We start from the raw sequence: 72,089 nt of genomic DNA on the forward strand, positions 1-72,089 counted from the left end.
AAAAAACTAATAAAATGGAAATGGCACCCTGGTTTGTGAAAATTTTTTTTTAAAAATATGTTAACAGTCATTAATGCGTTTACATTCGCACAGTTCAGTTATAAACAAATCGGACGAATGAGTGAACAAGTGAGCGATTTCGGAATCGGCTTTAGTCGGATGCAGTGTTTGTAATTTAAGTGGGAGGAATGTTCTCGTTCCAGAAAGCATTTGATTGGTCGTTACTTCATAGTTTTGCCTCTGTTTAGCCGGAAGTGAGAGACTGTTGTTTTTAAATTCAAATGTTCTGAAATATAATTTGGTGAATGTTTAGAAAGAATGACATAGATGACCTTAGAGCTAGTAGATAATTACTAAAACCAGCAAAACTTTCATTTAGATTAGATTGTTTTTCAGGACTCACACCTGAATAGAAACTGAGTTAAATTAACGTGTTTTATGAACACAACTGCACTGAACAGTGTTAAACGGTGCCAGATCAGGTTTTTAGATCTTTTGACAAATATAAAAGTAATCAACTAGGCCTATATGCAGTGAGAACACATGCACTACAAGTATAAAATGTTTATTATCTCCAAAAGTCCAAGGTAAGAACATTTATACGACCACATAGGTTTGCAGTATTTTTTTTGCATCCAACAATGTGGAAGCACAAAGGTGTTGAAACGATGTTCAAATTATTTTTTACAATCTAATTGTAGTGGTGAACTATAAACACCGAGATTCGGTGCAGATATGATTCTGTCAATTTTCCTAAGACAGCCTAAAAATTAATTTGTGCAACAAAAGTGTGAAATTTGATTTACAACAGTCATTTGGATGTCTTCATGAGGGGAATCATGATTGTAGAGTTAAAAATTGGCAAAGTCCTTAATATTGTTTTATGATTTATCAAAACAGCTGTATTAAAGGAGAACTAAATAAGATTCACTGGAACTCCTTAATATTAACTAGACTGATATCACTCTTAAAGGAGAACTCCGGGCAATTTTTAAGTTAATCTTGATCGTTATACCTTTGTGAGTACTGTCTATAGAAAAAAAAAAAAACGAACCGGATTGGTGCTTGCAACACGGAGCTGCTACAGCTAATGCCCAGAGCTCCCACTCAGCTAAAACAGCAGTTATGGGGGCCATATACATAAAAAGTGTCTTTGTGCCTCTTAACAGACACAAAATGCAATTAAAATGTCTGTCCAACATGAACAGGGTCCTTACATGACAACAAGATGTGTTTAGCAACTTAGCCATTGTTTAAATTCACCTAAATAGTGTTTTAGACGGCTAGCTGTAGTCTCGCACTGAAGTCCCGTGGGAACTCAGTTGTAGCCGGAAAAAGGTAAATAGCAGTGTGCAGGTGGGAGGAGCGTAGTGTGTGAAGAGTGATGAAGAAATGGTTCACGTTTGTGCCATTCCAAATTGTGGCAACAGAATGCGAAAATACAAGAACTTAAATTTTCATCGTCTTCCTTTCCATGACCTCGAGATTCTGCAGTTGTGGCTAGTTCTACTTCAACTTGATGTGCAAACTCCCATACAAGTACTACACACTAAAGATTACATTTTAATTGCATTTTGTGTCTGTTAAAGGGTCATGAAACCCCCCTCTTTCAGCTCAAGTCTAGCTCACAATCTTTTTGAAAAATGCAACTTAAATGGGCGTGGTGGCTGTGAGAAGAAGGGAGGGGAGTGGGTGTGGTGTGGCACGGCAGGGGAGAGGGGGGGAACTGTCATCGCCAGTGGCCCATGCATATCGACTGTCACTAAAAATCAGTGGTAAAACGTGAGGAAATGCTTGATTTTTTTTATAGCTAGCAAAGTTAAAGTCTAATAAAATACACTGACACCTTATTTTTGTCCTTTCAAAAGTAACTGAATGCACTGCTACATATATTAGCTAATCATAATTCTATTTAAAACATATAAATGTACATGCATATGTATAATTATGTCATTATAAAATATATATTTGTTTCTATACACACTATAAATGCATATATTTGAAAATAATAAATTTTCGCTTAAAAAAAAACGTTCTGTACATATCCTAGATCTACGCGCCCCCTGAACCCCATAATAAAGATTGGACAGTGACATAGAAATTTGCACAAATTAAGCATACGTTCCATACAATTGAGGTATTATCGAAATATCTATATAACGACTGATTATTTAACAAAAGGCAAGTAAAACGGTCAGGGTTACATTTTAGACACACACACACCTCTGAAGCAATAGAAAAGTCCTCGGGACCGCCACTCGCAAGACGAAACCTGCATTGCTGTACAAGGCCGAAGTCCATCATTCTTCAGTTGAATGGTTGCTACACACACACAGTTTAGATGTGTCCGTGGTTGATGGCCAACCAACCGCCCTCAGCCAGAGTCCAGCCCGGGCAGCATCGCGGGGAAAGATGCACTGGAACTTTTGCACCACGAAAACAAACGCGCGTCCCATCATTGCCTCTGTCATCTAGTACGCGATATCACAGTTTGATATGTCTTGTCTGTCATCGGAAAGTTCCACGTGGTGTCATGAATAATTAAGAGAAAGTGTCTTCTCATTGGATAAGAAAACTCAGTCATGAATAATTATGAGACACCGATGAGTCATCAAAGTACTATTGTGCTCGGCTGTGACATGGACACGATGAAGATTTTAAACCCGGAAGATGAAAATAGCGCAAAAAAAACTAAAATTTAACCATTTTCCCCCTACTATTAAATCTAACAGATGCTAACATTGTCTTCAGTGGTGTTCAACACACATACCTATGTTAAAATCTCAGAAAATTTGGTTTAGGGTTTCATGACCCTTTAAGAAGCACAAAGACACTCTTTATGTATATGGCCCCCATAACTGCCGTTTTAGCTGAGTGGGAGCTCTGGGCATTCACCAATCCGGTTCTTTTTTTTTTTTCTATAGACAGTACTCACAAAGGTATAACGATCAAGATTAACTTAAAAATAGCCCGGAGTTCTCCTTTAAGAGTGATATCAGTCTAGTTAATATTAAGGAGTTCCAGTGAATCTTATTTAGTGAATGATCAACTTTCAAATAAGTCAAAAAGGTCTCTTTGCCGTAATTCACATAAACTTGCATGGGACTTTTTCTCCCTAAAATCAAAAAATCCCAGAATGTACAAAATAAGGAATTATGGAGCTTATGGCACACTATTATGTTGCTTATGCCATTGGTTTTCTTTTAATGGTTTGAGGTCTGTCTGTTTCTGAACTTCAATTCTTTCTCAGCTCCCTTTATTATATCTCTGCCAGATCATTTTCTTTTGAAATTCATCAAGGTTTGGAAAATGCTCCATTTGGCCAGGCCAAGGTTTGTCTCCCTGAAGAAGAAGTCTCAAACACACTTTCTGTTTTATGGAACCCAAACAAAGTCATCAGTCCGTGAATACATCAGATAATAAGGAAATCAGTTATGTGGAAAAAGAACACTATTTGTGTTCTGAAGTTTTGGAAGTTGGGACGTGCAGGAACAGTCAAGATGTGATGACTTATTTTTACCTGGTGGATTATAAAAATGCATTCAGCACCAATAAATGTTCTTCACATATACTTGTAGATAAAGTGTTGCAGATGTGAGTTGTTGTTTCAAGTGCACATTTGTTTTGTCACAGAAACACAAGGAGGATGGACAGTCAAGAGGTAGGTGAAGAATTAACAGTCAACCTCTGTCCTCTCCCCGATCCATCCCAAGATCCTGAAAATCTTCTAAAGGAATCTAAGGAAGATCATCGCAAGGGATTCTCAGATTTTACCTGCCTCCCTCTGTCCAGGTGAGAACGTGCTGTTATCTTCTGAACAAACGTTATCAGACCATCATGTTGGAGAATCAGACGCTGATGTGAGTTTGAGTCTGTTAGGTGTTTGTTTAGTGTCTCTGTTTGTGTTTCAGGGAGTTTTCGGGAGCATTTAGCTGGAACTCAGAAAAATGTGTTTCAACTGAAAGCCAACCTTAGGAAGACCAGAACCACAAATCACTTTCTCCCCATGTCTTTCATCTGTTTTTATCACTTAGGCCTGTTTAAACCTACGTGTTTTGGTCAATCGGATCAAGCCAATCTTGGGTCTTCAGCTGACAAAGTTTAAATCCCATTTGGCTAGCACGTTACCAGTAATGTTTTTCGCATTAGATCAGTAGGCGGAGAGTAGATGGTCTTTTTTTGGCTGTTTGAACGCATTCGACCACATAAGCGTTTACACTACGAAAGCAATCCGTCGAATGTGTTTTCAACTACCTCTGGAAGTGGTCGAAAGTGGGCAAGCTAAAAACGTTCTAGACCCCGTTTACACCGGTATTTAGCGTCGTCCCCTTGGGATCCGATCTTAATACCAGGTGTAAACAGGGCCTTAATGGAAACATTTTCTTTAACATTTCAGCAAATCAGTCCAGATGCTTCCCAAAGATCTTCCAGAACTCTCTGGAGCCTGATATTGCACATCAAGATGTTTCAAAGCGTGAGTATTAGACATATATGAATAGACCAGGTGGATGATAATAGCATTATGAAAAATCATGACATCTAAAGAGAGAGTTCAACATGAAATTTTTGTTCAGATCTATTTGTTTATTGAACTGTACATTATAAATGCAGTTTATACAGACAATTGACTTGAACACAACTCTTCTTTGATTAATTTGTGTCATTTCAGACATGAAGATACATCTCTCTGCTGGAACCTGGTGAGTGTGAGGAGCAAGGCTGGATTAGTACCCCCAGGGGCCCCTGGGCACTGAAGCTCATGCCCCCCCCTCCCCTACCTGACAACCACACCCTCCAAAGGAACGCACGCACGCACGCACGCACGCACGCACGCACGCACGCAGGCACGCACGCACGCACGCACGCACGCACGCACGCACGCACGCACGCACGCACGCACGCACGCACGCACACACACACACACACACACACACACACACACACACACACAGACAGACAGACAGACACAGACACAGACACAGAGGTGGCCCTACCAGGTGTGGGATTTAACATGCCAATCACTATTGATCAAAAGCTGAATGACTAGTTCACAAGACAATGATAAAAAAGTAAATTTTTCTGAAAAGTAGGGCTGCCCGATTTGGGGAAAATGTCATATTGTGATTATTGAGGTCAATATTGTGATATGTGATTGCAATATAGTAAACAAATGGTTTCATGAGTTAACTTGCTTATTTCTCAAGTAAAATGCACACACAGATTAGTGATAATGCTGAAATGTGTAGCCTATTTCTCAACTCAAACTAGAAACAACAACTGAATGCACAGTGTTTTCAAATTAAAATAATATTTTTTAAAAATTAAATATTGTTATTTGTCTCAATAATACAAGCGTTAAAAATAAATGTCATATTTACCTGTGCCTGACTAACAGGTAGACCTAGGACATATACCGAAATTGAATAAAGTTATCAAACTGCACTGCATAAATTATAAATTAAATATAGACTAATCCTTATTATAGCAAAAAAAAAAAAAAAAAAAAAAACTTTAGTCAACAGCAGTGAGTAATTTTCTCTGTTCTTTTTGTTCTTTGATTAACTGTACTGACAGAAAGCTTAATTTGCTGCTGTCTCTTTAAGACGAGCTGCAGCTGACAGGGACGCTGATCTCACACGCGCCTCATTCTCTCACAACTCTTCACATTCATCTTAAGACAGCTCTTATGTTATGAAGATACTCGACAGAACAGACATTTTGACATAATTGTGTGTGTTATTGTAAGTTCAAGCTCGAAAGATAACTGTATTCTGGCGTGTTGTCTGTGCGCACGATACTGGAGCACGCGCGCGTCTTTCTGTATCTGTGTGTGTGTCACAGTCACATTTTTGTCTTGTCGCACATTAATTGTTTAATAGCATTTGCATGAATAAGAGATCATATAATGTAATATACACTTTTTTTTTTATTCTGATTGGATAATTATCAAGATCGAGGCCAAGCCTGTGTATACTATTTTTATGTAGCAGCGTACGTGGCACAAAAAAAAAAAAAAAAAAAAAAAACTCCGACCACGGAGGGCCCCTCTCTGCGCAAGGGCCCCTGGGCACGTGCCCAGCTTGCCCGTATAGTAGATCCGGCCCTGGTGAGGAGATTTTACATGGTTGTTATGATCATGTCGAGTACTTAGAAGAAAAAACACAAACCTATACACACTCTACCGCTGAGTGTCATGTCCACAGCGGCCTATGGATAAACAAATCTCTTTTTCTTTCAGTGTAACAGGAGCTGTTTGACTGGATTCACTGCTCTAGCCTGAGAGACCATTCTGTCCAAGATTTGCTAAAGCCTTTGACCTCTGACCTCTGCTCAAAGGAGGAAAGGGAGTAGGATGTTTTGACGCTCAGTGGAGCTTGAGGAACATCTCCTGTTTAGATTTACAGCATTTGAGTTCTTAAAATCAAACTCTGCCAAGGACTGGAAAGCCTTGAGAGTTCTGGAGTCTAACTGTGGTGAAACTTCACACCAGAACCAAAACATCTGCGATATTTCACTTTTATGTTTCAATGCGACTGCATAAGATGGTCATTAAATATGTCTGATATTAAAATGGATGCTTGATGCTTTTAAAAGCTGTAAATCGGGTGTTTGTAATGTGTCATCAGTGCCACACCTGAAATGTTTGTATTACTTTAGTTAATGCAGTTGCCACGTCAAACAGATGATCAGGTGACACCGATTCTTCTGTGTGATTAGATGGTTATAAAAAAGTAGTCTTTCATAATCTGCTCCTGTTGTTCTAAGTACTGCAGTATTAAAGTCAACATGAGATCAAAATAGAAAAATGTAACATTCAGAAATATGTAATCATACTGATAAATATATTACACTATATTATACCAGATGTCTATTGAACAAATAAAGTTTGAAAAATCCTCATATTAAACAGAACTGTATCACTATTTTATCTTTGAGGATTGATAAATGTCACTAGGTCCCAAGCTGTAGGAGTCTGTGTTTTTAATAAATATAACATGATCATAAATGGTGTCTGAAAAAAATATCCATATCCATAAGATCTCACATGTCATTGTGTTGAAGACATGAAACTCAAATATATCATCTCTCTGAGCTAATGGGATCTTCTGGTGTGTTTCTTTTGAGTGATTCTTGAATGAATAAATCATAACTCAGCTCAAATGAGTCTCTAAATAGTTACCTGAGAGAAATGAGCTGTAAGAGCAACAGCAGCAAACCAACAAAACTGAAGATCAATTCATGACACAGGTCAAAAAACAGTGAATATTATTCATCCTGAATAAATAAATTAGCTTTAAGGCTCATCAAACATCATGAGTTTCAGAGAAGATGAGAAGAGCTTCAGTCAGGAGTTCATGAGACTCTCTGAGGAGTTTGTAGCCATAGTCGTAACTGAGAGTGTCATTCACATCCCATTTCCAAAGGGGCGTCACCAACGGACGTCGCTCAAATGCCTCTAGGCGCAATTGAATAGACCTAAAACCAATCAGAGTGATCATCATCGTGTAAAGCCCGCCTCAAGGTTTGTTATTGGTGCCAAGATTTGGAAAGATTGGAAATGGGCTTGAATGGGCTCTTGGCCAGACTGACATGCAGACATGCTCTACAACCAAACATCCTCAAACTCCTTAGCCTGGGAAAACCCAGACAAACTTACAGCAAATTTAGATTTGCTGTAAGTTTGTCTGGGTTTTCCCAGGCTAAGGAGTTTGAGGATGTTTGGTTGTTATAGAAACTAACTACAGTAGTTGACAGACCAAGATCACATGAGGCTTTCAGTTAGCTGTGGTTGTTCTCTGTGTTTGCAAGGTATTGTGGGTTTAAGACAAAATCTAAGACAAACTTCTACAGAAAACACCCATGACAGAAGAAAGACCAGTGGCTTGAATGTCACTCCTTGATGTGGAGATTCCTGGCTTGAATCTCACTCTTAAAAACATTTTTACTTTGTATTTGACTGAATAAATCAGACAAAACTACAACAAAAAAGAGTGATCTGTGGATGTGCCAGTGGCGCAGCGGTCTGAACATTAGTTCTTGACACAGACAATCCTGGTTCGAATCTCCTTCAAGATAGGATAAGTTTAATTTCACTGTTTTTTAATGAATGAAAAATACAAAATTGCAACCAAAAAAAAAAAAAGCAAGCAAGCGTGAAAGGACAAGTGGAGCAGCAGTCTAAACATCAGCACTTGGTGTGGGCAATCTGAGTTTGAATCTCTCTCTTGAGGTGAAAAAATAGTTTAGTTTTTCAATTAATAAAGTAGACAAAATTACCACAACAAGCAAAAAAAATGGCAAAGTGCCAGTGGCGAAGTGATCTGAACGTCAGTTCTTGACGTGGACAATTCTGGTTCAAATCATGCTCAAGATAGAATAAGTTTTCAATAAATAAAAAAGACAAAATGACCAAAGTAAGTGTGAAAGTCCCAGTGGAGCAGCGGTCTGAACATCAGTTCTTGGCATGGGCGACCCTGGTTTGAATCTCTCTCTTGAGGTGAAAAAATAGCTTAGTTTCACTGGTTTTTCAATTAATAAAGAAGACAAAATTGCCAAAAAAAAAGCTTAGTAAACGTGAAATTGCCAGTGGTGAAGTGGTCTGAACGTCTGTTCTTGGCATGGGCAATTCTGGTTCTAATCTTGCGCAACATAGAAGTTTTCAATGAATAAAAAAGACAAAATTACCAAACAAAGAGTTGTAAGTGTAAAAGCATTAGTGGCTCAGTGGTCTAAACATCAGATCTTGGCATGGGCAACCCTGGTTTGAATCTCTCTCTTGAGTTGGATAGTAGTTTAGTTTCACTGGTTTTTCAATAATAAAAATAAAGACAAAATTACCAAAAATACAGAAGCAAGTGTGAAAGTGCCAGTGGCGCAGTGGTCTATACGTCAGACTTTGGCGTGGGCAATTCTGGTTTGAATCTCTCTCTTGAGTTGGATAGTAGTTTAGTTTCACTGGTTTTTCAATAATAAAAATAAAGACAAAATTACCAAAAATACAGAAGCAAGTGTGAAAGTGCCAGTGGCGCAGTGGTCTATACGTCAGACTTTGGCGTGGGCAATTCTGGTTTGAATCTCTCTCTTGAGCTGGATAATAGTTTAGTTTCACTGGTTTTTCAATAATAAAAATAAAGACAAAATTACCAAAAATACAGAAGCAAGTGTGAAAGTGCCAGTGGCGCAGTGGTCTGAATGTCAGACTTTGGCGTGGGCAACCCTGGTTTGAATCTCTCTCTTGAGTTGGATAGTAGTTTAGTTTCACTGGTTTTTCAATAATAAAAATAAAGACAAAATTACCAAAAATACAGAAGCAAGTGTGAAAGTGCCAGTGGCGCAGTGGTCTATACGTCAGACTTTGGCGTGGGCAATTCTGGTTTGAATCTCTTTCTTGAGCTGGATAATAGTTTAGTTTCACTGGGTTTTCAATAATAAAAATAAAGACAAAATTACCAAAAATATAGAAGTGAGTGTGGAAGTGCCAGTGGCTCAGTGGTCTGAGTGTGTCCTCCCTGGTGGGAAGGACCTGGGTTCAAACCCCAGCCTGGTCACCGAAGCATGGTTGCGTGACGGTCATCCGGTCTTGAGCTGTGACAAGCTGCAGAACTGAGCAGATCAGATCATGACCAGGATGAGAGAAGGCTAGACATGAAGGGGGAGTAAAGATCCAGACCGCTCCCCCTGGGACTTCCAAGACAATATCCAGCAGCGGTTATGAGCAAGGAGTCAAAATTTTCAATATATACTTATAAAAATTTCCTGACAAAACACTAAGTAAACATTTTGGGTGTGCCTTTTTAGCCACTCCCTTTAATCTTAGACTGATTAGATACCTGCACTCCACCAGGATTCAATCCATCACACAGAAACCTCAGATGTTGCCTGACTTTCTCTGGGGAAACATACCATCTGAAGGGCATCTCCATTTACACACATGCTGAAAAATTCAGGCATCATATTACAGGCATTAACAAACTGGATTTCTAATGAGGAAAACTTAACTGGTCTGTTTTAGCTTGGCAATCATTAAATTACAAATCAGTCAGAGCTTGTCCAAATTAATAGACATTAAAATATAATCTAAGCCACGTGGGCCAGACATCATCTGAATAACTTGTGAATTTGACAGATGAGGCCATTCCTCATTTGAAAACCTGAATGAACAACTCATTTTAAGTAACAGCAGGTGTTGATGTTTAGAAAGCCGAGATCAGCTGGAAATCATGAACAGCACACAAATATCACGTGTATCCTTTTATTGTACACAAACTGGAGTGGATCATTGTCAAACACATGCGAGTTCAGAACAGAAATTGCATATTGAAACCTTTATCCCAGAGAATGGGTATGAGCTGGTACCGTTATCAGACAGGTCCAAGAGGTCTTGCCAAAGGCACATAGCAGCAAACAGCATTCGCTCCGTTGAGTCCGGAAAAAGGTCAGGTGAATAACAGTTGCACCCCTCAAAAGACTCCATGCCAAAGTCACTCACTGCTCTGGTTGCTTCTCATGACCTCCATCAGCTCAAACCAAGAGATCCCTACAAACAGAAAGCAGTGAGACGATCAGAAACACTTCAAATTTCACTAATAAGCTACAAGCCTCAGAAAGAAACAAACAAGTGTTTATAGAATGTTATACTGTATGAGATAAAAATGCATACTCATTTATGAGCAATCCAACTAATGCAACAGCATCTGTAAGATATCAATTGAGCTCCGCAATATAATTAAATCCAAAATCCAAACTCCAAAATAATAAGTTAACATACACATTCCATTGGATGTCTATGAGGCAAGTTATTACATGTAAACATCTATGATCTAGACCAGTATCTCTCCTGGAGGCACACCAACATTGCAGAATTTGGATGTCTTCCTTATCTGACCCATATATTTCTGGTCTTGGAGTCTCTACTAACGAGCTGATGAGTTGATTCAGGTGTGATTGATTAGGAAGAGTTGGAAAATGTGTAGTGTTGGTGTGCCTCCAGGAACAGGGTTGGGAAACACTGATCTAGAAATTAATTCAAATCAGGTGAAATGATCAGGTATGAGGACACTGCTGCAATTAAAATTTAAGGTGACAGAGGGCACTGTAACATATAATACATAAATGGATTAAGAATATACTTTAAAAATTGAATATAATTTGAAAGCTTAACAACTGAATGTTCAAGAAACGGTCAATTCGTTTTTAGAAAAGAACTTAAAACACTGTTGCAACCACGTACGTATAAATAAAACTGCATTTTTATGTTATTAAACAGATGGTAGTGGTCATCCAGTGTTTATGTGAAAACAGACTTAATAATAATGAAGTTCAAGAGTAAGAGCACTCTACAGGTTACTTAAAAAAAAAAAAAATTATATGAATATAAAAATATTTACTCACAACATTCAAAGACCTCTCCTTGAGCTCACTGCGTTCCTCTGGTAGATTGCAAATTGGCAACAGGCTGTCAGAATATTAATCACATTTTCATCCAATGGGATTACTGCTTGTAAAATAGTCCTGACCACTGCTGACGGAACAATGTGTGATTAAGCCAATAAGCTCCTTACAAACATCATCAGTCATAATATATTCAGAGAACGCAAGTAAAAATGTAATGTACTGTTTAAAAAAAATAAAAAAAATAATAATAATAACAAGCAACTCTGTGGAGAAAACAAGAGGTTTAATGTCATGCTTCTTTAATCACATCAGATCTGTATGACCATGTGCGGTTAATCAAGTCAAAACTATTCTCCATCTCCATATGTATAAACACAGAAATCAGAGTTCATGACACACAGCCTAATGCTGGCTGCACTTTCTTGTTGTCAAATAAAGCTTGTTCAGACTTTTTTGACTGTTGCACTTTTCTAAAACCTCCTGTGTACGTTTGTTTATTGTGTAAATGCAACTCTTCATGCTAAACGCCACTGCAGACGTGTTCTCATGTGGTTGCACTGCTGCTTAAAGAATATGCTTTTTCAATAAACAGAATAATTTATAATTAAATTATAATAATGGTTATTAAATGTTGTTCATTCCAGGATGGATCAGTCAACATCTTGCATATGCAATACAATATTACAAATAGCTTCATCACACACCACGGCTACTTGTTAGAAAAAGTAAATTGTTACTGGAAAAGCTGAACTACTTTCATGCAACTATAAATGGCTAGCTAACCATTTATAGTTGCATTGCCTCAGGGATCCTTGACCTGAATGGTGGGGGGGAAAACACTCTTCTTAGGCCGTCTACATTAATCTAGATACTTGAAAACTGAGTTTTTGTTTCAAAACGCTCTCCATCCACACTAGCATTTTCCAAAATTTTATCATCCACACTAAAACATCGGAAAGCACTAAATTCACCTTACAGCGCATGCATAAACCCTCATAAAAGCTCATTGAGATGACACAAACAGAACAAGTTATCACGCAATTCTTCTGGCAGGATCATTTTATTTAGCGAAATATCTCAGCATTCACTGATACGCATCAGGATGCTCTCACTCACCATTATATGTTTGGTCTAAATAAACGCAACTGCTCTCACGTTTTGCTGCAGGACAGCAAATGCAAGTGAATTTTCTGTAATCTTTGCAGGACTGTGATATGAAGAGTGTGCAAAGTACCATATTTTAGCAACTGTGTGAAAGTGAATAGCACATAACAGTCACAACACCGGTATAAACATATACCTATGGGTTCAATATGAGTCACATGACTAAACTAACGTCATCATTTTCAAATACCTCAGGCTACGTCTACATTAAAGCTACACTGTGTAACTTTTTTAGTTGATTCTTAGCAAAAAACACTTAGTTCTTTCAAAAATATATGTGCTCATTAATGTATATTTACTTCTTTCAAGTAATAAAGTATTCTCTTAAGTTTATAATCTGCCATTGAAAGTACATACGGGTGAGGGGTTCGTATGCCGGTCGCCATGTTGCCCCTCCATCTTGAAACTACATTAGCCAAAGAGGGACATGCCTGTAAATTCAAGCTTCGCCTTTTACGTTTTTCACTCAGTGACACCTGACGAATGCGAGGGGGAGATTACTCGCGAGCTCGCGAGTGCCGGCAGATTTGAAAGATAGTGTGGAGTGTGTGTGTGTGTGTGTGTGCGTGCGTGCTCACATTTGAAAGAGAGAATTAAAACGTCAACGCGACAGACAAATCAGCAAGACCATAGTCAATATTGGAGTAACTTTTCCCAGATGGAAAGAGCTCATGAGGAGAAAAGATTTTAAAACGGACGCCGAGGTTGCCTGCTTTCTTCTCGACAGGTAATTCAGCCTGATGTAATTCATTTGTGTAAATTCGAAGTTTTATAGTTGCTTGTCTAACCATAGCATGGTTGTGCATAACGCCAGAACGACCTCTAGTATAACTTCATCCTCGCGTCAATGGTGAAAAAGTATTGTTTACCTTGTAACATAAATCTGTGCTGCGACAGATCACAGGTAATGAATAGTTTTAAAGGCGCAATTTTTTAAGCTATATAAAAAAAGGACACTGTAAATTTTAGTTATTTTTAATTGCTTTTACTTTGTACACATTGTAACATTAGCCTAATCTGATTATGCTGGGATAGCCGATTCCAAGGGTGACGTTTACCTCCTGACATCTGTCCTGTAGTTTTATTCATTTTAGACATATTGTTTATTATTGTCATGGACGAAGTGATAACTGGAAGCCATGTTAATCTTGGAATAATACGGCCACCGTAGGAGTTAAAACGCCCTCGGAATTGAGAGGAACAGAAACTAATTTTCACTGGGTAGTCATATACAATTTCACCGCTAGATGGGGGTAAAAATCACACAGTGTAGCTTTAATCCAGATACATTTGAAAACGGCGTTTTCGTTTATAAACGCTCTTCGTCCACACTAGTGTTTTCAGGCGTTTTCAGATGTTTCAGTGTGGATGAGAAACTTTTGAAAAACCCTTGAAAACGCTAAATTCACCTTACTGCGCATGCGTAAAACCCCACAAAAGATCACTGATATGATTCAGATGGAAAAATAAATGATGAAGTTATCGCACAATTCTTCTGACAGGATCATTTTATTTAGTAAAATATCTCACCATTCACTAACGCGGTCCAGGTCGCACGCAGTCACCATATGTTTGGTCTAAAACGCAACTGCTCTCATGTATTGCCGCAGGACAGCAAATGTGAGTAAATTCTGTCATCTTTGCAGGACTGTGATGAGTGTGCAATGTAGAATATTTTTAGCAACAGTGTGAAAGTGAATAGCACATAACAGGCACAATACTGGTATAAACATGAATATCTATTGGTACAATATGCGTCACATGACTAAATTTACGTCATCGTTTTTAAAGGTCCCCTATTATGCCCCTTTTCACAAGATGTAAAATAAGTCTCTGATGTCCCCAGAGTGTGTATGTGAAGTTTTAGCTCAAAATACCCCACAGATCATTTTTTACAATATGTTTAAATTGTCATTTTTTGGGGCTCAGAAAAACGCGCTGTTTTAGTGTGTGCCCTTTAAATGCAAATGAGCTGCTGCTGGACGGCACAGGGGGCGGAGCCTCACGAGCTCGCGCTACAGAGACAGGACAATCTCATCTCACGGAATGATGATAATATCAGAAACTCTCAGTAACGGTGTTCATTTCGACCCGGAGTCGGACAATAATGCCTACAGAGTCAGAGTGCTGTATGTGGAACAGGTATAGTTTAGTAGTTTAATTACGGTTATAATGTATTTGTCATTTGCTTGTATGTATCCATTATTAATAGCCTACAAGTCTGCTGTTTCGGACCAGGTCCGAATGATGATCAAACATATACTGATGAGTTTAATAAAGTTTATTGTACATCACACAAAAGATGAAGCGTCAGTTTTACTTCAGAAAATCACCGTAAGAACTGAGTAAACACTGTAAGTTATAAGAAGTGCGCAAGTACATAAACGAATTTCGGTAGAGTTGAGGGAGCATTTTCTTTAAAAACAAAATAATTCCACCTCGTCTTCAGCGGCTGCCTCAGATTTCGGGAGTAAATAGAGAGAGCTATGTGGATTAATACATCCAGCCACACAACACCTACAACGCTTGGGAGACATTCTCGTCAGTGCAGCAGCTGTGAACTCGATCAGGGCGGGGCTATGTTGAAACCGCAGTGTCTGTCAACACTCATGGGCGGAGCCTGTGCTTAGTGACGTCACTAAAACAGCATTCTGAAAACAGGTCATTGGGAGACACTGCTGATGATTTATGGGGATTAATAAAAAAGGAGTGAGTGGATTTTTATCACTATTGGGTGGTTGTGTACACACACTGCCAACACACATTTATGTCTAAACAGCATGCAAAAGTGAATTTTGCATAATAGGGGACCTTTAAATACCACCGGTTTCACAGTCCACACTACAACGTGCAAATGGCGTTTTCAAATGTATCCACTTTGGAGTGCGTTTTCAAAAAAGCTTCGTTTTCATTAATAAAAACGCCGTCTCAGTGTGGACGGAAGGCCAAAACGGAGAGAAAAATATACATTTTCAAACGAAAATGTATTAGTGTGGACATGGCTTCAGTTTTCACAGTCCACACTATAGCGTTTTCAAATGTATCCACTTTGGAGAGCGTTTTCAAAAAATCTTACTTTTCGTTGCTAAAAACGCCGTCTGGAAGGCCAAAACGGATGCATTTTCAAACGAAAACGTATAAGTGCGGACAAGGCCTTAGCAGGCATGGGCAACAACTTGTGTTTCACTCTGATGGGTTACCTTGAACAGAGAACAGCACAGGAAAGTACTCATTTCAGACATTTTAAAGTGGGACAAGATGTTCTCTCTGTTGCTGCTTTTTTTATTTTTTTAGTTGAAATAAACACTACTTAGCTTACATCATCCATGTCATCAATGCAAGACCACAGCTACAGCGGCAAGCTCTCATTGTGAAAATAATGAAAGTAGTTCACTCCGTTATTGCATGTTGGTTCATAACATCCATTGCAAAAAAAAAAAAAAAGATTGTGAATAAAGTGCATGTTCAACATATTTTCTGCTGAGCTCAGTTTGCGACATGTGGGCAGTGTTAATACTGTATCGTTTTAATACGGGCACCAAATTAAGTACATATGTGCAACTTACGAGACACAAAAACACAATGTGTAAAACAGGTCTTAATCTACTAAACTACAACACTATTTGGACTATATACTTCCACACTATACACTTGCACTACTTGTGTTGCTTGTACCTGGTGAACAATTGCCTCATATACAGATGTGGAGGTTTCAGACGGTCCTTAATTTGCAGCCATATAATACTGGGGAAAAATAGTTTGCTCTTGTATGGACAATGATGCAAGGCTAAAGCAAGCCTAAATACACAGAATAAGCAAACATAAGTTAGATGTTCCTGGTTTAAAGGGACAAACTTAGAAGTCAGTGACAACTATAGTTATGGGTAGAGAAAATGAGGACAGAGGAATCGAAGCAAGAGACATTATTGAAATATGTGAACTATATGGTTAATTTAAACTGCAAAGGTAAGGGGAGGAGAGGTTTCTCAACAAGAAGCACTTCAACTTCAATTGAAATGTCCTTCAAGATGGCTAACTTTGATCAATATTCGGGTCATGGGCTGGAGGACGGAGAAGCGAGGAAATCAGATATTGAAAAGCATACATGTGAGCATTGATGCTCCCTGGTTTTCACGGTGCATTGTGGAACTTTTTTGGGAGCAAAAGTCTTAGTGCACTGGTAGGATTTTGCAATTGAGACGGCCCTTAAAGGAGACATATCATGCTTTTAAATCGTTCCTTTTTACATATAAATCATACATTTGTAGTCTATATAAAGCGGAACTGCAATGCTTGGGTCTGAATTCCTCATTATCATAGCTCCACAGGCCCCTTTTCTACCCCTTTTCTGATGTGCGTCTGAGAGCAACTCGTTTTGGTGTGGTCTCTTTAAATACAATTGAGACACTTCATACCCCGCCCCCTCTCCAGGTTGCAGAGGTGACACTCGGTTCAACTCCACCCCGTTCGGCCATTTTTGTAGTTTGATAGCAGAGATATGATTATCTAGCGGTACAGAAACTTTTTATTCACACGTTATTAACAAAATGTCAACAACGGAAGACTTGTCCAGCCAGCCTTACATGTTCGAGCCAGAGTCGGAGCCGGAGCGAGATGAAAATGAAGACGACGAACCTGCAGAACAACGTCTTCATATGGATGTATCGCAATGGTGTGTTACTGTATTTACACATGAAACTTTGGTCTTCCGACCTTTTACCACCGTGTCGATTTATTTTGATTAATATGTGCGAGGGAGAGAGAGCAAGACAGCGTCTAGTTTGGAGATGGTGTCTTGTTTACACTTTCGCCTGGCTCCGAAGAGAGAGAGAGTGCGCGGGCGCGACCGGGTCTCTCTCTCTCTGCTCGTTCTTTCAGTTCATCTACATTAGACGGTGTAATGAAGCGTGTGGGTTACTACATCCAACAACCGAACATTTTAACTTACCCTCTCGTAACTTCTGCATCTTTTAGCTTGGACTACAAAATTGCAGCGAGAAATAAAAATGGCGGATTGCTCGAAGTGTTGGGCTGGAAGTCAATGTCCTTATTTGGCAGTTCCGCTGCAAATACTGTGACGTAATAGTTCACAAAACGTCATAGATAACAGAAAAATCGGAACAGGTTGAAAAATAAGGCCAAAACAGAATATAAAGATATCAACGAAGCACCTGAAGAGAATAATTTCAACTTTTCTGTACATCTAAACACTCCAAATATACAACTAATTGCATTTAAGGGCTAAAAAAGTGGATTTAGCATGATATGTCCCCGTTAAAATGGCTGACTCTCTGATCAGTCCCCTGGCTTCAGAACTAGGGAGCTGATTGAGATGCACCCATACTGTGTTTTTGTCTATATATAGAAAGGAAGTATGTGATTTTGGACGCAGTCCATAACTGATTTATAAAGACAGTCACTTGCCCGCGACCTGCTGGCGTAATGATGTAACCTGCCGAAAGAAATCACTGGACCGTTCATACACGTTAACTCTGTTGTCATTTATGTTAATATCATCATTATTAGGGGTAGTAGTAGCAACAAATCAACCAAAAGCACATTTATTATTCGAGTCTAAAACCTTTTAAATGAATGTCAAATAACATTTTAAATTTAGTATAACTTTAGTTATATGTAAGCTAAATGAGTAAAAAAGTCCATACTGTTATTAATTGGAAATAATCTATGCCTATGCAAAATACTTAAATTATTAGCCTAAATCATTAAAGGAGAACTCCGGTCAATTTTAACATTGAGCTCATTTTTTTGTAAATTTGGAGTGCTGTCAATACAGAGAACAATGACAAAAATCGTATTTACATCCTGTTTTCGGTTGAAGTCCAAAGTAGTCGATTGTCGAGTTCACGCGCGTGATCATAGGTAACTAAACCTATGCACGTGAACTCGACAATCGACTACTTTGGACTTCAACCGAAAACAGGATGTAAATACAGGTATTTGCGCTGGCTTAAATAACATCATTTTTATCCATTTCTTTCACATCTACTGCAGTCAGATTCACTCGTGTTCACTCTGAAGGAATCACTCACATGACCTGTGCACTTGTAATGACACATCAAGGATGTTAAGAGGCTAAAAGCAGGTTTAAATATTGCCCCATTGAAGTCAACAGGGTGCAAATTTTAAAAAGAGGATAACACGTGTAGGCAACACCGATTTCTGTCGTTGTTCTCTGTATTGACAGCACTCCAAATTTACAAAAAAATGAGCTCAATGTTAAAATTGACCGGAGTTCTCCTTTAAGACGTGTTTTCGGAGGCCTGTTGCATAAAGCTAGTTGAACAAACTAGTTTCAGAGCAAGTTTAGAATTGACAAAACCATACAAATCTAGCCTGGTTTAGATAAGGTTCAGAGGGCTCACAATGCTCCTCGGTATACACGTTCTCTGTCAACTCAGGGTTTGATGATCCAGAGTCAAACTCTGAAGCGTGTGCACCTATAAATGTGTCATGTGCAGCGAAGAGATAAAATATCATGAGAAAAAATATATGAAAAATATCATTAATTTAAATGCATTTACAAGGCAGGAATAAACACTGCTGCTGAAGTGAGAGTTTGGGAAGGCAGTTGAAAGAAAATATGTGACAATACTGTATGCATGCGAATCAACTGAATTTAAAAAATAATGCATAGGTTTACAAAGAGCTCACAAGAACACACGTAAGCTTAGTTTAAAATCTGTATATATGTATATGTTAAAGCTTTAATGTATATATGTATGTATGTGTATATACATTTTAAATAGAAAGTTTAATATTAGGTTATTAATTAGTATAATAATATGAATTTATTAAAATACATAATTGTAATTAATATAATAAATATAGCCAAGCCTAATAAATAACCAGCTGCAAAAGACAGCCAATTTTGTATCTAAATTTTCCCCACTATATAAACTGCTTTAATTTGGAGCAAGAGATACAGGGGGAGTGGTTTTATTGCATCGGATATGTCACTTTGCTTGAACAGTTGATTGGTCCCGTTTTGGTTTACGATCAGAACTCTAGTCTAACCCAGAATAAAACCTGCAGAGACGGTTAGCCGTGTGTTTCAACCATAGACTGTACCAAAAAAAAAAAAGGTTTCAACCCGGGTGCTTCCCATACATGCATAATAAAGGTCTCTCATGCAACAAACTTCACAATACACATATTGTTACAACGTGTAGCGTAAGTTTAAAAACAATCCACCCTGGCTGAGCCCGAAAAAAATAATCTCAAATTTACCTGGATAGCTGAAATCGACTTCATGCAACAGGTCTCAAGCTGTCACAAAGGACGTGTTGTCGTGACAAGACGCTGACGCTGACGACGTGCGCGCTCTGGCAGAAGCGCGAGACTTGAACTTGAATGAATTCACCTCAGCTGAAGAGATGTGCCGAAAACGTCGTTGTAGCTTCGCAATCCAATGTACACCCCTTTGATTAAAGTAAGCCCATTACAGTTCTTATATTTGACAACAACGACACATATTTTTAAGGTAAGTTGAAAAGTGTTTCTCAAGTTTCACAAGTTTTATAGGCAAGTGCCAATCATAGTCGTCGTCAAGTTCACACAGTATTATAAACGACATGTCTTGAATATGACGAAGGTTTATGCTGTAAGCAATGTAACTTGCTGTAATGTTGATACATGTTGTACATTTGTCATATATATTTGACAGTAGTTACTTATAGTTACGGTACGTGTCAACAGGCGCGAAAGAAATCCGCTCAAAAATCTTTTGGGGCGTGTCAGCAAAATATAGGCCTACGAGAGTGTATAGTTTAATTGCTTTTACTCGGACTTGGACAGTGAAATCATCGTATAGCCCTATGTATTCAATTACAATTGTCACTGTAATACAATTTTATATATATATATATATTAGGGCTGCACAATATTGGAAAAAAAAACACATTGCGATATTTTTTTTCCCAACGATATATATTGCGAGCCATCAATCCAGGCTAAAGTCAATAATTACCATTCCATGATATTAATAATTTCATTAATAAACAAGCTTCATTACAAGTGACAAAAAGGTCACTTAATATTTTATTCCAAAATTAGAACATATTTCTGTAAGAATTCGGTGAACGTTCTACGCAATCCAACGTGGCGGCGCTCTTAACAGATGTTTGTTTGTTCATTAGGCTATAGCCTAATTCCTCAGAATAAGTAAAAAAAATCTTATTCTCTATCGATACTGATGATACTGACTCGCGATCTTCGCAGTAGCGAACACGCCGGAGAGAAATGCACATTTCATACAGTTTTATTTTGTTTTGAATGGTTATTTTTAAAAGTAGAGATTTCTGTAGATAATAGATATATTTAGATAGATAAGCTACGGGTTTCAGTTCATGGATGATAGCTTAAGCTGTTCAGTCGCTGGCGCCTCCGTGTCGTGATTATTTATTGTCTGCTATATTAACTTTTTATTTATTAAATCCAGGAAATTAGATAATGAAACACTGATTCAAATTAAGATACAATTAATACAAAACGAAATTCGTTTTAAAGAAAGGCTTTGTGCTTTCTGTTTGAGGTCTCTGTGAAAGTTTTAAAGCAGTTCTTTTAGTGCCGCATCATAACGGTCGCGTCCGTAATGGAGAATTGTCACGTAACATTGTTTTTTCCTCATAAATGCGAACATGAAAAATAAAAGACAAAAGACGTTTTAAAAAGACAACCATCCACAACTTTATAACACTCCAGGCAAAGTACCTCCTTTTGGTCAACATCCTCCTTTTTGGAGCCGAAATAGTTTCAAATAGCTGATTTTGATTTTTGGTACGAAATCATGCGGTGGATCCTCTTCGTCGCCCATTTTTATCTATAGGATTGAGCAGCGGCACAGCGAACCAATCACAGTGCAGGCACGCGGAACGTGCAAATGTCACCGCAGCAACAAGCCATACAACAAACTCGTGTTTACTGTGTGCCACCCTGGTGCTACCGTTCTTTTAATACACCATGAGTGCTACTACCCTTCACATCGCATGTTCCGGCGATGTGACTATCGCTCATGCGCACATCGCAATGTCGATGTTAAAACAGAATATCGTTCAGCCCTAATATATATATATATATATATATATATATATATATTAGGGATGAGCGAGTACAGCATTATCTGTATCTGTATTAACCATATGAATTATCTGTATCTGTACCCGGAAGTGGGTCGGGTTGTCTTGAAATGGGCGGGGCTTTAACCGGTATGTTATTTTAAGCATGCAATTGATATGGGTTGATCAGAAATTGTTATTTTTATAGATACAGATTTATATTTTTACAGATACAGATAATGCTGTACTTGCTCATCCCTAACAACTACCTTTATTTTTTTTATAAAATACAGCAAGAAAGTGTCAGACACTCAGTGCGTGAAGTCAAAAAAACTGGTTAGAGCCAGCAGAAAAAAAACTCAGATGACCGGCAGAGAGAGGGAGAGAGAGAGAGAGAGAGCGAGAGAGAGAGAGAGAGTGTGTGTGTGTAGCTAATTAATTTGTAATATAGTTTTATACCACTACTTCCTTTATTTTTTTTATGAAATACAGCAAGAAAGTGTCAAACACTCAGTGCGTGGAGTAAAAAAAACTGGTTAGAGCCAGCTGACGGTTTAAAAAAGAAAAAAATCTCAGACAGGCAGAGACGCAACGCGAGTCGCATTCTGCCAAGCACCACGTCTGAACAAACCCCACGTTTACCAGAACTCTACTGGTTAATAAGTAAGTACTACAAACCGAAGTAAAAAACAAACCTGAAGCTGAAGAAACCCTAAACGTTAACGGAAAAGATTTTTATTCAATCCGAGCACAGATATTGACTCGTATTACTCGTATAATACTGGTACTCGGCAAAAGTGCTTTATCCGTACCGGATACTCTTTTCAGCCAAGTATCCGGCTCAACTCATATATATATATCAGGGATGGGCAACTTCGGTCCTGGAGGGCCACTGTCTTACAGAGTTTAGCTCCAAACCTGAAAAAATCACCTGCCTGTAATTTTCTAGTAATCCTGAGGACCTTGATTAGCTTGTTCAGGTGTGTTTGATTAGGGTTGAAGCTAAACTCTGTAGGACAGTGGCCCTCCAGAACCGAAGTTGCCCATCCCTGATATATATATATATATATATATATATATATATATATATATATATATAATTTTATTAAACATTTCAATCTTAATGTAAAATGTTACAATGTGGTTTAAACCTTAAAGGGATAGTTCACTTTGAAATTAAATTTTGGTATGTTTTAGCTTACCTCAAGGACATCCAAGATGTAGGTGTCTTTTTTTCCGCAGTAGTTTCAATTTTGATATTTTTAGGTCAAACCGTTCTTGTCTGTCAGTCATATAATGCAGGTCTATGGTCACTGTCTCAAAGAGCATGCACAGAGTCCAAATTAAAACAATTCCCCATCGTCCAAATTAAACAATTCCCCATCGTAAGTACACATTGATGGCCTAAGACACGAAACGAGCGGTTTGTGTGAGAAAACGAACAGTATTTATATCGTTTTTTAACTCTTGTACACAGCCCCGTCCAAGTGATCTGAGGGCGCTCGCGCATCCTGGTGTGTGACGTGTACGCAGACTGGCGCATAGATATATATACAGTAGAATAGATGCCGCCTTGGCTACGGCATTCGTTCCAATGAACTGCCGTAGCCAAGGCGACATCTAGTGTATATATATCAAATATATATCTTATCCTTGAGGTAAGCTAAAACATACCAAAATTTAATTTCAAAGTGAACTATCCCTTTAAATACACCAGAAACTTCAGAACTATACTTCTGTCCTTTTTGCTATGTCCTCCCTAACTTGAGGGATGAGATGAGATGTCATGTTGTAATGAGATGTCATGTTGTAATACAAATTTGGAAAAGAATGAATGAATGAGGCATTAATATACCATACATGTCTTTCTGTTAAACTACCTGTACGCTTAGTTGCCTTGTTCAGATTTGTCACATCAGAAATAAGCATTTAAAGTAGCCTCCAGAAGTATTTGGACTCTGTTTTTTTCTGCTGCAACAGTTCAGGTGCACAGGTATGTTTCTCAATCATCCCTGGCTTCATTCAAATTAATAGAATGATTAAATTATTCAAAGCTTGAAAATTTTTTTTTTTTTTTTTTTTTTTTTTTTAAGGAATTATACCCATGCCAAAAATGTGGTGAAAAAAAGAGAAGTAAGAAACCCGAGGAAGGAAATCAATTGGTGACGACAACATTCAGTACAGAGATGAAGATTATTATAATGACGACAGTAAGAAGAATGAGGGTGAGTATTATAGTAGTTATAGCATTTAATCTGACAGTGAAGTCACATAATTATTGTTCCTCTCCATCTCTGACAAGATCATAAGTCTGTCGAGAGCAAGAACAAACAAGAGTTTGTTCTGATCAAGTCTCTCGCTCCTTCACTATTCACTACCTCAGTGGGGCAAATGTTTAATGATGATCAGAAGATACTGAGAAAGCAAATATAAAGAAGAGGAGAAGAGACAACGCAGGCAAGTGACGGGAAAAACAGCGACACAGAGAAGTAAAGTAAGTAAAGATGATGACAGCGCTATACATACTTCATTGCAATCCTAGCAATGGCCTAGCCACCACAAGGCACATACAACTTCAAACATTATTAGCAACTCCATGGTTTTATGACACGACACGCTTAAAAAAAAAAAAAAAAAAAAAACGATAATGTCATTGTAATTCAAGGTATATTCAATAAAATATGCCATTTCATTTTTGCCCATTTGGCCATCTGAAATGTTCACAAACACAGTGCTATACAAAATTACTCTTTTGAATGATAGTCCAAAAAAAGAAAGAAAAAAAGAAGTAAAACTTAGAAAATCTGTCATACTGCCTGAGCTGCTATCATTGTCATGGTGTCTGTAGCAGTCTGTTCAATCTACAGTAATCCAAGTGACAAATTGAAATGGCCACTGTCCAAATCTGACCTATGGCTTCTTCCTCTCCCCTGTCTATGTCTTGACAGAATGCTCTTCCAGCAGCTCAAGTCAAAAGTGAATGAATCCGCAGTCTTGATTCTTAACTTTTTTTTTCTTACCTTTTCTAAATAGTTTTGCTAAGAAAACTTTTGGTTTGCTGAGACACTATTAGGAAAGCAGAAGTATGTAATTGATGATGCTGCAATGATTGCGGTGGCTTTTTGAAAAGTTTGCCTAAGCATATGGAGTTTTTCCACTGTGCATATGGTCAATAGCTCTGTTATTGAAGAACAGCTTTCTAAAGAGGAATTAAGCATCAACATGCTTAAAGAGTAGCTATTTTTGTTGGCTGCAGTGAATGGTCATGTCTTATTTATTTTAGTTTAAAGTTAAAATAATAGTCTCCAACTTTCATGGACTTGCAATATTTATCAAATATTTTGTTGTGATATCATTTCGGACCATATTGTGTGGCATTGCTTTAATCTGGCTATAATGTAGCCAGATTTACAGTAATAGAGAAAAAGTGAAACGCATAGATATAAAGGAGATAAAGGAGCAAATAAAAACCATGATAGACTCATTTGGCCTTCATTGCCCCCTTCTGGTGTCCAAGGTACAGATACCTTCACATATATTTTCAGTGCCCAAAGGGACAAGATTTCACAATCATCTTTCTCAACCAAAAGGCTGAATTTATTTCTGCTCAGACAACCTCATCGTTCATTAGTGCTACTTGGCAGTTGCTATAATGAATAAAGTGTCCTGTCAGGTGCTAAAACATAATAGCAGACAAAATGATTCTAAGAGGAAAAGTTCTGCATATCATTTCATACACATGCAACAGTATATGGGATGTTTCCAAAGGACCTGGGTATTTATCATCTAGAGCACAGGTGTCAAACTCAGTTCCTGGAGGGCCACAGCCCTACATAGCTTAGTTCCAACCCTGCTTCAACACACACACACACACACACACACACACACACACCTGCAGTTTTCAAATAAGCCTGAAGGACATGATTAGCTGATCAGGTGTGTTTAATTAGGGTTGAAGCTAAACTCTGCAGGGCTGTGGCCCTCCAGGAACTGAGTTTGACACCCCTGATCTAGAGTGTATATGCAGTACAAGGCTTTTTTTCCTCCTTTTTTGAGAAAATTTGTTGTAAGATGAATCAGAATGCTCACTATTCTAATAATTCAACTTATGTTCAAGTTATGCTGTATTTGTTCTTTTTTTTCTTTTACGCCAGAACTATCCTTACATTAGGGATGTGTAACTAATCTTATTCTTGATCCAGTATCAAGTACTATCAAGGCCATTATCCCTGTTGTCGATACCAATATTGATACTAAGGGTGTATTCACACCTGCCTCGTTTGGTTCGATTGAATCGAACTCTAGTTCGTTTCCCCCCTTGGTGCGGACCTTTTGGGCAGGTGTGAATACAGCAATCGAACTCGGGTGCGGACCAAACAATCGAACCGAGACCCAGCTGAAGAGGTGGTCTCGGTACGGTTCCAAACGAACTCTGGTACGGTTCGTTTACGGTGTGAACATGAACCGACCCAATTGCAGAAAACTGCGCCTTTTATTTGACTGCTCTTATGAGGATACGGACATTTTGGCATAATGGTGTCTAAAGCGAGCGAGCGAGCAAGAGCGCGCGCACGGCAGAGAGAGAGGGAGCGAGAGACCTTGCGTGCGTGTGCCAGCTAGTGTGCCTCACGAAGCGCATGTAAGGAATCAAGCAATCAATTGTCGGTGCGGGCGGGCTTTTATCTATACCATATAGTTTCTTCATATTGCGTTTGTAGAGAATAACACCAAATCAGTAAAATAACAAATATTACATTACAAAATATCTCCATGCTGAGCCTGTTTGTGCACTTCCTGCTTTTCCCTGCTTGAGAATTCCTGTCCAATGAATGGACGACCTTAGCACACGTGTGGTTTTGTTTACACATTTTGGTTCACTTGTAAAAAGAGCAGTGTGAAAGCGAACCGTACCAAACAAAAAAAATCAACATCCGATTTGGTCCGGACCAAAGCAAGCGAACTATCGGACTTTCCTGTTGTGAATACACCCTTAATAACCTCTACTAAGTACATTTGTTTCTACAATTTCTGTGGATCTGTAATTATAGTCATTTAGCAGTATATTTTAAAGCAGTTGGAGAGATTATTTTTCGAGGTATAATATAAATAGCTACATTGAATTAACTACTTTATATGATCACTATTTTAAACAAAATTGCGATATTATAAATCTGAAAATGCCAGCCATTCTAAAAGTAATTGTTTTATATATTTATTTTATTTGTAATTTTAGGAGAGTTCTTAACGGTGTGAAGTACACTTGATTTTACTGGAGGCTTCAGTGTGTTCTAATGTAGAGTGATCAGTCATTTTTTATTGCTGGAATATTGTGCTGCAACCGAGTGTTTTTTGATTGTAGTGTCCAGGTTATGTACTTGCGGGGTTGCTGCCATTGAGATTAATGGGAATCCTAACAGCTTTCTCCAGATATTTAGAAAAATTAAATATCTTTTTTTTTTTTAATCAAACGTTTATTTGTTACATCTTTAGCTACTAGTTCACTGCTACCTTCAGTGTGTTCATTAAAACGTTTTGCAGAATTTTCTAGTTGTACCACATCTTAATTTATCCAAATTGAACCATGTCCCATCAAATTTGTAATTAAAACGCTAAACAAAGCGAGTCGGCCATCTCTCTTTTCGCCCTAAGGCTGTCTCATCTGAGTTTCCATGCCTTTAAATGTCAATGCAAGAGAACTCCTTTAAAAATTGAAAAAGTCCATTATCAGTGACATTTCAACATGTGTGTGCAACACATTCAGAATAGATGAGTCTGTCTAACTATATGCAAACCTCCACAGATCTCTTGTGTGTAATTGGATTTTTCTTGTTTTTTTTTTTCTTCTTCTAACATTACTGTAACCCATATGTCTGGTGTCATATCCATAGTCACAATTCTGCCTTGATTGTGGGCACCAGGATGATTCATGAAAGATCAGAAAGTCCTCATTCTTTTTATGCATTTTAGTTTTGTGTAAATGTCATTGTGGACTGGGTGGAAAGGGGTCATCTACCATTATGTTGAATGTGAATCCTCCTTCATACACTGTACCAGTTTTAATAGCAAGAACTAATATGTAAGTTGAGTGGAAAGAATAGCAAGTCAAATGCATCTTAAGCATTTTTCTTTTTAAATTAGCAGGAATCCATGGTGTTTAATTGTCGTGAGAAAAGCACATGAAAGTCCTGGCAGAAAGCGATGCGTAAGGATGTAGTGTAACGACGTCCAGTTCCAGGAATGCACTAATAATGTGTTGGTAGTACCAGTTTGCAACAATTATTAGTTAACACTAAATTGTCAACACTTATTCGTTGTTACACTACATTCTTATGCATCTCTTTCTGCCAGGACTTTTACAGGCTTTTCCCAAATCACGGAAGTGACCTCGACGTCCAAGTTAGCGGTAGAAAAGCCATCAGGCAAGTGTTATTTAAATAAACTGCTGTTGTACTTACAAACTTTCCAATGCCTCGTTTTATGAGTACAGAACCTATTTGTACTACTGTAGAAGTTTGGTACCATTCCGGGCATTATTAGTGGGGTAATTTACGAGATACAACCTTGGATCCACTAAGCCTTTAGGCTGATATCTCTAAATAAGCTCTAACTTTAATAATGTTCGACTAAGGGAAAAAAGGCTTCTGGGGGGGGTGTTTGGCTCGAGGTCATAGTGCAAAGGACCCTAGGTTGATTTTACGCCGAACCATCCCTTTAAATATATCCTCGACTTTTGATCGACAACTGTTCTATAATACTGCCAAATTACCTTCTGTCTTCACTGGTTAAGACCCAGTCAATTAGTACATCTCTTTCTGTAAACCTTATAGTAATGCACAGCATAGATAACATAGCTTTGAATCTTGTAATGTATTCCTTTATAATCCCCATTCATCATATCAAGACTGATGTGCCTGTAATACGTTGTCAGAAGCTTTTTGAACTAGGATATGAAACCTTTATCTACTTCAGGGTTTTGATCGACTCCATTTAAATGGAAACTTCAGGCAAACATACAAGCATGCTGTCTGATTAAGATGACTGGCAGCCAATTACTGAAAAAATGCAGAATCTATATGTTTGCTCTGAAAATGACAGAATACAAGCTACATGTTATGAAAGGGGAGCCAAATGGAGCCATTTACCCAGTCCTACCTCTACTTTCTGTCATTCTGACATGACTTTTTTCATATAACCCAGTATCTGATCCTGAAGGTTATTACAAGAATTTTAAACACTTTGCTGGTTGTGTATCATTCAGCCTCGTTCAGAGGCAGACTCAGTCAAGATTCTCTCCAGGGACACTTGAGATGAGATACAAACACAAGTGACAAGCCTGAGCTTAGCAACTGTATAGCACAGTGTTTGATAAATGGATAAAACAAGCACATCTGAAATCACTCAGACAAGATCCTCCAAGGAATATCACAGATCTGTTAATTCTAGTTTTGGTAAATAAAATTCACCCACATCTTGATTTTTTTTATTTATTTTTTGTGGGAGGGCAGCAGTGTCTTGTGAGGAAAGCGCAGAGGTCAAAAGTCACATCTTTGCAACAACAACAACGTGAGTAAAACTCTGTAGGATGCTTCAATATGCATGTTTTAAGCCTCTTGTCCTTTGACTGATGGATCTCTATTTCATGAGTGGATTTCATTTCCCCCCACATTTTAACAAAACAATCTAAAAGCATTGTTCATGTTTAACATGGCACAGTGTGACTTCATATCAGAGAGAGTTTACACAAACACTCTGATGTGCTGTTTTGGGGAGGTCTTTTGAAATTGTATGTCTCCTTGAAGCCTACCCTTGTGTGACCGTACTACCACAAATTGATTTCCAGTGAATCCCACAGACGAATCACTGGCCTGTTCCTGCTTCACCTTCCTAACCTTGTTTCAATCATACTTTTGAGAAAAGCTTTCACTATTGTGCAGAGTGCTTGCAAGACAGTGTTGTATTGAAATTCTCCTGCACAGTTTTCTGCAGTTAATTCACTTTTCAATTTAATTCACAATTGATTAACACACAGACTTTATTTAAAACCTTGTGTAGATCATTTTACTTGCACAAGAAAGGGATCTTTTATTAATTGCATACCACTTATAACACCTTATCAAGTTTAGAGGAACACCCTGGTAACCGCCTACTGCATCCTAACTTTTTGGTGGTGAAATCTACTCAACACTTGAATTGTTTATAGAAAATGTTCCTTAAATGTAGCTCAACTGATAGAGTAAAAGCTATGTGAATGGGGTCCAATTGCCAGGATCATGAATGTAAATGAAAAAATGTAGTTTAAAATAAATTTTAGGACAACTGAGTAATTGCATAATACAAAAAACCTGTTGATTGAAGTTCATACGATTAATATTTTGGTGTACCTTCATAACTCCTCCCCACCAAACTTCTTTCTAACAAGTGTGTTCTGTCCAGCTAGGTGTGAAATATGCCGGAGACTGAAGAAGAATTTAAAGAAGGGCATTTGAGCAGCTTTTCCTCATTAGAGGATGCACCGCATGGTGAAAAGAGGCCTGTAGCAGCGCCACTTCCTCTTGTTTATCCTTTTACCCGGCACTCTGACAGAGCGCTTGGCATGCCCTGTTTGTATGTGGAAGAAAGATTAGGTCCCTTTCTTGCCTTGTCCTCAGCTCCTGTGGTTGCTTTCCGAATGTAGTGGAGAATTTAGAGCACAAACTGCATCTCCTCTTGAATATAAATTGCTATTCTCTGAATTTTTAAAGGAAGGAGAAAGAGATAAATAAATCTAATTTTCTGTCCCTGCAGAGTTTCCTCTGCTCAGCTCCATTTGTGTTTTTCCCCCCTGGCCTAACCTTGGCACCGAGGAAATTCAGATAGAGCTCCCCTTGATGCATTGGTGTAGTTCACCCTAAAATGAAAACTCTGTAATTTACTCAACCTTCCTCATCTTGTTCCAAACCTGTATGATTTAGTTTCTTCTGTAGAACACAGATTAAATATGTCTCTCATTGCCAATATAGTGTTGTTTTGGACCCCATTTACTTTCATTATGTGGACAAAAACAGTCTTTAAATTGTGTCAATGGGTGTAATCTTAGTTGTTACTATTTTTATCAAACAAGTTGATAGCTAAATATAAACTCTCTGGACTTTTCCTTAGCTACTGAAGATCCTCAACAATTAGTGTTTTAAAACTTACAAAGGAACTGTGTCAACAAGGCCCCATTCATTTTACATCTCTACATTCATATCTATGCCTATAATCTCTGTTACTGCAGCCCTAATTGCTTATGTCTCACTCAGCACATAATAGCACTTCCCTGGAGAGAGTCCGTGGCTTTCAATACACCACGCCTCTTAGGTTTAGTTCTATAAGCACTCGGTTATATAAATTCTCTTACTTTATTATTAACCAAAGGTTGAAACAGGCCAAATGTAAACAGGTCAGTATGTGAAAATATGAGGTCTGCTCTGAGTGATTTAGAGGCTGACTATCTGACCACAGAGCCGGAAGAATGAAGAACCTGAAAAGTGCTTAAAATAAGTGTCATCATTGAGAATTAGAGAAGTCATTATGAGTTGTGTTTGTGCATATTAAATGTAAAGTTTTAAAATACAATGTGTTTATTCATTTTGAAAGGGACATTTTGAACACATCAACTCAAACAGCATTTTTTGCTACAGACGCTATTAAAACATCTTAACACTCCCATTGCAAGTCGGTAGAAAGGTTAGGATCTCAAAGCTTATCTAATTGCGTGGTCTTTAACTTGTACAACAAAGCTTGAAAAAAATGGTGCAATAAATTATTGCGACATTCACAGTGTTGGTTTGTTTTATATTATATTTTTAAATGATTTCAAAGTTATTTGATATAACGGCCTGACCTAGATTAAACTTATTGAATGCTAGAAACCCTTGTGAGTGTTTCAAGAAAAAAATCAAATGAATTCTGCAAACCCATTCAGTGAGCAAACATGACAATTGCTGCATATTTTAGATAATGGTGTGGGAGTGTCTAATAAATGTCAGGAATGTGCGTTTGAGTGGGTGGGTGCATATGTATTATTCAGTAACTGCATTGGCATAGTTTATACTATAAATGCCTTGCATACTCTGTTTTGATTGGCTGTCTTCTTTCCTCTGAGAATGTTGATATCTGGCTCTGATAAAAGCCCAGTCAGTTTTTTTTCTTAAAAAGGTTGCTGCTAGGTCACGCCTGATTAGTAGTCCTCAAGCACAGCTCCACAAGAAGTGTTAAAAGCAGCGTTTATGCCAGAGTGAGCAGTATTTTTTTCCTCCATAACTGTCAAGGCTAGGCTTTTAATTGATCCAGTGGTGTTCCCCACCTCCTAGACTACTGAAGACTCTGAAGACAGGATTTCTATTTAAGTGAAAGTAATTTCCTAAGCCATATCATTCAGTATGTCTTCCTCTGGCTCCTCTATTATTTTCGTATATCCAAGCCTTTGCTTAGGTGAGAGGTAACTCACAAACTGATAATGAACTAGACCTTAAAAAGGGAAGATCGTTGAAGGATAAATAGTTTTAATTTTGCTCTCCACACCCTAACTGGAAGCTAAAACGTGAAATAATTCAGGCAGATGGATGATCGAGATGATTCCAGAATGGTTCATCTTTGATTAAGCTTATGGTTGGTGAAATTTTTATTAGGGATGTCCCGATACCACTTTTTCACTTCCGATACCGATACCGATGCCGCAGCTTTGGCTATTTGCCGATACCGATATCAATCCGATATTTTTATTTTATTCTTGAACTAATACTAATAATAATAAAATATAATGGAAGCACTTTGCTCAATTAGCCACATAAAAACTCACTAAAATGGAGAACAAATACTTCTCCAGTATATAGTCCACAACAACAGCTGATAATGAAAGACTGCCAGCCTTTATTCAAAAGACCTTGAGATATGTTTGGTAACCTGAATGCATTTAAAATTAATTTGCTATATTTCAGATCAATATATTTGTTTCCTTAAAATTTTAATCAACTTTAACTTTATTCTCATCTGAATTATAAATAATTTATTTCTGTATAAAATAATACTAGCCTACTTTTAAAAACACATTTGATTTTCTTTTTTATTCAATGTAGAATGTGTAACTTAAAAATAAACAGATTAGTGCTCTGTTTTAGGACAAGAAATGAAAACCAATGCAATGATGAATGTCCAAAAGATGAGATCATTTTTGCTTTTAAACAGCTTGTGTGTGTGTGTGTGCGTGTGATTTTGGTTGGGTGACAGTTACAGTTTGACAAGAGTTTACAGTTTGACAAAAGCACAATGTTGTGTTTTACACAAATATAAGTAGGCTAAACACTTTTTGCAGTTTTAATGATGTCCTGTATGAAAATGACGGAGTATGTTTTTATGTTTCCACTGTTCGATCGCGCCCGTGCCTCTCTCTCTCTGACAAACACACACACTCCAGCATTGCAATCTTGACATCGCAGCCTGTTCATTTTGCTGCATTCACACCAAACCAAACGCGAATAGAGCGTCAAATTTGCGTCTATCGCGTCTAGTTCGATGCTTGAACAGTTTGAATCCATTCGCGCGTCCAAAGCGAATAGGACGCGCCGCGCGCGTATAATGATAAAGTGAGCGTTTGAAGCGATGTAGACGCGCGTTCAGAGCTAAGGCGGGCTACAGATTAGGTGTCCCTAAAGAACCCGCATATTATGCGCGTATCTAACAGTAACGTTAGTTCCGTATTACATTAATTAATGTGCACGCGAGATTTATTTATTTTTATACCGTGTATTCTCTGTGTAAATCCATGCACCGAACGTACGTTCAGTACGAATACGTACCGTTCCACCCCTAATGGGTATCGGATCATAGGTATCGGATAATTTTTTTTCTCCCCTCCGATATCCGATCTAGCATTTTGGGCCAGTATCGGCACGATACCGATGCCGTGGATCGGATCGGGACATCCCTAATTTTTATATTGATTTTGGCAATTTATGTATTGTATTCCTGTTAGTATATATGCTGAATGTATTACATTACATATTGCATGTACTAAAATTCATCAGTTAATCCCATACCTTTTGCTACAGACATGAAAAATAATGTGGCCCATTGAGGAAATGGTGAGCTATTATTTTTCTAAATCTGATTCAAGATTTTGACCTGGCGGGCAATAAAATAGCACATCGATCCTTAGACTAACACCTAGGCTACGTTCACACTGTCAGTCCATATCTGATTATTTGTGCATCTGATTGGAATCTGATCTAAAATGATTGATGTCCACATTGTGAAGCGCAAATGTTCAGATCCTATTTGTGTGTCCATGCAGCTCTTGGTAGGAATACGCCAAAAACAACAACCGCAACATGGAGGGGTTTGCAATAGAGATGATGTCTTATTTAAATTTTACAACATGGAAAGGTGTAGCTGCGCACTGGTCTATGCGTGTTCTGAGGCAGCAGCAGAACCGTTGGAGGCTGGTAGGGCTGTGCAATTAATTGAATTTCGATTTCGATTTCGATTTTGGCTCCCAACGATTACCAAAATAGTACAATCGAGTAAAAACGATTATTTTTCCATATTCTGTTTTGAAAGAACGCTCTAATTTTGTCTTGTGTTCTGAATGACGCGCGCACGCACACATCCGCCCCTCCCGATGCCATAAACTCTATCAGCTCGAATGTTTAAACTGATAAGACTTAAAAAGAAGTGAAAATGATCAACTTTAGTTACGATGCAATGCTGGCCCGATTGTGCAACTGACAATTCCGTCATGTCCCAACTCCTGAACGCGAGAGTGTAGTTTCGACGCTTGCTTTGTCCAACACATTCAGAGAGACAGAGAGAGAGAAGACGCAGCACTGAACACTCACGCAGTTTGTGAAATTGCGTCTTGGAGAAAGTTTTAAAATGATTGATTTAATTTTATAATCTGTGTGGATTCATTTAGGATACTCATACAAACTACAGGCTAAAGTGAGTCAATGTTTGCGGGGGAATTTCCCGCATCATAAGTGGTAGACCTGCGGAAATTATTAAAATACTCATTGAAGTATTATCTGTTATATTATTTATTTTAATAGTTCAAAAAGTACAATAAATGTTAAAATTTCTATTTTTTTAAGAATTGTTGAAAGGTGTCTTTGGTAACACTTTACAATAAGGTTCATTAATTATTAGTTAACTACCTTAGTTAACATTAACTAATAATGAACAATACTTCTACAGCATTTATTAATCTTAGTTAATATTCATTTCACCATTTACTAATACGTTATTAAAATGAAAGGTTGTATTTGTTAACATTAATTAATGCACTGTGAACTAACATGAACAAACAATGAACAGCTGTATTTTTATTAACTAACATTAACAAAGATTAATAAATACTGTAACAAATGTATTTCTCATTGTTAGTTCATGTTAGTTAATACATTAACTAATGTTAACTAATTAACATTATTGTAAAGTGTTACCATGTCTTTTTAATAAATGCAACACGTTCCCAAAGTCATGTGAAATAATCGTGTTACATAATCGTGATTTCAATACTGAACAAAATAATCGTGATTATGATTTTTTCCATAATCGAGCAGCCCTAGAGGCTGGTATTTCAAAATATGTTTACGTTATATTGTCATTTTTCAGCAGAGAATTTCAGCATGTTTCCTATAACAACGTCTGACATTTGCGTTTTACGTGGCGCGAGGAAGTCACATAAACCACGTGAGGTGAGGAACGAATTTCCAGAAATGCTATTTGAATAGAATTTCAAATCACATATGAATGTAGCTTGAAACGGATTTGTAAAAATCGCATTTCATGTGATATGTTGCCATTCACACCAGCTAAATCCGATCGGATTTCAATCGGATATGCACAAAAATCGGATTTGGACCGACAGTCTTCAACATAGCCTTAGAAACCGCTTAGAACAAAGCTGCATTGTGATGAGTTTTGCATGGGCAAGCACTTTTTCCCCTTTTTTGTAGGAATTATGATGGCATGTTGCAGTTTGGTAAATCTCTGAAGAAAAGTGCTGGTCAAGATACACTTGCCAAATTTATTCTTTACATGACACTGTACTGTGGTATGTGTTGAGTAGGCACGTAGCGTCACTGTAACCAAATGCATTGGTTTAATGATTTAGAGGCTGTTTTCAGGGCATTTTTGTCTGGCACTTTGTTGTTCTGTTCAGACCCTCAAGACTCCAGACTGTCTCAAAAGCCCAAACACTGTCCCTGCCTGGCCTGAGTGCTTACTTTATCTTCCTGTCATGATGCAAACCAACTACCTACAAACCACCCAGCATTTCTTCTCAGGAATTCCTATATGCATCGTTCCTACGCAGTCCGCGTCTTCGCAATGTACTCCATTCCCTTCAACATGCATTTAGCATTCCTTGCATGTTACTTCAGCTATTATAGAATTTGTCGTCTGTCCAAACGTGTGCTTCGTTTTGGTCAGAAACACGGAATCCCCAAAGTCTCCAGGAAGCCTGCGTAATGCGTAACATTTACAAATAACCCCACGTCTCAGCAGAAATGCTGTTGCGTGAACAGCATCCGTAATAGAGCTACATAAATATTCTCCAAAACGTTGCTCCTCGCTAGTACTGATGAATAATGGATCCTATAGGCACGATTCTGTCAGTTTCCACTTCTTTGGCACAGGGTTGAGGATGGACAGATGTGTGTGTGTCAAATTAGATGTATAAATTTAAACTAAAAACCACACAGATCCCAGAACCCAGCAGAAAAGCACTAAATGCACATGGTTGTGCTGAAGAAATGAAGAGCCTTTGAATATTTTTCTCTGTAATATAGTGTGTATTATAATTCAGTGATGACAGACTCATTTTCAATTACATAAATTGGTCAGGCTGAGTTATCCTCTCTTATTGTTGTTGTAAGCTGTAATGGCTCTTGTTGTGCTTCTCCTAATATGCTCATGAAGTAAACTAACGTATTTCCTTCAGTGCTGTACAGCTTGCATAAATCATTGTTATTATCCTTGGCCGAAAGCCCTAAGAACCTGTGCTGTAGCGTGTTAAATTCATCTGCATAATACAACGTCTTATATGAGAATTTGTGGAGCCATGAGAGCACTTCAGCATTTGTCTTATGCTTACATATTGGCTCTGTAATCTTATAAGGTTGAAGGCTTATTTGATAGTGCAAACTGGTGGGGGTGACAATCAATAATGCAATTTTCAGTAAAAAAGAGCAAAGCAAGAAATTTGTGTCATGGCCTCTTGCAGCAGAAAGCATGTGGAGGTGTGCATAAATCTGCAATAAGACAGAGAGACAGAGTTCCTGCATTAAAGGGCAGCCTGCCACATTTATACATCCCTGTCCACACATTAATTATTTGAATACCTCACACGGTCACGTGCAAGTGAGGAGAGGTGAGGCGAGGTGGATAAATAACAGCTGTTGTAACTTTTTTTTAACAAAAACAAAATAGCCAATCCAACATGAAAACAATCCACTGAAGAAAACTAAACATAACCCTTACAACACATCCTTAGTGCTTCTTAATAACACCGTTTTGATCATATTAAATGTAGACCTCAAAATACACTTGAACCTTCCAGACACATTCATGTGTGAAATTCATATAAATAAATAAGTAAAAAATGAAATGGGGCGAAAGAGCAACTTACCTGCTTCTTACTTAAGTCACAAAAAGTGATAAGTGAAAATTAACAGCTAAAATAAGAGGAGAAAAATTAAGTGCTGCAAACCGCAATCCCAGGCTTCTCCCTGCACACACACACACACCCTTGTAAAGGGCTCGCGTTGCCATGGCAATATGGCCTGTACGGAACCAGTAAAGATTCTGTTTCTCTAAAGCTCTTCCCTAGAGTCTTGCTGAATCCATCAAACTTGTAGTCGAAGGAAATTAAGTGTGTACCATCGTGTTCTGTTGTTTCTTGCCTTGCTTTCTTCTAATGTTGTAGAAGTCTCATCAGTTCAGAAGCATGCCAATGCATTGCAGGCATCTATGATGTCCATAAAAAAGAAATTCTCTTTGTAGTTACTTATTTTGCTAGAATTGTACATTTTTAAGATGCTCCTGCTAGGCTATTATGGATTAGAATGTTTTGTATACTCTATGTACAGTTAAATTGAAGAGAACTTCTTAGACAAACTGGTTTGATGCTGTCTTGTTCTTGTCTCAAACACTGCGCTGGTGAAAAGGTTACGCATATTGTCATTTTCTGAGTGACTCATACCTGTAAAATTTCTTTAGAGACTCTTCTAACTGTCTCATTCTCAGTCTCGCTCTCTTTGCTCCCTGGTGTTAGGATCTGGGCCTGTGGTTTTCTGCCTAGCAGGGTGACATTTAATAGATGTCTCTCATCAGAATGTTAAAGGAGCCCTGCAGCCTCAGCATGCCTGACAGATTCTCTCTCTGTGTGTGTGTGTGTGTGTGTGTGTGTGTGTGTGTGTGTGTGTGTGTGTGTGTGTGTGTGTGTGTGTGTGTGTCTGTCTCTCTCTCTCTCTCTCTGTGTGTGTGTGTGTGTGTGTGTGTGTGTGTGAGAGAGAGAGAAAGAGAGAGATTGAGAAAGTGGATATGGTAGAGATGTGGCAGTCCTTCATTTAGCCTGACACATTTTCCTGATCTCCAAAAAGTCCTGAATGGGTAAATGAGTCTAGATGAGGATTAGTATAAAGACTGACAAGCATAATATAAGTGCTTATAAAGACAGAGCAGTGCTCATTGATGTTGAAGATGATACAAAGTAATCACATAAAGTTGTACTCTCTGTCATTTACAGATGCAGTAGTTTGTCAAGAACAAACATGTCTTGGACAATCAAGCATAAAATACCATGACCTTAATAGCAGCAAAGAATGCAAAGATTAGGGATTTTTACAGCCGATTTCTTGTCATTTTCTTGTCTTGAATCTTTATCATCTTAATTATTATTTTTAAGGAGCTCTCTATGCTCACAATGGGAATTAACCAAATTAAAGTAATGCCATTGCTGTCTAGATTTTTGACACATTTTCAGAATAACAACAAATAAGTCTGGTTAGACTAACACAAACCCAAACTAGATTAAACCCAGTTGGTCGTTCCTATTATGATCAGCTGCACTGGATGGACCCTCATTTCGACACACATTCACTTGACTAGCAGCCGATCCAATGTTTGCAGAGCAACTCCAGCCACTTTAATTTCCCTATTCACCTGATGTAATTTTATTTACAAATATGTGAATTGATTAAATTGCTTTGGATGTTAAAATGTGTTCTCAAAATCAAGAGTATGTTTGTTTTGTAGGCTGGTTATGTAACAGTCAATCAGTAGCTATGTTTGCATCCAAAATTGCGAATTTAACTCTGCGCAAAATTGGATTTCCAATTTCTGTGTGTTCAAGAGAACAAAATCGTCACTTCCTGGGAAATTGATGCAAAATATCTGTAATAAAAGTGGAAGTTGATGCATTTGGGGAAGTCACTGTGGCTGCTTTTTCCTCCATCATAAATACCTTGCCTCAGAGCACTCAGACGAAACGCAATAAACACTGTCATGTTATCTTGCGTGCCGATGCCTGGTGTTTGCGAACGCAATCGTGCGAGACGGTTCTAGGAGGTCATTATACCAAATAATTTTGATGATAGACTTTGTTTCTTGCATTTTCGAATAACTAAAACAACATTTGAGATGCTGTGCAAAGAAATTAGTCGGCTGGTTAGTCCAGGTCCATCACATTCTCTGTTGAGGCAAAGTCACATGTTTTTTTTTTTTTTTTTTGTTTGTTTGTTTGTTTTTCGCATATCAAGGGATTTATTCTGTAAATGTGTTTCCATCGTAGTCTTATCGGATAAATCGCATTTTTTTTTTTTTTATGCACATTTTTTTAAAATTTATGTGCATACTTTGTTTTTCCTTTCAGCATTTCCATCCCATGCATAATGGAAACATGGCTAGTGACTTTGTTGTTCAGCTCTCAAAAGCTCCCTTTAGTGGAAACACTGGCTGGTTCTGAGAGTTTCATGTGTGTCCAGCTGTCTACCAGCATCATTTCACACAACATTTACTTGTACAGGTAGAAAAGCTTGTTCATGGCATGAGTTGTCCCACTAGATGAGGGTGAAAATCTATTAACCCAGCTCGGCTGCTGAGTCAGTTTTCCACTCTGTGTTGGGACATACAAAGAAGAAAACATGATGATTTAGCCCTAGTCTTCCTTTATGAACTTGCTTATTCCATAAAGCAATAATTTGTTCTGTTATAAATCCACTGTGTGCAGTGTTAATGGTCATTTGTCAGCTTCGACTTGCCATGCATATGAATATTGATTGTGTTGGGTCTTGGACCATTCCGTTTTTTGGACTTTAACAAAGTTAACCCTCTGGGTTCTGAGCAGAAATTTGTGAACAAAAGCTTTATTGATGACGCGCATCCCATTTGTTTTCTTTATTTTGCAAAAAGTTGCAAAATAAAAGATTTTGTTTTTATTTTGAGAGTACACAAATAAAATGATGTATAACACTTATCTGTATGACTAAAATTCACTGAGTCTCTTTCGCACTGATAAGAAAAAAAGCGAGGTGTGCGAGCTGGCGCCTAACTTTTAGCATATTGTTCAGGGTCCATTTCTTTTGAGAGTAACTCCGTAATTAGAACTAACAATTCTGCAACTCACAACTGACAAGTAGATAATTCAGAGATATTTTCAGCCAATTAATAGATTTTGTGTATGACACAGCAAAAGTATCAAACCACATTGTTTATATTGTGTTCATGTTTATTGTATAATGAGGAATTTCAGCCTCTTAGTAACATCACAATCCTGTAAAACTATCATATATGGTTTAATTAATGTTGTATAATTATATGTGATCATTAGAGTTTTGTTAAACACTAAATCTGTGGACTTCTCTCGAACCATTAAGCCCTAAAAATTTTTTTTTTTTATGTTTTAGAAATTGATTTAATTTGACTTTTATTGATTCTGACAAAGAAAGTGGCTGTAGCAATTTTCATTTTTGATTCGACAAGCCTCTGGATGCCATCTGAGAGCTTGAGAGTTTGTAGCAACAAGGAACTGAACTTTACAACTTTTACATATGCAAAATATTTTTGGAATAGATTTGGATGTTTTAATATACAAGTTGTATAATATATACTGTATAACTTGTAATTTTTAAAATTATTATTTTGGCAAACTCATTTTGAAAAGCACCTTAACTAACTTATATTGCACTTTTTAAAATAAAGCATTGTTTTTTAATTCATTGAAAGTTGCTCCTCAACTGCTTAAAAAAACTAAGGGGACTGACCTGCAAGATGCTAATGAGATACATCTTGAAGGTTATGGTACTGTGCTGTGTTATGACTATTCAAATATGCTTTAAGTCCAACCCATTTTAATTGTTCACAATTTACATGATTATTCTGAACCCACTGATTATGTATTTCAGACTGTGAACCACAATTTGCACTAAATATGATAATTAACATAATTGTAGGGGAATAATTGGGCAATTCTTAATGCTTGCTTGCCATAATGTTATCATAATAATATCCCTTCTGCTTCAGTGGTTCTTTTTAGAAAAGGTCTTCTTGTCTTGTTTCTTGGTTACAGTATGAAATCTTTTAACTATTTCTTCTTTTTTTTGGAGATGACATAATTGGGTCATTGACAAAGGAGATATAGGTGAGAGTGAAACAGAAGCAGACTCTGTTATTGTGAGTTTGGGTTAGCTTATGTAAAAGAGTAGTTTACCCAGAAATAAAATATTTCCATCTACTCACATTCATGCGGATCCAAACCTATGATATTTTCTTTCTGCTTTAGAACACAAAGGAGCAGAAAGGATATGTACTGAAAATGTCGAGCTCCAAAGTGACTAAAACGTCCAAATGTTAGTCCATACAACCTGTGTATATTCCAACTTCTCTAAAGGCACACAATATGCTTTTGTGAGGATTAGATGAAGATTTAACCCTTTATGGTATGGAGTTGCCATATGGCAACAATTAATTTCTACTCATTTACTTGTTATTCAGAAAGAAATACAATATATTGCACAATGTGAATTAAAAGGGCAGGCCTTAAGTTAGCCAATGATGTGCAGTTTTAAAGTAAAATGACATTTGAATGTCCCTCCATAACTCTCTTTCCCACTGTCACCCTCACACATAAGACACCTGTTGAAGTGCTCCAGAAATTGCTTATTAACCTCATTTGTAAACATCTCTTCTTACCTTTGTAAGTAAATTATATATTTTTATTCACAAATCAACTTTCTCTAACCTATTTTACTGTAAAATGAGAAAATATCAATGTTTCCATATGGCAATGCTGTACCACAGTGGAATTGCAGTAATGTATTTCCCCATTGGGATTTTTTTTTTGGATAGTAGCATCAACAATATGACAATAAACAACAGTTATTTATTTATTTGAAGTGTTTATTGTAGTATAGTTGTATTTATGTTTAAATAATACAATGATTTCTTCTTTTCAGAAAATGAATGCAGCAATATTTTATGGAAAGGCAGGAAGAGTGGAGAGTTCGCTCTTCCATGTGGTGAGAGTGAGGATGATTTAGCCAAATGATAGGGATAGGGATCTGCTTATTTTTGGTTTGCATGAGTTCCAAGTATTTAAATCTACCAATTTCTAATAGAAATGTGCATTTAAGTAGAAAAGAAAAACTACTTTTTTGACCATTTTCTATTGTGGTATAGCATGGCCATATAGCAATATTTCTCTAAGTACCCCCCCAAAAAATATTTTTGACTTGTATGATTGAAGCCATTTCATGTAATTAAAACTTATTTGAAAAAAATATTTCATGGTTAGAAGAACATAATGCATACCATAGAGGGGTAAGTCTCTGAATTCCTGCCTTACCAAGTTTTGAGCAACTTGGTGGGTAGATGACATAATTTGGATGAACTTTCTTTCAAAAGTATGACCTTCCACAACTATTACCAATGAAATGTTCTTTTCCCCACAGAGCTACAAAGCACTTAAAATAATATTTCTGAGATGTGTAGACATGGGTAATGGTTTTCACAGAGCTAGTAGAGAGTCCTTCGTAAGTTTAAACAGTATGACTTGATTGATAATCCTACACTCTAAAACAAAATCTGTAAAAATAGGGCACAATGTACTGTATTAATTTAATGGAATGTTCTGTATTTATTTTTTTAAAGGTGTATTTTTAATTTTGCACGTCATTACATTGGGTTAACTGACATGTCCGCAAAATTACTGGATAATGTCCGGGTAATGAGCTGCCTGTACTTTTTCTGTTATTTTACAGATTTATTTTTTACAGTATAGGGCAAAGGATCGATTTTTATTTATTTATTTATTTTCCTCCAATGTTAATAGTCATTTTTCGGACATAATCACACCTACAGATCAGAATCTCATCCTTCTTATTTTAGTGCACAGATAGACACTAGTCACATGTTTAAGAACCTTGGTTGGTGTTTATAACATTATTTACAACGTAAAAGGAGCCCCATCATTACTTTACAGAACAGTCTGTATCTTCTATCTAACTTGAGAAATCAAGAAACAGAGACAAACTCCATAAATAATGTTTATTAACAGATTCATACTTCTTACAACTAATTAGGCACTTCAAACCATACATTTGCATGTTTATATATTAATATGGAAATAGGCCAGCCACATCACTCACTAAGCAAATGTCATGTCTTGTTTTCATCTCTTTCATTAGTGCCTTCCTTTCACTAGAATGGCTAGACAACTCGATGCATGCAAAAGTTCCTCTTCGGGCTTGAGACATTTAATTGGAATATGTGGGTGGAGGCTTTCAGACCACCAGAGGTTGAAAACAGTTCTCCATTGTGATATTAGTCACGTTGCACGTTCCCTAATATTCGACAATAATGCTGGACATAATTACATTTTGATAAAATGTAAATGAAAGTGTTTGATCTAATTTCACTGAATTTATGAAACTTCCACCAAAATGCAATTGCACAACATAAAATCAATGTGCAAACATAATTGTGCAAATTAAAATATGTGCCTGTGCTTTGTGTGGTTATGCTGCTAATGTTTGTGAATTGGTTTTTACATATAAATTCTCAAGATCTCTGATCATGCACTATAAGACCATGGATTGGGCAAGTCACCTTTAACAAAAAATGTATAAATCTGATACAGAAAGGACAAGGTTGTCATTTGCAAGGGGGTTCATGCTAGAGCAGTGCTTCCCAAACCTGTCCTAAAGATGCACATTTCAGGTCCCTATCACGGAGCTGACAAGTTGAATCAGGTGTGTTAGATCAGGGAGACATACAAAATATATATTGGTCGGGGGCCTCCAGGACAGGTTTGGGAAACACTGCATATATATATATATGGCTGATTTCAAACCCTGACTATAGTGCAATGTGTCCCAAACCTGGCCTGGAGGCCATATGTGTGTGTGTGTATTTTTTTATATATATATATATATAATTATAAAATTAGGATTTAGTTTGAATAAGAAATGAATGTATGAAATCCTCCATTTTAGTTGGACAGATCAATACAGTACAAAGAACATCCAAAAAAAATTGGATGTTGGAAAATAACAATATCTTTTTGTTAACCACATGCTTTTTAATCTTCGCTATTGTTTCAATGCAAATGAACAAGCGCAACGTTATTTGTTGCATAGTGACGTTTAAGTAAGCCAGAAATACGAAGATTCAGCGCAATACTCTGTATTCAATATATCCTCTTGACTCACGAGTTGAGTATTTGTGCTAAATCTGCGGAGATTTGGCTTACACGAACTTCCCCAGAAAAGTGAGTAAATATAATAAGTAACCCGCCACATTGGCTAGTGATTTGACAGCGTTACCCACCACAGTTGGTTGTTACCCGCATTTGGCGGGTGTTCCTTTCAAAACCTGACTATAGAATTACAATTATTGTTAATCCAGCCCACAAACAAACAGGAGGTATCTGTCTAATAAGAGTGCTTGAATATGATGCACAGTACTTGATACTCCTTAACTGTCGACATATTTATATCTAGCTATCTAAATAACATTCAGCTTAAAGGCACAGACATTTGAAGGTAATGCTATCACCCCCTTGAGTGTGTGTGTATGTGTGTGTGTGTGTGTGTATATATATATATATATATATATACTGTATATATATTAGAGGTGGGCATAGATTAAATTTTTTAATCTAGATTAAAATGGCTCATTTGAATTCTGACGAAGGCATCCAGAATATGTGTGCTACCCAAATAATGACTATAAAAGTAAGTCTTTGAGAACGGGTTTCTCAAGCCAGGTGGCGCATTAGACCAGGGGCTCATCTCCTGTTTCCAAAATGCATCACAAACTGCTTGAGAAAGCTGTTCTACTCATAGACTGTAAAAGGTTACTACTGTACTGTTACCGTCCGTAGGCAACATTAGGTAGGCCTACTGTATGTTATTATAAACTACTATAGGCTATCAATTAGGGATATGGCCTAAAATCCATATTGTGATATACATTGCAGCCTCTTGCGATAACGATATATATTATAATAAAACCATTTCAGAACAGGTTACACAGACCCTGCTAAACAACTGCTAAATGTTTTTTTTTTTTGTTTTTTTTTAAAGGGTGTATGTAGTTTTGAGAACATATATTGTGCAAAACTGTAAGTATACAACATAATTTTGCAGATAAATACAATTTAAGTACACTAGCTGCAGAGACTTAAGTAGGTATAATGTTTATTATGGCTTGGAGCTTATGAAACCCCAAATTTAAAATTAGAATATTGTCTAACTGATGTCTTTTCAGTTAAAAAGAAACACAACAACGATTCTTAAAATCGGGCGCAGACAGACATTATGTGCTACACCACTAAAATATATTGGGAATAATACTCGCGCGCTGGTATTCAGTGACATACAGTATAATGTTTCGTTTTGAATTTGAGGTGGTAGAACGGATTAGTCGTGTGTTAACTTACCGAACTGTTACCCCACACACTCTGTCTATAGTTTGGTGCTGCTCGTCGGACGGCTTAAATCCGAACCAAGTCCAAATGATGTTGCACGGATCTTTTTCACCAGCTTTCACTTTCAGCCGTGTTTACTTAAGATGACGACGAATATGATGCGTTGCAGCCGGGTGTACCTCGCGGCCGCGGGTAGATTGCGTCATCATAGCTTGTGTAGTATAGAGCAGCTCCCAACCCAACTTTGAGAATAGATTAACGCCGATATTTTTTTTATCGCGTGATAAGAGTGATAACGCAGCACGTTAACGCCGATAACGGCCCACCACTTATATATATATATATAAAATACTCTACCCAATATATTGGGATCACATTCTTGCAATATGTTGGGTAAGAATTCATGTTTTGTGTGCATACGTCTATGTTTCTGGTGTGAGAAAGTAGAACAGCTTCTAACTAGCAAGACATTGGATATTTCACACTTCATGTGCTGTCATGATTATTTTCCTAAACAGTTTGTCCATGCAGTGTGGAAGAGTGAAGGCCAGGGAGTCTGGTGAGTGTCCATGCCTCAGTTAACATGCCGCTTTGGTGGGAGGGACCGGGGGCTTTGGGAGGCTTGGGATTTGGGGGCCAGTTTGACTGACAGCACTGAGCTTGATGTTTGTCCACTGGTAAAAGCGGAGCGTCTCTCAGGAGTAGGCCGTAACTCAGCATGTAAACACTCTCAGTGCCTTTGTACGAGCTGTCTTCTCGTAATGGAAACTCAGTCTCAGAGCTGACCAGCTGTGCTTCTTGTTTTTCAGAGAGTTGGGATTACGATACAGTGCCATGAATAGTAGTGTTTAATGTGGTTAATTGAATGGAATGAGCTTTGACGCTGCTTTTTACACAAGGGACTTTATTATTAGTGGCGCTTGTTTAAGAGAAGTATTGCTCATACTCTACGTAAGGTTCAATACTTTTTTCTTTTTTTCTTTTTTCTTTTTTGTTGGAAAATTTGGTTTTCATTATGTTGTATTTATGATGAAAACATCCTTCATAGTTGCAGTAAAAGGCCTTATCAAGAGACCAGAATGTAGACACTAGTTGGGATGTGCTTTATTGACTTGGGGTCTAAACCATCTGGAACACCACATAGCAACACATTAAAATGCTCATCTCATCCAATGCCATCTCTAAGAGAAAGCAAATTGTGTGTGTAGGAGCGTGTCACTGTCCTTCACATTTAACCAACATGTCTTTTCATACATTTATATTTGACTGGAAAAGCGGTTGCCATGGAAATGACGACGACCCTGAGGCTTTTTAGTCAGTCTTTTGTTTTGATGACTGCTTGTGTTTGCGGGATGTTGGCGGGACTGGGCCTGCCAGATAAGACGCAGTATCAATAGCAGGAGTCGTGACTGTACTGTGATGCAGCATTGGGACCGCTGAACACAGTTATCATGAGAACGCCATAGAACAAAACGCATATACTGTCTCTGTGACACACCAAGACTATAATAACAAAGAATGAAGAACAAGTGACATGTTTATTGGATGTTGGTGCCATTCCTGGTTCAGCCTCAACAAATTCAATGGACTCTTATCAGGAAAAAAAAAAGGCAATTAATTTGAGTTCTGAATATGTTCTGTCTAATTATGCAAAATTGACACTGGTCTCATAGCTCATTAGCTTCGTTTGCAGAGTTGGATTTACTGTATTGCTTACTGTGGTCATTGCTCATTATTACATTTTCTTTTAATATATATATATATATATATATATATATATATATATATATATATATATATATATATATATCTGATGGCCTCCTGTAATTAAAATGAAATATTTGCATAAACATAAAACCTATTCTTTACTGTCTGCTATTTAATGAAGACTCCACTCATTTACATTTGTATTTCCTCTCTTTATTCTACAAATGAATTAATTCGGCTCCAGCACCACTAAACCTCTCCAGATAATTTTTGCTCAGGAAAGGCTAACTCCCTGGAGTGGTCAGATGATATTAATGGATGAGTTTATTTATTTATTTCCTCGTTTTGTGGAAATGCACTGTGCAGCCAGACACTGTGAAGCTATGGGTCTCTCCGCATTGTTTTGGAGCACAAAAGAAAATAAATTAATACTGTTTCCTCCGTACCACCTGATGGTTTGGTGTTGTGCCCGCGGCAATATAGAGCTCTAACAGGCAGCCATATTGGTGGAGTTAATGACATACCTTTTGTGTCTGGTTTAACATCTAGCACTTCATCTCAAAGCTGTGACTGGGCTCAGAACTGCAACATATCACTGTCCATTTTATTAGCCCCATGGGCTGGGTCAAAATCTAGCCTCTTTTATTTCACTGAAGTAATTTGAATGCTTATACTTTTGTTCAATGTTTCTTGCTATTGGTTTTCTAGTATGATTCCCATGCCGCATATTACTGCTACACATTCATATACTGTATAGCGATACTGCAATCAAATATGTTCTTCAGGCAATGCTTGGAGCTAGAATATTCTCTTTTCTATGATCTATAATGACCTCATGTTTTATATTGGTAGAATTCTGGCACACATCTCATTTACCTTGTGATAAGTGGAAAGTATTGGCAAGGAATAAGCTTTCTCATTTTAAAATGTGGGCTGTTTTTGCTGCTTTAAGAAAGCTAGATTTAGGTTTTCTGCATATTTTTTATTAATAAAGCAAACCCATAATAATTTGTCAAGCAGTGAAAACATTAAGTTGTCGATTTATATTTGAAACTAAATATATTTGTGTATTTTTAATTAAAGTAATTATTATATTGCTATGTATTTTTTGTATTGCGTTAGCTTGGAGATTTGTTAAATGCCAAACTAGAGTTGTCAAAAGTACCGACTTCGGTATCAAGTCTAAAAAATGTGACGATACCAGCATTTCCCTCTAGCGTTGAAGAGATTCTTAAACAACTCTGATTGGCCATTGTGTTGTTGCTTCAAAAACATGTTGTCTTTGACGCTCTTCAAGCGCTTACACAGATACACACGGGAGCGTTTAAAAGCAGGCGTCTATCAGTGGATCCCTAATATATCCGCTGATAGACGCCTGCTTTTAAACGCTCCCGTGTATCCATGTAAGCGCTCGGTGAAGAGCTTCAAAGATGTCATTGTTGACCATTGTAGCCAATCGCACACATATATAATAAACTTTTATTTCCAGACCCAGAGGGATCCATAATACAATACAAAACACATACATAGTAAAACACATACACAAAAACACATACATAGTAAAACACACAAAAAAAAAAAAAAATACAACAAGTAAAATAGACCTTCCACAGTGTTCAGTGTCTAACATACAGACATGTACACCAATGGTTCCACAGTCTGGACGACAATCTTACAGAACTTCGTCTAGGGTTAGTTAACACAGCAATTAGGTCATTTTTTGACTCAGACACCCTACCCATAAATCTAAACATTAAGTTACGCAAGACTGCAGCACAGGTAGGTACCCCAGCACTAACAAACATATGGCTTGCACTGGAGTCTCTTGGTACTCTTAGCAGCAGCCTCATGCTGTCATTATAAGCCACTGTGAGCTTTCTAATGCTATCTTGCTTATAACGGCACCACAGATAGGCAGTGTACAACGGTGTACAGTATGTTCTAAAGAGTGAAATCTTCACAGGGACAGAGCACATACTAAACTTACGACACAACATGTTCGCCTGCACATACAGCTTACGACGCTGCCTATAAATATCCTTGTCATCAGACAGGTCATTTGCAATAATATGGCCAAGATATGTAATATCTGTGCATACATCAAGTACAGTACCAGATAGATAAAAATCAGGAAAATGTGAATATTTATCTTCTCTACTTCTTATAGTCATAATTTTACTCTTTTTTGGATTATACTTTATATCAAAATCTACACCATACTGTGTGCATAGTCTCAAAAGCTGTTGTATACCAGCACTACATGGGCTAAAAATGACCAAGTCATCAGCGTACATAAGATGATTAATTAGTGAGTCACCAACCCTACAACCTGTACCACAAGCATTTAAAATCATAGACAAATCATTCATATACACATTAAAAAGAAAAGGAGACAAAATTCCACCCTGAGCGCGTCAACACAATGGCCAATCAGAGGTGTTTAAAGGAGAACTCCGGTCAATTTTAACATTGAGCTCATTTTTTTGTACATTTGGAGTGCTGTCAATACAGAGAACAACGACAAAAATCGGTGTTGCCTACACCGTGTTATCCTCTTTTTAAAATTTGCACCCTGTTGACTTCAATGGGGCAAGTACTAAACCTGCTTTTAGCCTCTTAACATCCTTGATGTGTCATTACAAGTGCACAGCCAATGTGAGTGATTCCTTCAGAGTGAACACGGGTGAATCTGACTGCAGTAGATGTGAAAGATATGAATAAAAGTGATGTTAATATAGCCAGCGCTCATACCTGTATTTACATCCTGTTTTCGGTCGAAGTCCACAGTAGTCGATTGTCGAGTTCACGCGCGTGATCATAGGTAACTAAACCTATGCGCGTGAACTCGACAATCGACTACTGTGGACTTCGACCAAAAACAGGAAGAAAATACAGGTATGTGCGCTGGCTGAATTAACATCACTTTTATTCATATCTTTCACATCTACTGCAGTCAGATTCACCGCGTGTTGACTCTGAAGGAATCACTCACATTGGCTGGGCACTTGTAATGACACATCAAGGATGTTAAGAAAAAGCAGGTTTAAAACTTGCCCCATTGAAGTCAACAGGGTGCAAATTTTAAAAGAGGATAACACGATGTAGGCAACACCGATTTTTGTCGTTGTTCTCTGTATTGACAGCACTCCAAATGTACAAAAAAATGAGCTCAATGTTAAAATTGACCGGAGTTCTCCTTTAAGAATCCGTTACACAGAGCTGAAAATGCTAGAGGGAAATGTCACATATTTAAATTTCAGTACCGACTTGGTACCGAAGTCGGTACTTTTTGACAACTCCAAGCCAAACTATTGGAATCAACTGTGAGTTGAGTCTCTCATGCATGACAGTTTAGTTCTGCATATGTAGAGCAAATTCAAATCGGCCACCTATGAATTTCCATGACAGTTTGGATGAAAACTAGGCAGTAGACAGTAAGGCAACTGAGTTTTGGAAAAGAGCTATTAAGAATATGTCAGTTATAGCTGCAAGCTTTGGACATTTGATATGGGCAAAATCCTGTTCCAGCATGGAAGCTGGAGCTTTTCTGCGTTTAGGCGGACACACTGTTAAACAGATCAAATTCACACATGCTTCTGTAAACAACCTTTTCATTACACTGTGGCAGCTAGGCTGAACCATGGGATTGATCTGACTCCATTGCTCTCTTAGGTGGGTGGCAGACACTATTTATATGTTCTTTGAGTAAATGAATACTAGGGTGTAACTTTGGTTTGAGAAATGGGGGACACAAAATGGGTGAAAATGTTTTCGATTTGAATCCCATTTCCTGCAATTACATACATTTAGGGACTATGGTGATACAAAATAGTAGGCTATTAAACTATGTATAAGAAAAAGATGTCTTACTTTCTTTATTGTTTAATAGGGGCCGATCGTCAAGACTTTAGAGAATCATTTTATTAAGTCAAAAATGTTAGCCATTAATGTTTTGTGTGTAAATAAAATTTAAATAATGTGAGACTCAATTTCCGTGGTAATGTAGAAACAACATAAAGACAGTATATTTTAAATAATTGTTTAATAGCATCTTTTTATGGATAAAGGCCAGTAGGCCTATCTTTGATATTAATATAGCTACTGATGTCTCGGAAAATAATTCTCATTTCATTCTCTCACTACTCTTTACTTTCATTTAAGATTTTATTTAACTAATTTAAGACGGTTCTTGTGAGGATACTCGACAAAACGGACATTTTGGCATAAATGTGCGTTATTGTTCGTTCAATCGCGAAAGAGAACTGATACTGGCGCGCGTCTTTCTGTGCGTCATTTGTGTGTGTGTAAGGAGGACATTCACTGAGCGTGCTCTCTTTTGCGCATGATCATATAAAGCTAGCTAAAGGTTGACAGAAAGAATGGATGCTACATTAATTGCATTTAATATTTTAACACGTTAAAGTTGGACAATAAAGTTGGACGTTGACAGCACTACTTGTCATACATTGCTGACAGAAAATTCTGTGGTTTAAAGTGGACTCATTTTCATGGTAGGCCTACACAGAATGTTTTTTTAGTAGGCTACACAGAATGTTCTACATTAAATATTTAGCAAACAGTCTGAAGTTACCTAGCAACAGTGTATATTAATATTATCTCATTCAACGTAGGGCTAACATCAACAGGTGTAGACAGAAAATATGATTATCCTGACCTGAGCTAATTTACTGAATCAACCAACTCACATCTCCTTTCTTTCTTTTCATCCATGATTCCATTAAAGTCACCTGTTGTTGTTTCTGGTGTTTCATCACGTTCTGTGCCGCTATACCTGCTCATTAGAACTTTCAGTGAGCTATTTTTAGAGTGTGCACATGACCTTCCTGGACGTGGACGCGCGCATCGATACAGGCTCAGTCCTGCTCCTCCGTGGCGATGACGGCGTGAGGTTAAAAATAATAACAAACGAATTTGAAAGTGGCAGGGACACATACAGGATTTTAAAAAGTGGGGGGGGGGACATGTCCCCCCTGTCCCCATATGAAATTACGCCCGTGAATGAATACATTGAATGAATTCAATGTGAAAAAATTTATTAATTTAACCCTTCAATTGGTGTGCAAACTTCTGTGGTTCCAAAGACTGCAATTTTGTGCTAAAATTCTGCCTGTGTCAAAGATAGATGATGCATAATCAGACATGATTTTAGATTTACAACATACATTTCTATATTGATTGTTAGTTTGCTTCATCGCTGCAGAGTGAGAGATATTGAACTAGAAAAAAATCAGGTAGACAATGGCTAATCGATATCGTACTGCTCCACTTAATGACTGTGGCATTTAATAGTGAGATTAGGATTAACATCTTGTTTTTAAAAAAACATCAAGTGTTTTTAAATGATAAAAGGATAGTTCACACAAAAATTTAAATTGTTAATTTTAACCCTCAAGTTGTTCCAAACCTGAACATTTCAATCAAGTACCATGTATTTATTTAACAAGGTGTTTTGAGACCCATTGCACAATTTTTCAAATAATGCATCAGGCTCAGAATTCTGAGTATGAATTAGAATGAAAACCGAAAATGATTTTTGGGGGGGGTAGAATCAAATAAAAACATTATTATTATTATTATTATTATTATTATTATTATTATTATTATTATTCTGGCACTTTTCTGCCATCTCTCAAATTTCCTGCATTCGTGAAACCCATTCTTATAACCCCACCTGTAATTTTTGTGAAATCGTTAATTTTCCCATAGTTTCATAGAATCATTGTACTATAGAGGTCCAACTAATTCCTCAATCTGCCAACTAAGTATATGTTTACACATCAACGATGTACTAAAAATGGTGTTGTGTAAACGTCCCCTGAATCAATCCAATGTCTGTCTCCCTACTTTTATTCCACCTGATGTGTAAGATTGGTTCAATAGATACAACGCAATCAAATGTCACTCTCTGGAATCAGTTACCCATTTCAGATGCTTTGGAGAAACTCTTTTACTGACAGGCTTTTTTGCATCAGACAATCAGTGAACAGTATGGGTTTATTTATTATTTTTCTGCAACTGCTACTTTTTTTCCTGGAGACTGCATGGGCTCTGTCCAATTGCGAATACAGTATGTAAATAAAGAGTGTGGTTGATTAGGCACAGGTTATTTTTTTTAAACCTAAAATACACAAGAGAAAACCGTAAAGAAATTAAACTCCTGGAATTTGTAATCCAATACCAGCTGTGAGTTGGAGTCAGGAAATGGGAAATGACACTTCTATCCCACTCATTGCTTTTAAGCTTGACGTTTTGCTCATTGTTAAATGTAAATGAAACCCTGTGCAGAGCTCCCTGAAACCTTTCAGAAACACACTGCACGGACTTAAAAAAAAATGAACCTGTCTGAATAGTGCTACAAAAGAGCAATGGCTTCCTTCCTGACAGGAAGTGACTCATGAAGTGTCTTAGCCTTCTTTAATTGGCATTGACACATAAGAAAATATGACCGGAGAAGCAGGGTCTCATGAGAAGCCACACTCTCTAGTAGGCATGCCACCCTCAGGCTGTCAATCCCACAATCCTCAGGAGGAATCTCAAAGGCGGCAGTCGAACGGTGTTCCCCTACTGAGCTGCACCTGCCTGTTTTTATGCCAGAAAAGCTTACCCATGCACACATGTGCAAAGCATACAAATTCATACACAGCTGCACACCTTTGTGAATTACTGGCTTCAACTTTGTTCTGTATTTCAATAATCCCTACACCTTCCAGGTGTGCTATTTCAAAGAGGGGATTTGTTCTGAAGTTGGGAAGCCCATTCCCTGAGCTCAGACCACTAGTAAATGACTGTGAGGGTTGTCAAACAGGACATCAATATCCTGGCCAGGGATGTCAAATCAAATTGTCATTTCTCCATTTCCAATTCCTTTTGATTTTTGGAAGCTACAGTACTAGAGTTGCAGTGACAACCACAATGAGGAAAACACTCTTGTTTGTTTCACCATATCCATGTCAAAACTGTGTTGTAAGGAGTGACACATTTTGCATGTTCATATTTGATCTGATAGCGCTTGTTGAAACAGTGCATTAAGCTTGAAAAAACAGACTAACACCATTCCAGCTGAAGCAAAAGAGGTTTTCTCTTTTCTTTTCCGGTTATTGGCAATGACAGACAATGTTATATGTGCTGAAAATATTTTTGACAGCTGACATCTCAACCCTTGATATTTTTTCCTCTTCTTAAAACTGTAAGCTCTTATCTGATTGACTATCGTTACTCAATTTCTGAGTCAGGGTGCACAGGTTTTTATTAGTCCACAGGTAGACCTTTAAATTTTCAGTGTTTTCTGCTATAATAAGTGTTTAAAAAGAGGAAATAATCACTGGATTTATCAAAGTTTCAAGGTTTATTAGGTGGAATCTTAGAAAGTTATTTAAGAGTTTTGTTTGAGACCATTTAAATTAGATACAGGTATGCTCGACAACACCTGTACTGTATTCTGCTCATTTCAGGTTTATATTTCAAAAAGAGAAGGAAAACCTCTTTTTTTTTTGTAAACTTTATGTAGCAGCCAGCAGAATGCAAAGCTTTTCATTCCACTAAAATGTCTTATGGCTTAAATGCACATTTATGAGGAAGGACACCAGGCATGTTGTCAGTCATGCTGACTCAAATTTTAAAGCCATGGCACAAAAAGGGTCTGTCAGTCTTTTTAAATGGGCCTTTCAAGCCTCTTCACAAACTTGAGGATGGTTTGATGACCCTTTATACTGTATCATCTTTCAGAATTATTGACTGTCAGCTTGTGTGATGTGACATCTTTTAGCATCTACTGGTTCCCGACCTAGCTTAAGTGTCGGTGTTGTCCTTATCAAAAGTAGTCTTACTAACAGCTGTAAAATTGTAAAAGAAAATTTCAGATCATGGTGTAGCGATTACAGCGTATGTCTCGCTCATTTAAGGATGGCACAGAGAAAAAAATAATTAATCTTTTTGTTTCAAGCACAACAGTGTTATCAGGCAAACATTAATTACTCTGCATAAGAACAGGTAGCTGCTTGTCGAATAATTTTGCAGGTGAAAAGTTCAGTTCTCTTCTCAAGAGTCATAATCCTCTGTACTTATCCAGTAATGGGGAAAAAATCCATTATATCCCTGATTTAGTCCTTATCCAAGGGGTACAGCAAGATTGGGGGTGTTTCTTAATTAGCCGTTATCTCATACATCCCCTAAAACAAAGACTTTTGTTTTCCGTTGATCAGTTACATTTTGCTACAGAGATTCTGATGTGGAAAAATCTCATAAGCCATGATACAATTCAAAATGTAATAACAGAACAACACAATTCAGTTTCAGCAGTTAAGCCCATAGTGATTTACTGAATTGCACTGGTTATCTTCCCAGAACCTTTATTGAGTTGAATGACCAAATAATGCGATGAGTTGCACACATTGCATCTGCTTTGTTCTGCTTTAACAAAGAATGGGAAAAAGTGCCACCAAGCTGTGGTTTAAAAAAAAAAAAAAAACACCTGGCAGTGTTTTAGTTTAAGCAATCTGCAATAAAGTGAGACTTGACTGGGGCCATGAATCATATCTAACTGTGCCTTATGCTGGTGATGAAAAGGATTGTCTGTATACTTTCTCCACTTGAAAAAACTATGGGCATCTGTGTGATGTGAAAGGTGACGGGATCATAGTGGAAAAGCAGGACAGACTTCCACATTTCCCCACCATTCTTACTCAAGTCTTCTTGGGTGTTCAGGGGCCGGGGGTGATGAATGGTCCATGGAATGAAGCCGGACGTTCAGGATTACCACAATCTGTTCCGGTCTGCCACGATAGCATCTTCATTAGGAAATCATCTCGTAATTCAATATTCATTACTTTTCAGAACCAGCTGTCTTCATTTGCCTCACATATTCCCCAATAGATAAGGAATAATGAAAGACATGCTGTGATTTTTATATCTAAGGTTTTAAAATGAATTGTTCAAAGAAGAGCATACATTTGATTTTGTCTGTTTTTGTCTGACTTCAATTCCACCCTCTTACCCCTGCTACACTGGTGTCTTTTCACATTGTACTGTTTGGATCCAAAAGCCAACCTAAAGAACCAAAGTGCATAATAGATAATGCAGTTCTATTGCGTTTTTGTTCCATATCATTAGTAGCCCATTTATTGTTCTTTCTGCTATAGAAAAGTTAACTTGTCAGTTATTTATAAAGGAAATTGAGTATACCCCAGTCTTAACGGAGGGTAAATTAAAAGAAAATACCATTAATTACCGTTGCAATATTTTCTGATGAGAAACTTTGTGCGCATTGAAAATTAATAGTAATGGCACTAACATTTGTAGTATTTACTTTTCTAGTTTTTATGAGCAAGAGGATTAGTGATTCACTAAATTTCAGTATTATATTGAACTACAGATTAGCACTGGCAAATACAGAACACACACATATTTCTAGCTCACTGGCTGAGCAGACTGTTTATATTTGTAAATTAAATACTTTGATTCTTTCTTTTCTCTCTACACAAGAGGTACACGAAACCATAGCTCTCAAAAGGTAGAGGATTTGTATTGTGATGGCAGGCAATTAATTTTCTTTTTAGGTCAAATCCTTGATTACTTCAACAAGATCTTTTGTAGTCTTAATAGTGGTCTTGTGTTTTAAATGTCCTCAGTACACCACTTTCAATGTAGTTACCACTAGAGAGAAATAATGCTCACCTACACATTGATGTCTGCTTAAAGCTTACCAGATTAAACTCTGAAAGATCGTTTCATGTATCTACTAAATTGTTTTAACGTAAGATGAAACAAGTTATTAAGGTCATTCTTTATGCATTAAAAACACTGTCAGTAAGCAATTTTATGCCTTTTTTCTCTGAAGAGAGATAACGAGCTTGGTATGGCCCTTTTTTCTTTGAGCACTTGAAAGTGTGCTTGTAGTAAAGAGACAGACTTTGTGTTTTTAGCGGCAGTAGGGGTGCTTCTGATGAAGAGATGAGACTTTAGGAGTGGAGGTCAGCTTGTCCTTTCCTTCTGACAACCATTACCGGTGTGTCTAGTATGTGAACTCTTTGTAAATGAGCTGTTGTAGCACCAGAGAATGGCAAAATAAATACTATGTATGGAAACATACTATATGCCACTTCACATCTCAGTTGTATATAACCCATTATTGGTATACCCTTTTAAAACATCCTTTCCACTAGTCATAGCCAGACTATAAACTGTGAGCATAAAGTCCACATGGCAGAGATCTGCCCATTTAAGACTGGAATACACTACACAACTTTTAAAATCTGAACTGATTTTAAATTTATAAGCATCATTCACTTACACTAGGCATCACATACGACTTTGTAAATAATTACAGAGAACAACTGGGCATCATACACTAAACGAATGAGGATCATACAGTACCAGACTTTCAAATCGTCCCGAACATAAAAATGTGCTTCATTAATATGAGACACATGACAGGTGAATCAAACATGGATGTGCAGGAGATGATATAGTGACATCTGTGTGTGAAAGAAAGAAAAAATTAGTCAAGTGCATTTGGAGGCTGTTTTAGGTGAGTACAGATTACAACGGGAGGTGAGTGGTGCCGAAAGTTTTATCTGTCCCGATTACTTACATTTTTTTAGGCTAATTTCTTACGCATGTTCTGCTGATTTACTTTTACTGTATATTGTTATTGTATCTGTATTGTATTTTATTGCAACACCGGCATAGAGGACAGCTTTGGTTTCAGTAATGACACGTCTTACACTACAATATGTGTTCTAAAATCGGCTCAAAATATCAAACATGTGTTGATCTTTGACTGGATGGAGAGTCTGTCCATCTTACATGCAATTCTCTGTGAAACCTGCCAACTGCCCAAAATCTGCAGACTGACACAGACTTTTGGCAACTAATTTTGACTAAAATCTGCAAACCGGGGCAAAACCCTGAGCAAAAGTTGTGTGGTGTATTCCAGCCCTTAGTTATATTAGTCAGTGAGGCTGTATTTGCTGATTTCAAACAGCTCTTGCCAGTTTTGTCTGCAGTAAGTTTGAGATGCTCAGTAAACAGACCAACAGGCCAACCACTAGTGTGCTGTTTGAGGGTCTCCTCCCTTATGATCAGAAAATATTAAAAAGAAGTGAGTTAATACATGCCGAATTGAAATACACCTGTGCCAATGTTGGCATTCTCTCTCTTTTATGGCCATTATCTGGGGAAAAAAAGCATGCTGCTTTAAATGTGAGAAAAATTATAAAATAATATTTTATTGCCCAGAAAGTGTTATTACTTATAAAAACGGTGGAGATTGTCTCTATTACGAGCCTAATAGAGTGCTGACTCCTTAAACTGCTATTCAGACGGAGCCCGAGCTTGGGAGTAATTTAATGACAGCCGAGCTGCCAAAATAACAAATGATAGTGCCACAGTAGGCTGATGTGCCGGAAGCATGGTGAAACACTAAAGAACCTGGATTCAAACCCTTCAAGAACAAAAACTTGTCTCTGGATTCTTCTTGATTCTTTCATCTTCATTCGACAAGTAAAATGTTAACTCTTCCACAATATGGAAATTGCCAGCAATGAAATGTTTAAGTGCATTAAAAGCTGTTGATTCATATGTTCTTTGCTGTTGAGGTTGCCTAAATGATTATAAGTTACCTCTTGAGTTGGCTGTTTTGTTCATGGTTGGCATTTCCAGTTTTACTGCTGATGCAAATTGTCTGTTTTTCTTGGAAGCACCTGAGGGAACGCTGTGCAGGTGGGTCTTTATCTGTGCTGTGTTTCGTATTGTGCAGTAATCAGGCTTGGCCAATGCTAATGATGACTGGAAAAAAAACGTAATAATGCCTGAATAAGCTACACAATAGCCCTTCGCTGTTTCTGAAAGTGTATTGTATACTGCAAATTAAAATTACTGGAAAAAACAACCCTATAAAAGCTCATTAGGACTTGCTAATGAATATTGCGCCAGTGGCGTACTGGGAAGATGAGGCCTATACAAAGAAATCAGACCAGTGTAGGTGCATGTGAATGTTTAGCTTTTTGTGAATTACACAATTAACTTTTGTGCATCTCGTTACGAACTTTATATTTAATGGAAGTAAACATATGTCAGCTGTGTGTATAGTGCTTTATCAGTCAATGACGAATTTAAAATCAGTGACGACAATTATTGCCTAATGAGACTTTAATGAGTCAGGGTTATCTGACTTCTGTATGACAGCAAAAACATTATGATGCATAATGTGATGAGTTCTCTGAACAAAATTTTAATGCGACCCCACAAAAGTCAGGGACATAAACATAAGAAAATTTGTGTGGAGGATTTTTCGGCCCTTACAATTTATTGATAAATCAGGTTATTTCCCAGTAGTGAGGTAAAAACATATCCCAATCATACTGTACGTGTATCTGACTCTGAGTATTCCATTTATTATGTCTGTTGTTATGTTAAATAAAGCATTAAAAACCGAAGAGTTAGTATTTCAACATGTCCACGGGAAACTTACGGACTATTATCCCTCATGCCATTACAGATGCATAATTTTGACTGTTCTTCTGCATGAAATAAGAACATAGGCGTCGATTTCGGTGGGGACGGTGGGGACGTGTACCCACCAGATTTTGTCATGAGTCATTTTATACCCACCACTTTTAACTTAACGTCCATAATAATTGGATTTTGGGTTAGATTTTTTGACAGTTTTCAGTGGTTATGAGGAGCAATAGGAGAGAGTAATTTGGTGATCGTTGTTTAGGTACATTAAACCACGTAAAGCTTTTTCATGTTAGGACTTATATATAAAGCCCATGAGAACCATGGGGAGTCACAGCCGCTCCGCTGCCTTGCTGAAAATGTGAAGCTGAAACGCTTAATTTCAGATAACGTCCATAATAATTTGACTTTTGGTTCGATTTTTTTTTTTTTACCGTTTTCAGTGGTTATGAGGAGCAATATGAGAGAGAAATTTGGTAATCATTGTTTAGGGACCATTTGGTATTTCTGGAATGGACCACCGGAGGAAAATAGGGGAGGGTCATGTCTTTTTATTCTTTGTTGAGGGGAGGGTCATCAAACTTTTTTTAGTCTAGGGGGTAGGGCTGGACCCGAATATTCGAATATTCGTTCGGTGGGTTGGTATTCAATTTGAAAATTTGACATTCGAATATTCGTTTTTTGTGTGGTTTTTTTTTGCACACCTGGGATCCCCCGCGAAACGGTTCTCGAATAAGGCCGGCGACACACTGGCTGCGTGGCGTGAGCGTCTCAGCTGCGTGGCGTGTCCGTTTTTATTTCGGCTCCCATGTTAACAGGAGTTTGCACACTGCCTGCGTGAGCCACGCGTCTCAGGCGCGGCTCGAGCCACGCGGAAAACGCGTGCATTCTAGAAATAGAACCGACGCCTATAGGACTATAGTGGAGTGCGGCGCGACAGAAGTGTCGCACAGACAAGTGGATCAGTTCCAGCAACGGGAGTGTTCTCTGGCTAGAGCGCAGAACAGCAGAGTTTGTATGGATTAATTTGTATTAAGCTTCGTTGCTTTGATATTGTGGAAAATAGAATAATAGAAACAAAATGTATTAGCCTTTTTACCCGTTATTATCAATCTAAATTAATCTCGTTTTTAATTTAACTTAATTTCGTTTTTCTTTATTTATATTTCTTTATTTAAATTTCGTTTTTTCTTTATTTAAATTTCGTTTTTCTTTATTTAAATTTCGTTTTTTCTTTATTTAAATCTACCCTTTACTGTGTCAGTAATTTGTTAGTCAGAAAAATATTAGACTACCTTAAAAGTATTGCTTAATTTAACAGACCAGTTTGTGTGCGTTTTATATCACTAATGCAGTGTCCTCGGAGCATATAATCCCTGCCCGCGTGAGGCGCGCCGCTTCCCGCTCGCGCTGTTCTGTAGTTTACTAAAAGTTTATTAATTCTGAATGTGTCGCGTCTCACGTGTCTATCTATATTGCACCAAATGCGACACTGCACTCCCTTGTGAAGTCGATTGGATGAACGGTTCTCGAAATAATCAAAATGCAAATGGACAGACAGACACAGAGAGATTCCTGCCTTTATTAGAGAGAAGAATATGTTCAGCTCCCTCTCTCCGAAGCTTCGAATATTCGATGTTCATTACTACCGAAGCTTCGAAGTTCAAAAAATGGTATTCGGACCAGCCCTACTAGGGGGAGGGTCACCCAACTTTTGTATTTGTGAAAACAGCAACATTTCAAAGTGGCTTGTTTGGTGCATATTTCTCCATGTAGCTCCATGCAGCTCTCTCAGTCTCGGCCCCCCATCGCTAACAGATGGGTCTGACCCAACAAAAATCCATTATAATATTCATTTTATTTTATTTTTCGTGTTCGCATTTATGAGGGAAAAAACAACGTGTCAGTTCTCGGTTATAGATGTGACCGCTCTAAAAGTGGCACTAAAAGACTGCTTTAAAACTTTCACAGAGACCTCAAACAGAACAGCTGCCTTTCTTTAAAGTGAATTTCGTTTTGTAATAATTGTATCTTAATTTGAATCAATGTTTCATGAACCAATTGCCTGGATTTAATAAATAAGAAGTAAATATAGCAGACAATAGATAATCACGACACGGAGGCGCCGGCGTGTGAACTGGAGCTCGTCTCATAAATGAACTGAAACTCAGTGTATAAGGTAGCCTACTTGTCTCACAGACCTGAGAAATATATAGAAAGCTTGAAATGTGTAGCCTACTTTTAAACAGAACAATTCAAAACGAAAGAAAACAGACTGCTCTGCTCTCTGCGTATGTAATCCGTATGAAATGTGCATTTCTTTCTGGCGCGTTCACTACTGCGAAGATTGCAAGTCAGCATCGTCAACTTCATCTTTGCAGCCGACACTGACACAGAAAACACTTGTTTATTAATAAACAATTAAAATGTCTCCTTGCTATATTTGACATATTCATAATCATTACTTTTGCTGGTTCTTTGTGACCGCTTTTATGTGCTTTATTGGCAGCACCACCCACATACATGAACACGTCACCACCGCATCAGCACCGAAAACATGGAGATTTTTTTCAAATCAAAAATCGTTATACGAACCGAATCTTGGGTTTGGTCTGTTACAGCCCTAGTAAGATGAGAAAGCAGAGTTTAAGTCGTTTGTCATGGTTGTAAAAAAACAATGGCTATCTGAACATCTTTGCCAAGCGCAAACCAGTACAGAAGTAATCAATAAATTATCAGGGAGGGTCATGCCTTTTTTCACAATCATTTTGGAGGGTCACAGAAAAATGTATTGCTGGCGAAGGGAGGGTCAAGTCTATTTTGACTATAGATCTCAAAACTCCTCTGGTAGCCCCTTAAATAAAAAACTAACTGTCCCTTAGGTACATTAAACCACGTCATGTCATATTGTCAACATGGTACTTATGAATCAGAATACTGGGTCATATGTCTAATGCTTTTTGAAAACTTAAGGCTTTCTTCTTCATAAAACGAGTCGGACATCATCACATTTTTGTATACATTTTTATTTATTTACATTTGTAAGCTACAGGACATCGTCTTTCAAAACATGACTTGCGCGAAAGAGAAAAAAAAATGAATGCGTCATTGTACCCAGCACTTCTGAATGCTCTGTCAATGCAATGGGCACTCTGTCCCCAACACATTTCAAACCAAACTGTCACCCATGAATAAGAACACATTTTTATAATTTCTTGGGTCAAGAAAGTCCGTTTTTACAATATATTTCCTCCTCCCTATAGCTACCGTGAAAAGCTCGCCCTGTCTGGATGTGCTTAAATGCACAGGACACTTTCCTGTAAGTATACAATAATAAAAATAAAAAAAATGCATAGATGTTTACAATGTAAAAATGCAATAAACCCCAGCCTTCCTGAGATTCACCCAAATACTTTAATGTTGCAGTTATTTTGTGGTTATACCAAGGTAGTGTATGCTGGTAATTGTTTTAAATAAAAAATGTGTTGGCTAAATTGTAAGATAGCACTGCATGTCTTCTTGGGAGCAAAACATCATATATACAGTGTGTGTATATATATATATATATATATACTGAAATTAAATCATACAGGTTTGATACAGAGGGTTAGTCAGTGATGACAAAATCTTTTCTTTTTTTTTTCTTTTTTTTTTTTGAAGCCTATTTCATCTTTATCATTGTGTAGTCAAGGCTAATTTCTCTATCAGCAACAATCAGTATCTATTTGGCACATTGGTGTCTTTTGAGGAGCGTTTAAATTAACTTTAAATCAGCATTAATCAACCATCTTAACACAAACAAAGAGTTGTCTATTTGAATAAACCTATAGAAAGTTATTTAAAACTGCTTACCAGTCAAAGGGTCATCATCTCTGTTTTGACTGAATACAATAGCTATGGTGTAGCAGTCATTAAATACACAGACATATTTTTATTACTGAGTTTCAAACAGAGGCTGTGAAATTACACAGCAAGACCCAGTATTCCACCTTTCTTGGAAGCCAGCTACTGTAATTAGAGCTGAGTAATTACTTGAGCTCAAACCTCCTTTTTTCTTGCTGATTACATGACCTTCATGGTCACATTAAGTTAGCCCAAACAAACCCAGTATCTGGCTCCCTGTGTAATAAGAACACATGAACTGTGGACTGCAAAGAGTTTTCAAAGTCAACCCACCACCTGAATTTCGATGCACCTTGGGCCCAGTATGAAGTCAAAATAACCACTAGGCTAGCATGATAATTGCTACAGCTTATTAGCCTCTTGTGGCAACCAGCAGGGTTTCCAAACAAGGGGAAATCTATATAAGTCTTGTTTTGGGTCTTGATAATTATAGAATAATCAACATGAATTATGTACTCCTCAAGTCAAACAGGGACTTATTTTGTTAACAATTCGTACATCACCTTCCCATTTTACACATTTTTAATACCGCAATAACCTGGTATAAGACAGCATGGATTATTCCAAATAAGTTTTCTCATAAAAAGAATAGTTGAGATTGCAAAGATGAGTAATATTCTTGCTTTTAGATGAGTATTTCTGAAGTGAATGTGAGTTGTATGTGTTGCTGTGATTGTAGGGTGTTGTGGGTGGTTGCTAGGGCGTTGCTATACTGTTGTGAAGGTGTTCTTTAGAACTGTGTGGTTGCAAAGGTTTTCCAGTTTCTAAGTGGTTGTTTACTGTCCCATGTCAAAAGAGTCTTTATGATATTCTGGCGCAGCTACTCCTTCAGTTTACATTTAGTTTACTTTTTTTCCCCCACCTGTTTTACTGTCTGGAAAAATCACAAGTCTGATCATTTTGGAAAATAATAGCCTCATCAAGCCATGCAATTTGAGGTGTAATTCAAACCAGTACAATGAGTTGCATTTATTATTTGTTGCTAGATTAAACACAGAAGGCAATTCTTATATTTGATTTTGAAGAAACGGGTTTCAATATAAAAGATATTATTAGGATTAAGCACCATTAATAAGTGATGCTTGCACAGCTAAATGCAATATACTCTGTTCACCTATGTATACCTACAATATTAAAAACCAGAATATCAAAGAGGGCATGAAGTCTGACTACTTTAAATGCAATGAAACATTGTGTCTGTTCAGATATTTGTGATTTATCTTAGTGTGCTGTTTGATATCATAGAGAATTGGCTGAAGTTTTGAGGTGATATTTTGTGTTGTGGTGGTGAAAACATAAACCAGTCAATAAATAAACCATTAGAATACATTGAAAATACCTTGAGTCATGAATTTCATGTGTACTGTTGGCCATCTCCCTTGCGAGGTGCATCAGTGATATCAGTCCTGTGAATTTCTCATTTTCGGTTATCATATTATTAAAGCTGACCTTGCGTTCCTGCCCCAGACCTCTCAGGAGAGGCAAGGGCGATTGTTTCACTATCATCAAAGGTCAGCGAGGTGACGTACAGTCATCTCAGGATTGTTCTCGCAAGTTTGCTATCGTGTCTTCTCATCACTCTGATAGGTGTCTTGCTTCAAACTCAATAAGAGACTGTGGCGTGTAAGGTCTGCCTGCAATCTCTTTTCATTTTCAGTTGACAGAAAGCAACTCAAACCTCCTACCAGTGAACAGCCTTAAACATGTAACCTGACAGTGAACTCACAGATCCCATCAAATTCCAGTGTGGATGCAAAGCAATTGCTGATTCTTTGATAAAGCTGAAGGTTTTATTACATTTCCTGACCTGTGATAGTCTGAAATGTTCATTGCCAATTATTCTTACATACATACATACATACATACATAAATATCTTTTTTTAAGCTGCTATCAGACTTAAAGGAGTGGTTTAATACCACTTTATATATGCAATAAATTGCCTTCACTCAGGTAGTTATTGTGTGTGAAACAACACAAGTCATGAAGGCTCACCCATTCTCTGATGGTGTTAAAGAGTTCTCCAGTGCAGAACGGATGTACAGACAAGCTCATTCCTGGTGTTCATTTTGTCATATTATGTTTCCAACAAACAATCACTTCTCAGGCATAATTTAGCATAATTGCAGACACTTACAAAACGTGCTAATGGAGAGGTCTAATCTTTTTGAGTGGGTAGACTCCTGAAACTTTACTACAAATTTTACTACAATTATTTAGCTGTTGGTTCTGAGATAAATGGCTTCGTATTGTAAAGGCTGACATGAACATGCTCACCATATATTGTGATTGGTGTCAGTGGCACCCTCTCACTTCAGATGCCGACCTATATTGTTTGCCCTAATATTGATATTTTTCTGCCAAATCCACTCAAAAGCATCTATTTTTGTAGAGCGCATGTACATTAGCTTTATTCTGTACCCTGCCCAGTCCTTCTGCCAGATGAGTGATCTGTGATTGGTAGATGGAGGATGGAAGGTTTAGTTGGATTACAGATTAAAGGAGGTATGATTATACTGTCAGCCTCCACGATTTGAGGCTGAGACAGCAATTTTGCCATTTTCACCAATCATTTAAACCAGTTGGTAGTTTTTTTTATTATCTTGAAATCTAGGAGTGTAGTAGAGTTGTCAAAAAGTACTGACTTCGATACCAAGTCTGTACTGTAATTTAAAAATGTGACGATACCAGCATTAACCTCTAGCATTTTGAGCGCTGTTGAACGGATTCTTAAACACCTCTGATTAGCCATTGTGTTGAACATATATGTCTGTGATTGGCTACAATAATCAACAATGACATCTTTGATGCTCGCTTACATAGATACACACAGGAGCATTTAAAAGCAGGCGTCTATCGGCGGATCCCTGATATATCCGCTGATAGACGCTGCTTTCAAACGCTCCTCTGTGCATCTGTGTAAGCGCACGATGAAAAGCGCCAAAGACAACATGGTTTTGAAGCGTTGATCATTGTAGCCAATCAGAGACATATATGTTGAGCGCGTGAACTTAACGGGCAATCAGAGGTGTTTAAGAATCCGTTCAACAGCGCTCAAAATGCTAGAGGGAAATGCTGGTATCGTCACATTTAAAAAATGTCAGTACCGACTTGGTACCGAAGTTGGTACTTTTGACAACTCTAGAGTGTAGGAGACTAAAAATTTGGTAAAAGAGGATTGTTTAATTTTTCTATGCGGCATGTACAGGATTCGGCTCACTAAGATCATTTATTATGAAACATAAGCTAAATGCTGGGTCTGCAACATTAGTACTTTCCCTATCATGATTCAGAATAAGAGGGTCAGAGCTGAGCCTCCTGCAGTCTTCCATAAGCCATACTTATAACTCTCCAGACTAGAAGAAAACTGAGCAATCACATTCTGCTGGTGGGTAATTGGACTTTCAAACAGCCATCAAGGATGAATCGACGATAGTAATTTTAAAATCAGACCACCTTGTTCTTTTCAACCCCCACACAAAGACATTAATGCATACCACTGTAGTTTTGCTTTACTGAAAGACATGGTAACAGAACATTGTGAATTTTGGAGGTCTTGTTGGCTTCAAATTAGAAAGAAAATTAGCTCAGCAGTGCAGCGGATTCTGTGCGTGTTTGATGCATTCTATCAGCGACACATTCATAGATTCCAGGAATCCGCCCGTGTTGCCATTTATCGCACCCCTTTCAACCACAGAGATACAGGGCTAAAGTCTTGCATGCTGAAATCGCCAATTTCTTCACTTAGCTCAGTAGTTCTTAACCTTTTTTTGCCCCCACCACCACCAAAAAAGGGCTAAATGTCTTTATTGAATGTATGCTGATTATCATTCAGTTTTAATAATAGTAATGTGTATTATTCACGTCCTTATTTTCTTCTTCTTAATATCATCATTAGTATTATTATTATTATTATTATTATTAAATCCATAACTTTTTATATTTAAAATGTACAACATTTATGTAATGAGCAAGTACATTATGAATCCATTTTCCAAACCGTGTTTTTGTCTTATCCTGAATCACTGTTTATCACAAGTGTTTATATTGGGACTATTTTCTGCTCTCTGCAGAAAAAGCAGCCAATTACAATTCCCTTGTTGTACAGCCTACCAAAGTTAATGAAAAGTTTATGATAATAATAATAATATTAAAGTTGTACCGGCAAAAGTGCGTGTTCAGTGCTGTTCTCGAGTGTCACGAGTCACCACAGCAATCAACTAACCACTTACGTTTCTGTGGTGATCTTAAAAATAAATAGACATATAAGACTGTTTATTCACATGTTTAAAACATAGTTTAATAAAGCCAACATTTAAAAACATTTTGGCCGTTTTTTTTTTTTTTTTTTATCCATTTGAAAATCTTGTTAAAATATGCTATTATAAACTCGTTGGGGCAACAAATGAACTTCCGACTCTCTCCCTTGCCACTCAAAGTAGATATAAGATGGGCTGTCATTGGACAGTAAAAACAACCGTAGGCTATTCAGTATATAGCTATAGTGGTAATGTCTGCACTTAGGTTTTATTACACATTTAGGAGAGTATTGCAAGAAGCTGCATACATTAACCTTACTTTCGAAAAAAAATTAATACAATCATGATTTTTCATGAAAAATTATGTTAGAATTGTAGGCAAAAAAAGACCTTGATATCGACTTGTTTTCATGTCAAGTCATCTTCATTTATATAGCGCTTTTAACAATGTAGATTGTTTCAAAGCAGCTTTACAGAGATAAACGTATAATTTAACCCTCTGGGGTCCTTCGTTTAACAGTCACACTTGGGACCTTCGGGTCCAAATGGACCCGGAGGGCGGGATTAATATATATATAAAAAAATCATAATATTTTTTTTTTTACTTGTTTTTTATAATATTTTTTCTTTTCTTTTTTGGTGTTTTGAGATAATTTTATAATTTATAATTAATATTTATGCAATAATTATGACCCATTTTTTCCCATTGCATATAATAGAATTTTTTTATATATAATTTTTATTTTATTTTTATTAAAGCTGTATTTCATTTTAGAGTCAAGCCTAGGCCTCATGAAAGCAATTTTTGAAATGAGATGGGCGCCAACTGGTGGACACACTGAGCATTTTTATCACGCAATAGCACATTTTTACCACTAGTCGATTTACAGCTCTCTGTAGAAAGGCTTGCGAATTCTAGTGATTTTTGCCTGAACAGATTTAGTCTGTTTTGCACTCTTGATGTTTTAGAGATTCAACCCTTCACTGTTGAGTCCTTTTTTCTGCATCCTGGCTGATTTGTAGATTTGTATGCACAAAAAAACTCTGTGTTTTCATATTTTTGACAATTTCCCATTCATTTCCTATGGGGGTCATTTTTGACCAAAGAGCAGAAGTGTGACGACCACTTAGCATGCTTGGATCATGACCTCAATATGTTTTGTGTGTTCACATACCTAATACCATAAAAGTCACCTAGTTTCGTAACATTCCGATGAAGCTGTGATTTTTAAAAATTCAAAACAGATTTTTGTAATCTGAATTTATTAGTGTGTATGTGTATAAAAGTGTGTGTGTGTGTGTGTGTGTGTGTGTGTGTGTGTGTGTGTGTGTGTGTGTGTGTGTGTGTGTGTGTGTGGATGTGTCTGTTTTGCACTCTTGATGTTTTATAGATTCACCCCTTCACTGTTATGTGCTTTTTTTCTGGATCGTGGCTGATTTGTAGATTGTACGCACAAAAAAACTCTGTATTGTCACATTTTTGCCAATTTCCCATTCATTTCCTATGGCGGGTCCATTTGGACCCGAAGGTCCTGAGTGTGACTATTTTTTTTACAACCACTTAGGCTACGTTCACACTGCAGGGCTTAATGCTCAATTCCGATTTTTTGAAAAAATTCGATTTTTTTGCAAGGCCGTTCACATTTCCAATTAAATGCGACCTTTTGTGATCTCCTGTGTGAACGTGAAATGACCCAGAAGTGACCCGCATGCGCAGAAGAGTACTCAACGGTCAACGACGTCACTTGTTGTTTGCGGAAGTAGCTAAACTTGAACTAACTGTGATTCTCTCACACACACACACACACACACACACGAGCGCGCGCAGCGACCGTTACACAAAAGCCAGACAGCAGCCGCTGACCTATCTAATATCAGATTCAGCACAAATAAGTTAACATAACGTATATATAATGGCCGTGGGCTTTTTTTATTTTATTTTTTTATTAACGGGCTCGTCGAGGTCGACCCGTTCGGCAGATTTACCTCAGCTCGACGAATATGCAGTCCGTTTTCAAACCGACGACTACAGAATTATGACGTTTTTCGCGTATTAATGACGTGCGGGTCGGATACATGCGACCTGGCCGTTCAGACTGAAGTCGCATTTCAAAAGATCGGATATGTATCGGATTTGGGACCACATACCCAAGTGGCCTGGGTCGCATTTGAAAAGATCGGATCTGTGTCGTTCAGACTGTCATGAAAAGATCAGATACAGGTCGCATAGGGGCAAAAAAATCGGAATTGGGTCGTTTCAGCCTGCAGTGTGAACGTAGCCTTAGACTATTCAAATCCTGTCCCCTTGGTATATGTTCATATACCAAGTACCAACAAAGTCACCAAATTTCGGACCATTCCGATGAAGCTATGATTTTTTACATTTTTTTATTTAAACGCTTCGGGTCCATTTGGACCCGAAGGACCCCAGAGGGTTAAGGTAACAGAGATTGTTTTGGCTTTATAGCGGTTCTTTAATAAAGTTATTTTCCAGCTAAAGTTAGTTTTGATTGATTCGCTTCCGTTGCAACGATCATTTGTTATTAAATTAGGGGCCGCTAAGACGACACCATTCCCTCTACACAGACTTTAAACGCGAACCTGTGAGAAACGCTGATGCGCATTAAGAATTGGTTCTATAGTTATGTGCGTTTGAATATATGTGCGCAGGTTTGGAATTCCCTTCATCAATTACACCCCCTTATCAATTCGGGGTAGATACGCAAATTGAGTTTCCCGACGACGCTTTATCTGTAGAGTGGTAAAGGGATCCTCCATAGGGAGAGACTAGTTGGCACTTCAGCACTGCGTTGTCATCGGGTCCAGGCGCAGGTCCTTCGTCAGATCTGGATACGGCCTGGATCCGGCAGGCTGCGGGAAGACCTCGGGATAAACAAAAGACACTAAAATTAGCGTAGATGCCATTCTTCTTATGATGTAACGAGTACATCAGGATTTATGGGAAGTGTTCCCGGTTCCAGCTGACCTAATCTATGCAGCCTAACACTGAATTATAGAAGTCTATAATGTATTATGTGAATGCTAGGTCAAAGAGATGTGTCTTTAGTCTAGCTTTGAACTGACAGAGTGTGTCTGCTTCCCGGACAATGTTAGGAAGACTGTTCCAGAGTTTTGGTGCTAAATAGGAGAAGGATCTACCGCCAGCAGTCGATTTTGATATTCTAGGTATTATCAACTGGCCGCAATTTTGAGATCGCAATAGACGTGAAGGACTATAATGCGTTAAGAGCTCGCTCAAGTACTGCGGAGCTAAACCATTTAGTGCTTTGTAAATGATCAGCAATATTTTAAAATTGATGCGATGTTTAATAGGGAGCCAGTGCTGTGTTGACAGAACCGGGCTAATATGGTCATACTTCCTGGTTCTGGTAAGAACTCGAGCTGCTGCGTTTTGGACCAGCTGTAGTTTGTTTATTAAGCGTGCAGGACAACCACCCAGTAGAGGTGGTTACTATTCATTTTTTTTCACAAATTTTTTTTTATTTTTCGTTTCTATTTTTGTGCTGTTGCACTACCCCTGTACACACGGAAATCTCATCCAATCTTAGACCAAAGTACTGCTCCAAATGTAGAAGTGTTATTCCTATATTAATATACCTCAAACATGGTCGATGACTGATTGTTGAAGTTGAGAAACGATGGATATTATGACACATCCCTTGAGGTCTTCAAGGAAAACCAGTCCAAAATTAAGTCTTGCAAATACAAAGTATGTGAATTTTAGATGTTTCATCTTTAATTTATGTAATAAATTAATTTTGTGTGACTTCGGTCATGTGTTCATTGCTACGACATTTGAATAGGTCACTCATAAAACGGCTTAGACGTAAACCAAACAATTTTATGTGTTTGCCATACTCCTCAACTCCATAGACCACTAAGACCTCCACAGCCTGTGACTCTTTCAGTGTCTATTTTTGAGAAGCTTTTGTCAGTCTTGACAGAGATTATGCAGATGAGGCAGCCACACGCATCCTGGAACGGTTTAAACGGGTCGGTGTAAACAAAGAGTGTTGACGGCTTACATGCTGACAGGATCTGCCTCTCCATCACCACTTTCCCTCAGGGCTGTCGATGAAGGGGCTGCATCTCCTCAATTCAGAGCTCGTTTCACAGCCAACGCAGCGTTGTAAGCTTTTCTCCTC

The 72,089-nt window shown here is 37.6% G+C and overlaps 3 long non-coding RNA genes across 3 annotated transcripts; 2 read left to right on the forward strand and 1 right to left on the reverse strand.

Moving 5' to 3' along the window:
* The first annotated feature begins 526 nt into the window (after positions 1-526).
* On the forward strand, positions 527-6,686 carry LOC307157896. The gene is made up of 4 exons (XR_013821113.1): positions 527-587; positions 4,397-4,474; positions 4,670-4,700; positions 6,239-6,686. It is a non-coding gene; the product is annotated as an uncharacterized lncRNA (long non-coding RNA).
* A 3,559-nt stretch (positions 6,687-10,245) lies between these two features.
* On the reverse strand, positions 10,246-20,039 carry LOC307156788. Its single transcript, XR_013820802.1, has 3 exons — positions 19,807-20,039; positions 11,392-11,521; positions 10,246-10,537 (listed from the first exon to the last, which is right to left on the reverse strand). It is a non-coding gene; the product is annotated as an uncharacterized lncRNA (long non-coding RNA).
* Positions 20,040-23,546: 3,507 nt separating this feature from the next.
* On the forward strand, positions 23,547-24,120 carry LOC307158006. Its single transcript, XR_013821168.1, has 3 exons — positions 23,547-23,625; positions 23,726-23,857; positions 23,943-24,120. It is a non-coding gene; the product is annotated as an uncharacterized lncRNA (long non-coding RNA).
* Positions 24,121-72,089: the final 47,969 nt, after the last annotated feature.

The sequence above is a fragment of the Squalius cephalus genome (genome assembly GCF_949319135.1).
Source record: "Squalius cephalus genome assembly, chromosome: 4".
NCBI lineage: Eukaryota > Metazoa > Chordata > Actinopteri > Cypriniformes > Leuciscidae > Squalius > Squalius cephalus.